Here is a 72,089-nt window from a genome sequence, read left to right on the forward strand (position 1 = left end):
GGCCTAACTTGTTTCCGCTATACAAAACCTTACCCCGCTTCCCTTGACCACTAAAAGGTTTATTTGATTTTTGACTTCAATAAGTTGCCTTTCCAAACCTGTTATTATTTCTTGCACTCTTTTTCCACATTTAGTTCTTTTACAAACATTCTCTTCGTGAAATTTCAAATCTTTATTATTTTAAATAAATCATTAAGAAGTATATATTCTGATATACGAAATATATTCAAGTAGTTTTCGCATCGAAAGAACTTTACGAAAATTCAAATGGTTTATTTTTATCACTATTACTACTATTATTATCATTACTATCAACACTTTATTATTATTATTATTATTATTGTTGTTGTTGTTGTTATTGTTGTTGTTATTATTATTATTATTATTATTCCAATAAAACTATTAAAATAAATATTTCGCTTTAAACAATTCCTAAGCCGTGAGGCTATTATATTACCATCAACGAGTTATTTTATCTAACGACTTCCATTTTCTTAAAACGTCACCCAACTGGGAAATCCTTTACATCGAATGTTTTCTAGAGTTTTCTAACTAGCTAAGTATATATACAAGATTATTATAATAAATTTTCTTTGAGTTTTAAACATTGCGTCCCAACAAACGATTCTCACAAACAATGTCATAAATCATTTCTTCTCCCTCCTTTTTCAACGAGCTTCGGATTAGTAAACCATACCACCGCACCATAATGACCTTGTTGCCACAAAACCCATTTTCAAGAAGACGGGCAATGCAAGTTACCATTTTGTTTTTCTTTTGTAAGTCCCCGAATCCCGGGAATCCTACAGTTGGTAATCATATCCAAAATTCATAAAAATTTAAAACCAAACCAATTCATCTTATTAAAATCGTTTCAGAGTACTAAACAGCGAAAAGTCAAAAACAGTTCATTCCATTAAAATAACTAATTCAGAGTATGATTCAGCGGAAAATCATAATTATTAAAAATAAGTTCCTAAGACCCGGGAATTATTCCCAAAATCAAATTTCAATGTATTTAACAAAACTTTGAAATAAAAATGTTCATTATTAAAACTTCCGACTAAGTATGCCTTTCACCGTCCAAGTAGCTTCGTGCACGTCCAAACGGTAATGCATCCTCCTCCTAACCTGAAACTCACACTACAACCCAAACACGTAACATCCGATGATGATCATGCCACACGAGCCTTCCCCCTCACGGGCTTTCTAGGGCCCGTCACAGGATTTAAGAACCTGAGTAGTATAGTTTGGCCTGGCCAAGATCACCATCCATCTGTATGCAAACACAAAGTAGGCATACGCAACATCCTTAGTCGATAACGACAAATTAACATCGCCAATTATTGGCCATAAAATAACGCATGCATAAACACGCGTGTATATATATATATATATATATATATATATATATATATATATATATATATCATCCCAAACATACCATCATGAAAGTAAGCCTAGGGTCATAAAGTAACATCGGCATACCCATTCATAAATATCATCTCATGACATACTACAATACGAGTAAGCCTACATCCTTTAGTCTAGACCATAAGTAATGTCTATAACCTTATAAAATATATAACCATAGACAAGCCTCGAATATTCCAGGGCATAGAGTATAATTCACACATATTTTCATAAATCCACAAGTACGAATAAGGCTATGTAATACCATCCAAATAGTTTAAACAAGTATAGTCGAATAAAATTTTAATATGGTGTGCATGCTAGCCCAAAACGTAAAAAGAGTAAAAGGTGCATCATGAACTCACCTGACACAAGGCACGAATTCACCACGAGCTAGAGGACCCCTAAGTATCCCTAAAACTCAAACGTCTGTCGGTTTACATACAAAAATCACTAACGATATTGAAAAGACTCGTTTATCCTACGAGACGTTCTAACATGGTTCAAGTTACCTAAAGCCTCGACCTCATCAAACTCATTCATAACAGCCCCCGGGGCCTTAATTTTACCAACACGACCCTTAGATACTCCTGGGAATAAAGAATTCCCAAATTACCCCCGGAAGCACTAGATGATACTAACACGTGCGTTTAAGAGTTGTTTAAGCACTTAACATCCAACTCAGCCCCGTGTGGACCCAATATGATAATTTCACAGCCAACAAGTCCACACGACGCTACATGAGTCAAATGGGTCGGTAACTCGCAAGTACAACGCACTAACTATTCAATAAACGCAAATGCGCGTTGTACCGACCCGTTTGAGTAACCGACAACCAATTCAGCCCCAATACTTATTAAAATCATTTTCCAACAGCCCGTATATTAAACCGAAGCTATCCGAACTGAATTGGTCGTCACTTATGTAACATCCTAAAATTTATAATGTTGAATAAAGAAAGTTACGTTTAGTGATTTCGCGTTATTAATTAATTAATATCGAGTAAAGAACGGATCATGGACTTAGATTAATTGAGATGGGTTAAATGAGAATGGGCCTTAGGTCCATGGGCTTTAAGGGATATAAATATCCCCTAAACCAAGCTAAAACCCTAAACCCTCATTTCATTTCCATCATAATCTCTACACACTCCAAAAACACACACACACCATAAACGAGCAAGACCCGAGAGAGAGTAAACGTTAGTTGGTATTAGATCTTATTACACGAGATCTAGAGTGCATAAACAAGCTAACCAAGATCGAACGAGCGCTAAAGGTATGTTCTTGACCTTTAAAGTTTACGTAGTATTGAATGTTTTTACTTAAAGGTCCAAGCTTTATAGTATATACGGGATATATATACGACCGAAAACGGTTAGGGAACGTAGTGGGTGATGTCGTACCATAACAAGGGTATTAAAATCGCCAAAATACTTGATAAAAACTAAACCCGTAGCTGAACTGGGTAACTTCGCCTGCAAAAGCTTAAGTTCGCCTTCAAAGCTTAACTTCGCCTTCAAGGCTTAACTTCGCCTACGGCCAAGTTCGCCTAACTGGTAACTTCGCCTAAGGCCAAGTTTGCCTAATTGATAACTTCGCCTAAGGCCAAGTTCGCCTAACTGGTAACTTCGCCTAAGGCCAAGTTCGCCTAATTGGTAACTTCGCCTAAGGCCAAGTTCGCCTAACTGATAACTTCGCCTAAGGCCAAGTTCGCCTAACTGATAACTTCACCTAAAGCTAAGTTCGCTTAAGGTTTAACTTCGCCTAAAGTTAAGTTCGCTTAGAAAATAAATTAAAAACCTAACGGAAATTGTGTTAAAGTTTACGTAGTATTGAACGTTTTTACTTAAAGGTCCAAGCTTTATAGTATATACGGGATATATATACGACCGAAAACGGTTAGGGAACGTAGTGGGTGATGTCGTACCATAACAAGGGTATTAAAATCGCCAAAATGCTTGATAAAAACTAAACCCGTAGCTGAACTGGGTAACTTCGCCTGCAAAAGCTTAACTTCGCCTTCAAAGCTTAACTTCCCCTTCAAGGCTTAACTTCGCCTACGGCCAAGTTCGCCTAACTGGTAACTTCGCCTAAGGCCAAGTTCGCCTAATTGATAACTTCGCCTAAGGCCAAGTTCGCCTAACTGGTAACTTCGCCTAAGGCCAAGTTCGCCTAACTGATAACTTCGCCTAAGGCCAGCTCGACCCCAGCCAGGGGCTCTGCCCCTTGGACCCTGCTAGGGGCTGCCGCCCCTAGACCCCGCTGCCAGGGGCGCTGCCCCCGGACCCCCGTTCGTTGTGGGTAGTAGTTAAGACTAGAAAGATGATATGAGTAGTGATAGTTAATTGATACGTATACTTGTTATACAGTCAGCCGTGCACAACTGAAGAAAGGGATTACGATTAACGGTGAACGTAACCATGTTCAGGTGAGTTTCTAGCCCCAATTATGTGTTATGCCTTCGGGGCTGTGTGCATACTCGATATGTTTGTTAATACGCTTATCCTAAGAGATAAGTGTATGCCTTATGTGAATGATGTGATATGTATGAAAGATGGCTTGACGGTACGTGAACGATCTTCGGATATTGCACGTACTGTCAGGTTGTAACGCTAAGTATAAGGTAAGTATAATATGTATGCTTATGTGTATGAATGTGATAAAGTTAATAAAAGAAGGAAAGGATGGTTGTATGGTTACGAAGAGGGTACCGGGCCCTAATAATACTCGAGGTATGATGTATGGTTGTATGGTAACAAAGAGGGAATCGAACCCTACTAATATTCGAGAACTAGGGAACCGAACCCTACTAATATTCGAGGAAAGAGGGTACCGAGCCCTAATAATACTTGAGGAAAGAGGGTACCGAGCCCTAATAATACTCTAGGAAGGAGGGTACCGAGCCCTAATAATACTCGAGGAAGGAGGGTACCGAGCCCTAATAATACTCGAGGAATGTAGGGCGTAATGCTCTTTATAACGTAAGATATGAAAGTAAGTTAATACAAAAGAAAGTATGAAAGTATGAAAGTATGAATGAAAGAATATAAGTTTATGTGTATTGTATAGTGTATGATTAACTAGAACTCACTCAGCGTAGCTGACTTTTAGTATGCACGCAGGTGAGTAGGATGAGGTAGCTCGCTTGAGTAGACACGTGGCACTGAATAAGAGGCTGGCATCGGAAGACTCAAGATGTTTAAGTTTAATGTTTCGTTTATTTTGAAAGACAAAATGATGTTTTAAGACAAGACGTGTTTTGTTATGAAATGTTTTATGAAAGCTTTTATATTCCGCGAATGTTTTAATTAACTCTGATATTTAGAACTGCGTTTATGAGTAAATCCAACACGAAAGTAGGGCTACCGGTAACGGGGCCTTACAACTTACTTCATCCCTCGCGTTAAACGCAACAATCTACCATTCTAGCTAACCGAAAACTATCTTTCAAACAACAACTAGTTGACCAATCAAACGAATACCAAAAGACATGATTTTAATGTATGTTATGTGGGACATACCTAGGAAGATTGTGGTGCAAAAAGTCACTTCAAACAGCCCCGAAAAGAACTCAATTGAACATCCACCGGTTAAGCCTAAAAAAAACTTATCGATCAATAACAAGTAAAACGGGCAGATTTTAGCATGCGAAGATGCATTTAATTACATAGGATAACCTTTGAAATAAATTATTAAATTTTTACCAGAATTTAATAAATATCTTAGGTTTATAAAAATATTTTTATTATATTTTTCCAGTGGACAGAAAAATCATAAAAATTCCTCCAACACAGAAAGGTATGTGTAGCTATTTCAGTGCGCAACAAAATGGTTTTATTTTTATAAAAATCATTACCCAGCCAAATTAAACGATTCGAATTGGGTTTGGTTCCTAACTCAAAATATTAACTTCAAAAAGTGGAACCAACCAATTTGGACTTGTCAAAAAAGAGTTATGATGTCGGGAAGACAGACCAGAGTCCATCATCCCGCATCAGCTTTGACACTCGATCTTATAAAATCATAAAAAGTATTCAAATCTCGTCCAAAAATTACGTATTATACCTTTATGGAAACTAGACTCAAATTAGAACATCATAGAAACAAAAATCGATCAAAAAGAAAATATTTTCATCGAGTTACTGACCGAACAATAAACGAGTACGAATCTGTCAGAAATCGTTATAAACAAAACTCAACCCTAACGACCAGTAAGCGCGTTAATATGATCAATTAAGGTGTATAGGACTTGGGGGAACATAGAACTAACCTTCAATTGAAGTTTTGGACCTTAAACTTGGCTGCACAAAAGAAAAACGAGGGTGGGGGGGCTGCACAAACTTCCGATCGGCTGAAGTGGGGAGGAAAGGGTTAGGGTTTTGTTTATGTTATAAAAATCTTACACTCTAGCCCCTCAAATTTTAAAGAAGTAACATCTTGGTTGAACTTGCATGAAAAGTCAAGTATGATAAGCTTATGAGGGTGGCAAGGAGCTCCCGGAAGAATGCCAGATCAAGCCCGAAAGGTATACACAACGCTACAAGGTTAAACCCTTTTAACGGAAATTAACGGGCGTTACACCTTTCTTTCATTTGGAAGAGTTATTTTTTTGTTCTAGCATTTTCATGAAGTTTTATGTATCGAGTTCCTTTCAAAGGTTGTCTACAAAGATAATATTGAGCTTGATAATTCGTTAATTAGTGAACTATTCCCATCCTTAGATACATTCTTAAGCGGTTTACTTTGTTATTTCAATCTCGTGGCCTATAACCGACTTCCCATAAACATAATCATTTAGTGGATGTTGGAGACTATGAGCATTTTTACACACATGTTTAGTTTATGTTGGTTACACGAATTGTTTGGTCATTTTCGTTTAATGTTTTGTTTGTATCATTTGATTTTTCATAATCCCAATGTTTTTCCAAAATTGAGACCAATATCATAATTCGATCTTGAAGTTTTGATTATTTTTTTCTCAGTGTTTTATCAATTTGAATTAATGTTTTACTATGATCTTGAAGTTGCAATTATTTATTTCTATATTGTGTTGATATTTTCTTTATTTAAAATTTTTATTTTTTTAAAGAGTCATTATTTACTCCAAGAACTTACTTGATTCTTTTATTAAAGTTTTGTTATTATCCTCGGATCCAATGTTTATCGACTTACGTGTTTACATTTTGTAGCTCTAACATTTACTTAACATGTTATTCTCAACTTTATTATTTCAAGTTCATGATTTCAATTGGTGTAATCCGTTATCCTAATTATTTTATACTACTCAAGAGTTTCGCGCATGTTGTTTCGTAAACATTGTTTATATCTTTAAAACTTCAATGATTTCATATTCTTGCTTATCCTTGGCCTTAAGGATTGGTTTCTGTTATTTTTTATTAAATTTTGATATGTTTAGTTCATCGTTCTTGAATTCTAAAGTTTTCACATAAGGTCTTATTATAGTTTATACCCACACAATGGTATGGATTATGTGGACCATCCGACGATAAAGGTAATTATGGGTCGACACGTAATTATCCAAGTCCTCGCATGGAAGACATAATAAGTACATTGTGTGCAGTAACTCGAAACCTGAAATGATTTTGAAAGACGGGACAAATGAAATATGATAAGGACATGGTGGATACGCCGCTGGTACATCCTATATATAAGTGCCCTTGTCATATTTCCCATTTGTGGCGTCTTTTAGGTCATACAAAGATCGACGTTATTGTTTTTGTAAAATTATTTTAAACAGCTCCTTGTATTAGTTGTTTTATTTTTAAAATTTTATTTTTACTTTAATTCGGGACGAAATTTTCAAAAGTTGTGAATCCTGTAACATTCGTTAATTTTCAAACCCGAAAACCCGACCTATTTTAAATTTTTGGTTTTGTTTTATACACACACACACACACACACACACACACATATATATATATATATATATATATAATTTTGTAATGATATCCCAAGTTTCGTTTCTTGTGTTTTATGTGACATTCGTTTTTTATTTATTTTGTATACGTATTCGTTAAACCGACCCGGGCTATAGTTTCAATGTATTATTGATCATCGTTTATTGTTAATATAATTTTCTAGATGATTCACGAGTATCGTTTGTTCGTTTTTCATAGTTTTGTTCAATTATTGAAACTTCGGGATTTAAGGTTTCTATTTCAAACGATCTACAAACTATCCGGTTAAAATATAAAAATTTTTCAAGTATTTAAACTTTTATTACACTTTTATAATTTATCAAAGTACAAGGTTTATTTGGTAATTTATATTTAAATTGTAAGGCCCGAATCCCGGGAACCCCACAGTTGATATTCATACAAAATACTTATCAAAAAGAATAAATTTGAAACCCGTTTCTTCCATTAAAACGAACATATCATAGTGTAAATTTAGCGGAAAACATGAAAAATGAAATAAGTTCCCAAAACCATATTAGGTATAATTTTTATAAGTCTTTTGAAATAAATAAAAAAATGTTCATGAGCAAATTCTTCCTTCCAGTATGCCATTCACCGACTAGTAACTTCGTGTACGTCCAAGTGATAAGGCATCCTCTTCCTAACCTGAAACTCACACTAACATGCACACAAAGTCAGCTTAAGCTGAGCGAGTTCAAGTTTTAAATAAGTAACAAAAGTCTTAATAATCATTCCAACGGTTTCAAAACTGTAAACGGAAATACATCAGTTAGGTCATCACATTGAATAAATAATCATCCTTACGCATAAACATTTCTATACGTACATTCCTATATATATATATATATATATATATATATAACATTCAATAATAACATTCAGGGTCGAGCAAACGTACAATCCAAACACGTAACATTCAGTGCATGCAAACACAAAGTAGGCATACGCAATATTCAGTAGTCGAGACGACTACAACATTCGCCAAATATTGGCCATTCTAATATTTATATATATATATATATATACATACACACATTTTTTAACATTCCAAGGCCTACCAATACTAGCAAGCCTATGTAAAATCGTTTAAAACATTTCATCAAGCAAAATCGCTTAGGTGTGCATGCTAGCCCAAAACTTCAAAAAAGAGTTAAGCGGGGCATCAAGAACTCACCTGAAATCGATCGAACACCTGCAACGAGCTAGGAAATCCCTAAGTGCACACTCACAAGTAAGGGCCTGCAAATAGTACACAACGCATTACTAAACTAGACCATAAGAACACTCTTGCCTAATGGGCCGTTCAAGCCCAACACATTGGCCCAAGGCCCAACACTTTGGCCCAAGGCCCAACAACTTGGGCCGAGGCCCTACCCAAACCCAATTACTTTACCTCAGCCCCTAAAACCTTTCAGTTAACCAAATCCACCCTTCGATCATGGTCGGGGCTAACCATGATGCACAACTCACCCGCCGATAATCGAATCGAGTCGAAACGCGCGAAATAAATTTTTAAAATCAATTGTCAAACAAATCAGCCCCAAATGGACCAAATTCTCAACTTAAGCATTTCATACTTCGTAATTATGTCACCCGAGTTGATAGGGTTGACGGTTCGTTTTTACAACTCCCAATTTAACTTTTAAACGACAATTCGCGCACCACCGACTCGATTGACCAATCACCAACCAAAACAGCCTCGAGTATCAAAAAATTAATTTTCCCACAGCCCTTTAACCACCCTAGAGCCATGCAAACTGATTCAGTTGGTCATTCGATCGATTAACGCATCAAACTCAACAATGGACAATTCTACACCCGATAAACCCTAGCTTTCAAACTAAAATCAATTAACCGACCTAAACACCTCCAATGGCCATGAAATTTTAATATGATGTACATGCCATACCTAGTAGGATTTTGATGCAAAAACCCCACACAAAATAGTCCCGGAAAAGCTCAATTGGGCAGCCACTCGGTTAGCCTACAACAAGACGTTTTTCGATCAATACACGCAATATAAGGATCAATTAACGTGTAAAAGGCATGGGGAATCATATAACCGACCTGGAATTGGAGTTTTTACGGTCAAAACGCTGCTGCACAGAAGAAAAATGAGCAGGGGGGGCTCTCTTCCGATCGGCGCCGCTAGAATGAGAGGGTTAGGGTTTTCATTTTTTGTTTTATGATATAAAACAATATTACGCATTGACCCTCGAAGTTTAAGGGATGTGGTAACTTGGGAAAATGGTTAGATAAATTAACGTACCGGGAGGATGGTCGGGTCAACGAAAGATGCCGGACAATTCTCAAGAAAACATACACACTCTACACGGAGGAAATCTTTGAACCGATAAATTAGCGGGCGTTACATAAATTCTGTTTAATATAAATTTAAAGATAAGGGGCTTAAATTGTAAATGCTTCAAAATATAATATAATATATATACAAAATATATTCCAGCCATCTCCATCCCGTCATCCTCTTTTTTCCGGTAACAGGAATTCCGGTCACCACTAACCAACTCCGGCGAACCCCAAAACTCCATAAAACTCGCGTATTAACTTAATTAAACCCCGTAATGATCACTGACACTAACGACAAGGCGTAATCTTTGTCCAAAACGCATAAAAACGAACTATAATGAGTATATTAATTCCTGGTAATTGCCGGATTATATCAAAAACCCATTAACTGCAATTAATCGTTATACTTTCAATTAAACCCTATAAATAGGTCGCAAACAATCGTCTTAGCTTGTACCAGACCTCAACTCAATCTAATATACACTCAAAAATCTCTAATTTGTTCATTCAAATCCGTCTCCGGCCAAGTCCTTGTTTGTCACACCCTGACCAATGAAGGCGGAAACGTCGAGGCGCGACATGATTACTCATTGCACAACGACACTATAAAGTTACAATATTTAAACAACTCATTTAAATCCGTATCATCATAAATAACACAACAATTGTTCATACAAAATGCCAAATAGATAGAATAACAAATAACTTGTTCTTTCATTTTCTAATATCCTAAAGCCAAGATGATAAGTTTCTTCAATTAATCCAATCAAGCTAACATCAAAACTGTAACATTGCATAAAACAGAGTTTGTCAACACAAAGGTTGGTGAGCAATTTTCATAGTTTTGGACAATAAGTATATAGTATGAAATCCACAACTAGTATATGAAAACAATAAATAATAGCAACAATTTAGATAATAAAACCGTCAATAAGAATACATTGACGAACCGTCAATAAGAATATATTGACGACAATAATGAAATCGTCAATAAGAATACATTGACGACACCTTTCTATATGGGGATACCATATATACTCGAAATTAGCGTATGATCATACTTTGATGAGGCTACCCGCCTTAGCATTCAAGAATTTGAACATAATCATGTAAAGCACATAACACAAAATCGAGCATTTATTTAAGTAAACATATACAATAAGTGTTGTGGTTTAAGACTCAAGTATAAATCATTTGAATTTGAATAAGTATGCAATGCCACCCCCAAAACGAAAGATGGAAAACGGGGGATGAAAAAGTACTCATATTAACAAGTAACTTGAAAGATAGTGTCGTGAATAATCGAAGAGATAGGTTTAACGAGCAAGACCTATATTAAACGGGTCTTGTGTTAGTAAGTAGTCTTGGAAGGGTTTAAAATAAAATACATGACAAATAAAGTAAATAAATAAAGTTTAGGATTTAAAATGTAAATATTTGAGAAATTTAAGAAACGAGTTTTGTAAAATAAGTTTACTCGAAACCGGGTCTCGGTATTCTATTCATTAGTTTTTTTTTCTTTTTTTTACTCAACCTATGTTAAGTAATAATGTGGGTTAAAATGCAATATTGCAAAACCCTTGGTTATAAGAATACCAAAACGAGGTTTAAACGAGTGTTTGGGTTTGTCGGTTCGAGACTTGATAATTGACCAAGCTCAAAGTTAACTTCCCAAAATAATAAATGTTATGAGATAACTCTATAAAATCAAAATAGACTTAACCAAGTATGTAGTTCTATTGTGAAGAACCTTAACGTTCGTTAAGCGAGTATACGACTTTATCGGTCCGAACTTGTTATAAGATCAAGTTGGTTACCGACATGCAAAGTATGTTTAGAAATTAACTAAAATTAATTTAAAATATAATCTTGAAGAAAAATATGAGTTTTGGTGGCTAAAAACACACTTGTGTGTCTTAAGCGAGTGAACTCGGTTTAGTTTGGTTTTTCGTTCGGTCCTTGACTCGGAATAAGACCGAGGATGGTTACCACATACCCAATTACCATGGAACTTGTAAAATAACTTATAAATAATAATACTCAAGTTTTACATTCAAAAAGTTAACAATAAAGATTTTAAACGAAAGTTTGGTTTTTGGTTCGGTTCTCAACTCGAGATGAAACCGAGGCTAGTCACCACATACCCAATACCATGGAACTTGACAAATATGAACAATAAACTAAAATATGCAAAAGTTAAGCAAGTATAACAAGTTATATGGTTAGATTTGTTAAATATATAAACAAGGACTACAAAGTCCTCCATGTAACCTTGCCTTACTAGCCCGACATTTCAACCGGCCGAGACCGAAGAAATGAAAGACCGAAGGTAAACAAGGAGTGTATATTATATATATGTTGTTTATGTTGTAACATCAAAAGGTTCGGGATACAAAACGGGTAGGGTTTACATTAAGAATACAAGTATAAAATAACCCAAAATTGACAAATGTCACATTGTTCTCCATCGTTTCATCACCAAATCAAGTAAGTAATATATGCATTTTACTCGTCTTGAGTCGTAGAATAAAACCCCTAAGATAATTTGGTCGTAGATCAAACGGATTAACGGATTTAGAACTTAGGGTTTTATAATTAGGAGATGATCTAGTCTAGTAATATATATATATATATATATATATATATATATATATATATATATTTGTTTTTGATTTTAAATCAAATGCAAGACTAGCTCAGTTGGTTAAGCTGTGTATGTGTGGGATGGGAGACCCGGGTTCGAACCGGGTCTGTTCCATTATACTTTTGGTGTATTTTCCTTTTCTTTATTATTATTATTATTATTATTATTATTATTATTAGTTTTCTAAAACCAAAATAAATGAAAAAAAATTAAAATAATAATAAATTAAATAATAGTTTTTTAAATTTAGTATAAAATATATTTTCATTTCCCTAAAAACCAAACTTTTATAATCGTTAACCCGTTAATTTAAATTAGTTTGTTAAAACGTTGCATCGTTAAACTCTTTTGTTTCAATCCGTTAACGTATATTTCGTCAACCATAACCCACTAACTCTAAAATTTGCTAGTTTTTATTTTCGTTAAACCTTATTTCATAAATCTTAAATCCGTTAGTAAACTTTAATTAATTTACTCATTTTTTATAAACCCGATTAATACTATATTAATAATTAGTTAAATCGTTAAAATAAGCTTTTATCTTCAGAATCTCACTTAATAAATGTTTTGAACCTCATTACTTTGGTCATTAGAATAAATCGTCATAACTTTAAAACTCGTTAATATTAACTCGCCCATTAAACATTAGAGTGGTAATATTAATTCGTTAATTCGTCAAACAGTAATTCATTAGCTTATAATTCATTAAACCATTAAAGGTAGCTTTATGCTTCGTTAGCTTTTAATTTCTTTCACCTTAATTCGTTAACATAAATATTATTCGAGATATGATTACCAATTAAAATCCGTTAAAACTTAAACACTATAATACCATAAAATGCTAATAAAATACATTAAAATAATGTATACCCCGTTAACCAAATATTTATAACTTTATCAATCCCGTTGGTTAGATTGTGTTCTTGTTTTTAATTATAGTTCGTGAAGTTCGATTGCTTCGGTTTCTTTAACGCACCTTCGGTTGCTTCGGTTTCATTAGCGTGTTTTGGGTTATATTACAAGTTTATCTTCGATTTCGAGGTGAGTTTCTCACAACCCCTTTTTAAGCATTTTCATGGTTTGGGGTAGCATATGTATCCTATAAAACATCATGTATTTATGATATCAATTACAAACTACAATTCACTATATGGACTTGTGTGTTACTTGATTACTTGCTCAGTGGTTGCCTCAATAGGTATGATCATACGCCCCCGTTTGCACTCAGGTCCATTTGTATCGAGTGGAAAAGGGCCTCATTATCCGAGTATATTGGTTGTTACCAACTGGAAAGGACCATACTTGCACGATTACCCGAGTACGTTGGTTGATACCAACTGGAAAGGACTTTACTTGCTCGTTTATCACTTGTCCATGAATTGTATGATTTTTACGTATTATATCAAACTGTGGGAATCTCACCAGCTATGTTCGTAGCTGACTTTATTTTATACATATGTTACAGGTATAGAGATACGAGGATGAAAGTTAGAAGACATATAGCATGCTTATGGGATATTCAAAGAAAACTTATCATTTGTTTATTTATTTGTTACAACTTGTATTATTTAATAAACTTGTGTTACATGAAGATTTAAATGAAATAATGTTATTATGGTCACCAAATTGTGTCATGTGTGTTTGAACAATCTGTACGTCACACTCAGGCGTTTCCGCTTTAGCCGGGGTGTTACACTTTAAACCCCCCGGTAGCCTGGGTGGGCGAGTATGGTCTCGTGAGGGTTTGTAGTGAACTACACCCTCAAAGTTCAACTACAACAAAAATATACACGTACCTGAGTACAAGGTCGGGTTGCCTCCCGAAAACCTCAATCTCATCTACCTCATATCTAATCGGTACTCGTCTGTACTGCTGAGAAGCAAAATCAAACGTTTGCTGCTGCTTGGATCTCTTCCTCGACATCTGCAAATAAATATACCAAGTAAGTCCATGTTGAAACAACTACGGGCGACAATTGTATAGCATTTCGGTCGCGATTGGCCCCCCACTAGAGAAACCTTATAATTAAAAATAATCTAAATTATAATAAAAATTATTTTTGAATTTTTGATTTTTTTTTAAAACAAGATAAACGTAAAATAAAGGACTCGAAATAACCAATTCCTCAAAATGCACGTGCAAAGACAAAGCATGTCATTTTCAAAAAAAATCATACCCGACACTTTGATAACCAACAAACCAACAACTTTAAACTCATTCATCTTCACAAACCGACACCTACTCTTTCAATTCTCAAAACTCTCCACTAACATTGTGCCGGAAAAAATTTCAATTACCCCAAAAAACAAACAATATTACCAACATATATCAAAAACCGGGCCTAAAACACGAACTATGTCGAAAACTTTCAAACTTTTTCAAAAACTCTGACCCGATATCTCGCCGGAAAATATTCCGGTACCCCAAAAACCTTTAAAACATGACCATTCTTCAAAAACACATCTAGTTTTACCAATTTCTGGCAAAAACTTTAACGATCCGGTAAACACAACCCGGTAAAACCGACACCAAATATTCACTAAATCAACAAAACCCGTCAATCCCAACCAAATACACACCCAATAAAATGCAATTAACAACCCCAAATAATCCGAGATAAACAATTTAAACTAGAAACAAACCAATTGCAAACGAAACGAACCACATACCTACTAATCGGATTAAATGGAGATGATGAAAACAATGAAAGTGACGTTGGTGATGGTGGCGACCGGCGACGGTGGTGACAAGAGTGGTGGCGGCAGGATTTGTGATGTGTGGATAGGGTTAGAGAAAAGAAATATATGGTGAAAGTGATAGGAAATCGGTTTTTATTACTTTTTTTCCGTCAGATCTGAGCATCTTCGCGTCGCGTGAAGATGTCAGGTAGGCAACATTGACTTTGACTTTGAATTTCTTGTTTGACTTTGACCATTGACTCTCAGGCATCTTCGCGTAGCGCGAAGAGGCAAGACAGGCAACTTCGCGCCGCACGAAGTTGTACTTTTGAGCTGTTTTCCCCCGTCACCAACTTCGGTCGCCAAATACCAGTCACTACGTACATGGGGCTCCCTCTAGCGATGCATGTGCATACCAATTCTCCATAATGACGATCGACATGTTGCTTCCCTACACTCGAGCCTTGCTCTACACTGCACGATTTGAGGAAAATAGTTAGCTAACTAGACTCAATATACAAGGAATACAACTTACAAGTGTCGGGTTGCCTCCCGATTAGGGCTGAATTGAATGTCTACAGCTCAACATCCCTTGGTTCTTTCAGTCAACCGAATAGGTCGGCTCGTCCGCCAAGAAGCAGACTTCCGTCTCGTGTATCTCCTTGTTCAAATCCGTGTCTTCCAAATAAGGCTTCAAATGATGGCCATTCACCACTTGCCTTAGATGATCATCAAAATCTTCAATTTCAACCACTCCAAACTTTCCCACTCTTTTGACTTGATAAGGTCCCGTCCATTTGCTCTTCAATTTTCCTGGGAAAAGCTTCAATCTCGAATTGTATAACCACACTCGTTGTCCCTCCTCAAACGTTCTTCTTCTAAGCTTAGCATCGTTAACCCTCTTCATCCTGTCTTTATAAGCAGATGCACATTTATAAGTCTCATCTCTTAATTCTTCTAGCTCGCATATGTTCAACTTCCTTTGTTTACCTGCACACTCATAATCTAGGTTAATATTCTTAACCGCCCATAGAGCACGATGGGCTAGCTCAATAGGTAAATGACACCCTTTCCCATAAACCAACCGATAAGTGTAAGACCCCGAATCTCAAGAATCCTACAGTTGGTAATCATATCCAAAAATTTTCGCAAACATTTAAAACCAAGAAAAGTTGTTTCATTAAAACCAGTTCAGAGTAAATAACAACGAAATAATAAATGTCAAGATTCCCAAAACCGGGAAAAATACCAAAACCAAATTTGAATACGTTTAGTAATAATTGAAAAGAAACAGTTTGCATTATTAATTTCCTCGACTAGATATGCCTTCAACTGACCTAGTCCCGAGCACGTCCAAGCGGTAAATCTCCTCCTCTCTTAACCAAAAACTCAAACTAACATACACACAAAGTCAGCTTGAGCTGAGTGACTTTAAGTTTTAGTATACGACATATATATAAATCATTCCAAGAATCAAAGTATACTACGGGATATGAACAAATAGGCAAATGGATAAATGATAAGTAGCCATATATATATATATATATATATATATATATATATATATATATATATATCCATATGAATAACAACTAAATAATATAATCAAGGTCGAACATGCGTACGACCTAAGAACGTGATATGGGATTTTAGGGACCCGTTATGATGATTATGCCACACGAGCTGCCCCCCTCACGGGCTTTCCATGGCCCGTCACAGGATTTTAGAACCTGAGTAGTTTAGTTTAGCCCGGCCAAAATCATCATGTATGCAACATTCAATATGATGGTGATTCATGCCACACGAGCCTCCCCTCTCACGAGCTTTCCAAGGCCCTCCACAGGATTTTAGAATCTGAATAGGTATAGTTTGGCCTGGCCAAGATCACCATACACCATATACCAACACACAATACGCATACGCATCCATCCTTAGTCACTAATAACTAATCAACATCACAAATCATAGGCCATAGGGTAACACATGCATGTGTGTGTGTGTGTGTGTGTGTATCATCCCAAGATATACCATAATACAAGTAGGCCTATGCAAAATCATTTAAACAATTTAACAAGTAAATTCAGTTAAGTGTGTATGCTAGCCCAAAACTTGAGAAGAGTAAAAAGGGGCATCGTAAACTCACCTGACACGAGGCACAAAATCACCACGAGCTAGAGAACCCCTAAGTAATCCCACAACTCACACGCCTGTCGGATTACACACAATAATTACTAAGGATACCGAAAGGACACGTTTATCCTACGAGGCGTTCTAACATGGTTTGAGTTACCTAAAGCCTTGACCTCACTAAGTTCAATTATAACAGCCCCCGGGGCCTTGTGTTTACCAAAGCGACCCTTAGGTACTCCCGGGAATAAAGAATTCCCAAATTACCCACGGAAGTTGCTAGGTGAGACGAATATGCGCGTTTATGAGTTGTTTAAGCACTTAACAACCAACTCAGCCCCTTGTGGACCAAATTTAACAAAATCACAGCCAACAAGTTCACATGACACTACACGAGTTGGATTGGTCGGTAACTCGCAAGCACAACGCACCAATTATCAAATAAACGCGAATCCGCGTTGTACCGACCCGTTTGAGTAACCGACAACCAATTCAGCCCCAATACTTAAAAAATTAATTTTCCAACAGCACGTATATCAAACCGAAGCTGCCCGAAATGAATTGGTTGTTAATTCCTTCAACACTCGCGTTAAACGCAACAATTCAACAATCTAGACAACCGTACACTAGTTTTCAATCTATCGCTAGTCGACCAATCAAACGAACACCAATGCTCACGATATTAAAGTATGTTATATTGGATATAGCTAGAAAGATTATAGAGCAAGAACCTCAATCAAAACATCCCCGAAAGATGCTTGAACGGGCAGCCACCGGTTAAGCCTATAGCAACCGATTTCCGACCAATAAGCGAGTTATAATGATAAATTAAGGTGTAAAAGATTAGTAGGGATGTTAAACTAACCTTGAATTGGGATTTCACACCTTAAACTTGTCTGGAAAAAAGAAAAATGGGGGTGAGGTTGGCTGCTGCTCCTGCCGATCCGAAATCATAGAGGGATTAGGGTTTGTGTTATAAAACTAAATTTTACACTCTAGCCCCTTTAAGTTGGAAATTGTGATAACTTGGGTGAAAGTTTAAGAAATTAACTTAATTAACTAACGAGGAGGTCCTCGAATGCCGGATCAAACCCGAAAATTATACAAACTCTACATAGTTTCCAACACTTAAAAAAAATTAACGGGCGTTACAAGTCCACACCCCCCTCCGCCCTTACAATGGGATTCGTCCCCGAATCCCGATGCGACCGGAACAAATGCGGGTAGAGCTTCATCATTTCATCCTTGGATTCCTAAGTGGCCTCGGAGCCCCTACGGTGCCTCCATTGCACCTTCACCTGTCTAATCACCTTTTTCCTCAAACGCTTTTCCTGACGGTCAAGAATAACGATAGGTTCCTCGATGTAATTCAGTTGGCTATCGAGCTAAATATCACTAAGAGTCACATGGGCCTCCTCATCTGCCAAACATTTCCTCAAATGAGATACGTGGAAAGTAGGATGAATCCCAGCGAGCTCGTCGGGTAATTCCAGACTATACGCTACCTCGTCAACACGGGACAAGATACGGAACGGACCTATGAACCTCAGACTAAGGTTCCCCCTCTTACGAACACGAAAAATACCCTTCCAAGGAGAAACTTTTAATATAACCCGATCACCGGCCTCAAACACGATAGGCCTTCGCCTTTTATCCGCATAGGACTTTTGACGATCTTGTCCGGCCTTCATAAAAGCCTTAATCTTATCAAGCTTCTCCATTGTAGCCTAAACGACCTCTAAACTACCCAACTGTTTCTAACCAATGGAGCCCCAATAGACTGGAGTCCTACACCTCCGCCCATAAAACATCTCAAACGGTGGCATCCCAATCGAGGCGTGATAACTGTTATTATAAGAAAACTCGACTAACGGTAAGTGACGATCTCAATTACCACCAAAATAGATGACACAAGCCCGAAACATATCTTTGAGGGTCTGTATGTGACATTCGTCAAATTTCTATTTGTATTTGTATTGTAAACCCGACTCGATGGGTCGTTTCGATATATTATTGGTCATTTAATAAAGTATTCTCGACATTTATGTTCAAACGTTGTTTATTTATTACTAGGTTCCATTACTTATGAAGTCTCTAGGCTTGTCGATAACTCGCTTAAACGCATAAATAATCCGAAAAAGAAAACTATATAATTTAATTATAAAGTTAGGGTTAAAATTGTAAACTTTAAAAACTTTAAAGATATTAAGTTTCATTTAAAGTGTTCATTAAACTTCAGGGGCTAATAGTGTAACTTATTATTTAAAATATAAAATTATTTTGACCAAACCCTACCCGCCCCGCCCCCCCTATTCCCCGTTTATTTCTGGCCACCCTCCAGCCGCCGGAATCGGCGCCGGAGGTAACCCAAACACCACCAAACCTCGTCGTTTTAACCAAATAAATATGTAAACGTGTTTCTCCATTGACATAAAACATTAACCGACTATTTAATTGTGATTCCTTGCCGTAAAACAACCCGTAATCGTTGCCGGATTTCACGGGATTCACCATTAATGGAATTAACGCGTACACGCTCAAATTGATAGTATAAATAGGTGCCTAAGCATCATAACAACTTGCTCATTCTCTCTAACCCCTCTCAAATACACCGAGTTATCTGTAATTGGGAGACTATCTTAAATTTTCTGGCAACCCTTGTTCTTCATCAAACAAAAACATTTTTAGGTAATTGGTATATGCTTTTTACTGTCGTTACATTAATAATTAAAAACCCTAAACTAATTTAAACAAACAACAAACAGAATCTGAGATTGAATTCTTAAGGTTTGAATGAAGAAGATGAAGTTAGCAAGTTAATATATATATTTTTTTCTTATTCCATAACTAAATGAACTTCTAGACCAACTGGTTGTGCCCATTTGTTACCAGTCTCGAACCCGGGTCACGCGTGAACTTGTTTATTTTTTTGTTATGTAATATAAACTTGAAAACCAAAATATGTTAGTATATATAAAGATTTGTGAGAACGTTATATGAACGTTTTACGAGCCTAGGAACTAGTCGCAAATCGATACGTTAAGTCGTGTTCATTCAATAGGTTAATGATTGATACATTATGATGAAGATATGTTACAGAGAAATATGACACAGATCTCTATGCACATTCACTAGGGAAGGCCTATTTATAGGCAGTCCTCCTCATTCGTTAACATCACTAACGAATGAGGTTTCCCATAGCGAATGACCTCCCATTCGCAAAACATCCTTAGCGAATGGGCATTACTTTAACGAATGAGCCTCCATTCGTTACACTGTAGTAACGAATGGGCTGTTACATTAACGAATATGTCTAGTCTTTAATGAATGAGGCCCATTCGCTAAACATCCTTAGCGAATGTGCCTTATACATTAATGTAAAGACTAAACAACCCCTATCCTATTCGAACAGCTGCGGACACCAAATCCGTGCACTAACAAGATTAAAAACCAAACTGAACTGGATGTCTTTCCCTTGGAACAGCTGGTAACACTTGGAACTCGTAACGCGGAGACCCGGGTTTCTAACCCGGGTCAAAAACTTAATTTTGGTAATTATTTTTCAAGTATTTATTTAACATTTTAATAAATTAAAAATCATTATAAATTCATAAAAACCTTTTTTAAATTAAATAAAAATTATGTAATTAACTATAAAATATATCTCACCATTTTACATGTAAAAATCAAGTTTCTCATTTTCGTAAGTCGTTATTAAAAATTGTTTAATAAACGTAAAGTAAACTTTAATTTACTAGAAATCGTTCCGTTAACGCAATAATTATAATTACGACTTATAAACAATAGTTCAAGTATTTCAAACGTTTAAACTTCATTTTCCTGCCGTTAGAATACTTAAATCATATTAATAACTTCATTTTCCTGCCGTTGTTGCATTCTTCAACGCTTACAAGCCTCGTCGTTTATTACCTTATTCATAAGGTGAGTTTTTCATGACCCCTTTTTAATGTTTTAATGATTTGGGGTAGCATATGTATCCTTATTAAAATTCAAGAATTGTTTCTTCTATTACAAAACTACAATTCATATATGGACTTGTGTGTTACATGTATTACTTGCATGAATATTGTAGGTTCCCAGCCGGATCTACACGAGATATCGCATTCTACGTAGGTGCGGAATCCCTACATAAGACGTTACGAGCGTAGAAGACAAAACGATTAAACACGTTACAATAAACACAAACACGTTATATTGCAACCCTAAACACGTGATACAAAGATCACCAAATACAGACCCTCTCTGACTCGTTACTAAAACCGAAACTCGTTGAATTATATTCTCTAAGCCGTAACCTAGGACATATATATCACGACAACTTCGCCTGGCATGTTCAGGCGAAGTTGTCCCTAACTTCGCTTGTCTAACAAGTTCGCCCATATCAGCGAACTTGTTAGCAACTTCGCCTACATACAAACTCAAATCCAAACGACTCGATTACAGACACTAGACACTGAACTACTGACATCATGTACCAACAGACTCCCCCTTGGCAGTAGCTTCATCTCTTTATCTTCAAGCACGTGTCTTGTAATCTTCAACGACCTTGCATCTTCATCTTCAAGCATGAACTCCTTCGCGTACACAAACTGATACAATTCTTTGATATTTCTTCGCTTCGTCTTTCCAATAAGGAATATAAAAGATTTTCTTCTCATTCAGTACCTGCAGATCAGCTTGCGACAAGTTCACTAGATGCATCGGATCATAAACTCTTAGCAGCTCTTGTTCATCTTCATCTTCCATCACTGCTTCAGCTGTTTCACAATCAACATACCACCACTTTAGATCTTTGAGCACATCCTTGGGCATCTGTTTCATCGGCACTTCTTTAAGGCACCGGATCTTTGTCTTCGATAAGTTTTCCCTTTTGTGGTTTCAACAGCTCAAACTTCTTCTCTTTTATACTTTCCTTCCAAACAATCTTCCGAATAACTCTAGCCATATTATCATCACTTCGGTTTATCAATCCCAATCTGGCTAAGTCTTTCACCTCACATTCTGGCAATGTATTCAATGATCTCAACAATCTTTTGAAGTACTGAACGCCATCATATCTCTTAATCACGAAGAGCCTCAACTGCTCATCGTATATCCAGCAAATAATCCCCTTTCTCGCTTCAGCATAGCCTCTAATGTTGTAACTCTTCTTAAATATTGTAGGGACCGCTGGTTTCTTCGTTTTGACGAACCACTGAGCATAGCCTTCTTTCCATCTAGGCTGCTCTTCCCATTCAGTCTCATCATTCCCAATATCTTGACTCCTATCTACCTTATCTACTTCTGGTATCTCATGCTCCACATTCTCTTCTTCTATCTCTCCCTCTTCAATATCATTATCAATCACTATCTCTGCACCAATCTTCTCTATCTCATCACTCGGTAGTACATCATCATCACCAACCAACTCATCATCCATCTCCTCTACGTCCACTACCACCACATCATCATCACCAGCTGCAGTTGTCGACTCCCCCTGAGTTGTGGAAGTCCCAAGAGCTTGTACAGTTCTTGGCAACTCACCACCTGCACCTTTTGATGCATTGGGATCATCGTCTCTATCATTGCGCTTCTTCGTCCTCAACTCATCGCCTTTACAGCTCGTCTCCCCCTGAGATGCCAAGAACTCCTTCAAAGCATCTATGATTTTTCCATGTTCTACCAGCAGGGACGACTGCATCTGATTCTCTGCAACTAGGCGTTGAATAGCCTGGGTCTGGATAAGATTTATCCTTGATTGTTCTGCCACGACCCGTTCAAGTGCTGCTATTCGTTCTGAGTCTGATAAAGTTGCATCGAAATCAAACCTCAGATGTGATATATCTTGAGTGTACTGAGGAGGGATTTCCGATGTAACCGGGACCTCAGAAGTAGGCAAAGACGTAACCGCAGGTGGTATCGTCACCGATAACCCTGCAGTGGCCACAACAGTCGACTCAATAAAGTGTGCCACGACCTCCGTTGGAGTAACAGTCGGCGGCGGCAACGAAACGATCTCAGGAGTCGGTAGTTGGAATGAAGTTGGTGGGAGGCCAAAGGCAGATGAGGTAGCCACCACCGGAACGTCCGTGGCGCTTGGCCTTGTAACCTGTAATGATGAGGGAACCATTGTCATACCGGACAGTGCGGGTGGAGTGAAACGTACCACCCTCGAGCTCTCACCGGCTCCCGATCCTGCACCTGTCCGTTCCCTTCTTGATCTCCGAATCAACTGTTGTACCTCTTCCTCGTAATCTGACTCGCTATCATCATCAGTTCTCTTTCTTTTCCCATGAGTCCGTTCATGTGTTACCAAAATCCTTTTTGCCTCATCAGAACCAGCCACCGTAGCAGCTGTCCTAGTAACCTTCACAGTCGACACCCTCTCAACCGAGACTTGCACGTACTCCTCTGGATCAACCCTCTCCATGTCAAAAAATCCTTGACCGCCAAAATCTGCGTCAAGGTCAACGTTCTCCTCCGGTGACACAACAGGAGCAGCAGGTATAGCTTGAGGTGCTCCTGCCAGTTGTGGTGTCGGGTCCCGAAACTCGTCCCCTCGAGCAGGCACATACCCTGGGTTGATTAAGTACCCAAACAGTGGAGTATGGCGAGGACGGAGCTCAGGTTTGCTCCTCGCACTCGAAGATCTACATTGGGCGAAGATCCGTTTATTCACACTTTCAACGTATCTGATCGGACGGCGCTGAGGTAGCGTTGGAGCAACATGATTCAAGATCATTTGTAGGAATCTTGGATACATGATGAATCTCTCGCGCACCATCGCCCTTCTCTGACGATCAATCTCATAGAAGACCATGTGACTAAAGCTGTATCGCTTGTTGTAAGTCAGAGCAGTCATCGCCGACTGCATGGTCGCGCCCATGCCATCAGTGCCCGCCTTTCTCCCTGACATGCATAAAATCATGACATGCATGAGAAAGCGCCACTGGTCAAGTAAAAACCCTTTCTTTCTCTGAGTATCTCCCAAGGGACTAGAGTATCCCATCCTCAAAAACGTTCCTTCACGGAAAGGAGCCACAAACTCTGTCGGGTCATCCCTCGTCTCATCTCCAAATCGTAAAGCCGCCCGGATCTGTTCAGAAGAGAACTGAACAATCTGATTGTTGACTGTTGCGCGCATCATCGGGGGCTCGACTCTACAGTCATATTCCACGGTCTGCCAAAAATCCTCAATGTTGGGCAAGGATATCGGCAGTGTTGTAGTGATCGCGTGGAATATACGCGAGCGTAGTAAGAATGTGATGATTTTGCGGAAACCATCAACTCCGCTCGCCTCCGGGTCTAATGTTATATACATGTTGTGACCCGGGAAGAACTGTCTCTGGTTATCACCACCGTCATCTCCGCCTGCACCACCTACAGCAGCCATATCTGCATCAAACAGACTAAGTTAGATACACGTCAACGCAAATCACAAGTTCGCTTGTTACCATGAGCGAAGTTGTGATTTATTCTGTATAGGCGAAGTTAGAGGTGGGGCGAAGTTGGGAACAACTTCGCCTCAACTTGAACTTCGTCTGATAACTGTTAAGTAAAAAGGTCCAGGCGAAGTTATTGATAACTTCGCCTAACCACAATATCGCCTCATAAACTGTTTCAAAATCTATAATCAGGCGAAGTTAAACCTCAGGCGAAGTTACGGATAACTTCGCCTAAACTGTAACTTCGCCGAATTCGAATCGGCAACAGTTAGGTTTATCGAACGACGTGTAGATGATGAAATTGGAGATCGAGGACTCCGTAACACATGATTTTATGAAGTTTTAGACGTTCAGGTATATTACGAACACGTAATAACAAGTTTGAAATCGGGTGTTTAAGGTTTCGAAAGACGAGGTCGATAATCGAGTCGAAACGACCGATGATTAACCTCAAAAACATAGATATTAGAACCCTACACACCTTTAATCGGATTAGAATCTGAAAAGAGAACACAGATTGATCGATGAAATATGATCGGTTAGAGTAACGATAAGTTCGCCGGTTGACAAGAAAGTTAAGTTCGCTGGTTTTTGAAATAATGATACTGTTTGACCTTAAAACTTCTTTATATAGGGTCAAAATTTGACAGGCGAAGTTATGGATAATTTCGCCTATTGAAGGCGAAGTTATGGATAAGTTCGCCTATATATGAAAATTTTCAAAACAAACCCCTATAATTTGAACAAATTGCAATTAAGTTTTAAAACATCCTGTAAAGCGTTAAATGATACGATCAAGACCAAGTAACCAGGTATAAAATCAAACAACTACATAAGCAGAAAAATTTTAAAAATAAAATACACGGGATCAAATTTCAGTCTCGATAGGGACTACCATGTTTTAGAAAAGATCCGAACAGGAATCATACTAACTACGTGACTGTCACACAGATCCGTGTTTAGCTGTATTATGACATAAAGAAACAGGTTGTAAGCAGGTAAATAACTTAGAATGGTTTTCATCGTTTCTGTGATACGGGTTAGGTTCAATTAAGCTCAAAATTTTAAATGGGCAACAACTCAGAGATTATGATACCTTCTATCTATTCTCAAAGCGTATTTGGCTTTCCCCAAGTCACCCCGAGTTGACCTCGACCCGTAGTGTCTGATTAAATAGTAAGTACTCTTTGATCTTTAGATTTTGCTTCCCATTCTCTTTCTTACACCTTGATTGAGAAGCATAAATATTATGAACTCCAGAATGTCTCAAATTTTTTTTTTTTTTTATGTATTTACACAACTTCAGATAAACTACTGCAAGTCCCGAATCTGGATCACTGCAGTTTCTTGACACGCTATCTTCACGGGAATCAGAACACTCACGGGCTCGTGTATGACTGGGTAATCGCTTTTCTGCCTATCATTCGGAAAGATATATATGGAAACATGCACAACTCATAAGAAGTTTCCACATAAAATCGAGTAGATTTAGTTAGTATCACTTCTACTTTTACGCACCATAAAAAGCTACCATGACATACAATGACTGTTCTAAAGTCTTTTAGGCCTTATAACTTCACTAGTTAAGCACACAGAATCAGTATATCTATCACTTTCCAAGGTTGGATCAATTTTCTGATAAACATAGTAAAGGTACTTCTTACGAAGTAGTAGACTTGAAAAATAAATTCATCTCCCGTAAAAATTTTTAACTTCAATCGCCCCGATCAAATTGAAGTTTTCAGGTAAACGGCTATCCTGAAGATCCAATGGATCAGCTGGACCGACCACATACAAGTATGTGTCCTTCTAACTAAGTATGATCGACTAATTTTCAGCGAAAGAATAAAAACACATCATAAACCGCCCCGGTCACTTTCAGTCATCTGATTAATGGCTATCCTTATATTCAACAAGTAGAAATGAGGACCAAACATATCCGAAGATATGTCCTTCAAACTAAGGCAACCGACATAATTCTAAGCGATAGTGACGTTTTTTTTTTATTATTATTATTTTTTAAACAAAAACATAAAGCATGGTTACTCGGGATTGATCATCCCACTCAGCTCAACAAGGTTTTGAAATCTAGTTTTGTCAAACGTTTTGTTAAACAAGTCAGCGAAATTATCTAGCGTATCAACCTTTTCGAGCTCAATCAGTTTCTTCTAAGCACAATCCCGTATAAAATGATGACGTATGTCAATGTGTTTAGTTTTACTATGCTTAACGGGATTGTTAGTTACTGAGATAGCAGCAGTGTTATCAATGCAAATCGGAGTAAGAGTAAAATTCAGACCATAATCGCGCAACTGTTGTTGAATCCAAAGAACCTGGGAGCAGCAGTTGGATGCTGCCATGTATTTTGCTTAACAGGTTGAAATTGCGACTGAGGTCTGCTTCTTGCATTGCCAGGACACTAGTCTGCCACCAAGAAACTGACATCCACCAGTTGTAGACTTCCGACTCTGATTGCACCCTCCATAATCAGAATCTGTGTAGGCGACCAAATCCAAGTCTCCTCCTTTTGTGTACCACAACCCCAGCTTAGGTTTGCCTTTGAGATACCTCAATATTCTCTTCGCACCCTTCAAGTGAGATTCCTTTGGGTTTGCATGAAAGCGAGCACAAAGACAAACAGCAAACATTATATCAGGCCTATAAGCAGTTAAGTACATTAAAGAACCTATTATAGCCCGATATTGGGTTGGGTCCACGTCTGCATCGTTGTCTGACTCAGCACCCAATTTGTGGTTGACGCAGACTGGAGTATCGTATGGAGTGCTGTCCTCCATCTTGAAACGTTTGAGAACATCATGGACATACTTCGTCTGATGAATGAACATACCATCTTTCTTCTGATCAACCTGCAGTCCTAAAAAGAAAGTTAGTTCACCCATAGCACTCATTTCAAATCTCTTCTTCATGACAGCCTCAAACTCCTGACACATGGCGACCTTTGATGCAGCAAAGATAATGTCGTCCATGTAGACTTGCACCAGTAGAAAGTCGTTCCCTTTTCTCTTGAAGAACAATGTGCTATCAATCTTACCTCTTTCAAACTCATTCTCAAGCAAGTAGTCGGATAACGTTGAGTACCAGGCTCGAGGTGCCTGATGTAGTCCATACAGCGCTTTACTTAGCTTGTACACGTGATCGGGAAAGTCAGGGTCAGGAAAACCCGGAGGTTGCTCAACGTACACAACCTCATCGACTTTACCATTTAGGAACGCACTCTTCACATCTAACTGAAAAACCTTCATCTCCTTATGAGCAGCAAATGCCAAAAACAAACGAATGGCCTCCAATCTTGCCACAGGAGCAAACACCTCATTGTAATCAATCCCCTCTTGCTGATTAAAGCCTTTAACAACCAGCCTCGCCTTGTTCCTGATAACAATCCCTATCTCATCTCTCTTGCATTTGAAGACCCATTTTGTGCCAATCGCATGCACATTCCTTGGTTTTGCAACCAAGTTCCATACCTCCATCTTCTTAAACTGGGCTAATTCTTCTTGCATGGCTTCGACCCACGAGCTGTCCTTGAGAGCCATTTGATAGTTCTTTGGTTCAATCTGGCTGATAAAGCAGGTGTACAAGCATTCGTTGATTATGCCTGATTCTTTAATGCTTGTGTAAACACAGGTGTGCTCATTCAAGCTTTGTCTTGTTTGTACACCATCGGACAGATCACCTATCACATTTTCCAGAGGATGATTTTTGTGAATTCTCGTAGTCGGAACCTAACTGACATTCAGATTATCTTCCAAGTTCGAAGATAGCTCATCAATGGGTGAATGATGTTGAGAGTGAAACGGATTGATGAATTCCTCTTCAGTAGAGGCAGCTGGGGTATTGACAGCATTTGACGAGGAAGGCTGACATTCATCATACTGTGGTCGTTGCACCAAAGTTTCTTCCTCATCGCATATCATCTTCCTAGCCATTCTTTCCTCAACTTATGCAAAATCCAAATAAGGCATGTTAAAGATTTAAAAAGTCTATCATAGTCGAAAACCGCGGCGGGTCCCGTGCTTGGTTTTGGTGATTTGTAACTTGTGATATCAGTGTTACACACCACCTCAACCTTGCTGGTCGATGTATTAAAGGCCCGTCTGTTGGGAGTCCCAACAACGTATCCGACTAAGATTCCTTCGTCGGCTACTTCACCAAATTTAGAATTGGTCTTTAATATCGAACACGATGACCCGAATGGTTCAAGACCACTCAAGTTGGGCTTTCTCCCATGCATAAGTTCATAACATGTTTTATTTAATCTTTTAACAGTTAACACTCTATTAAGGATATAACAGGCTGTTGCAACTGCTTCAGCCCAGAACACCACGGGAAGTTTCGAATCAGCCAGCATGGTTCTGGCTCCTTCAATTAAAGTTCTGTTCTTCCTCTCAGCCACTCCATTTTGTTGCGGTGTATACGGAGCGCTGTACTGGTGTTCAATCCCCTTCTGTAAGCAGAAGATCTCCATCTCATAGTTCTTGAACTCAGTCCCATTGTCACTTCTGATGTACTTAACCCTTTTTCCCATGATATTCTCAACCTTGGTAATCAAATTCTTTACCATCTGAACAGTTTCATCCTTTGACTTCAGGAAATATACCCAGGAATATCGAGAGAAATCATCAGTGATCACCAAGCAGTAAGATGTTCCTCCTAGACTTTTTACATTCACTGGACCGAAGAGATCCATGTGAAGTAGTTCTAGGGAACTGACTATAGAATTAATCTTCTTGGTGTGATGGGATTTCTTGTGTTGCTTTCCCTTCTTGCATGATAAGCATTGGTCTTCGAAGTTGAAATTCTTCAAGGGAACACCCAACACCAACCCATTCTTGACAATGTAGTTCATCTTCCGAAGATGAATATGCCCCATTCTCCTATGCCATAATTCGGATTCCGATTCAGTCGCTTTAGACAAAAGACACGATTCTTCTGTGGCCATTTCAGTCGACCTCATGTCCATGATATACGTATTCTTCTCTCTTGGAGCCCTCATAACAATCCAATCCTCGGGTATCTTAAAACCAGGATGCAACACAATCGCCTCATTCTTGGTAAAATGCATGGTGTAATCCTTGTCACAGATCTGCGAAACACTCAGCAGATTGTGCTTCAATTCTTCAACAAAGTTCACTTTCTCTAAAGTCATCTTTCCATTCGTCACAGTCCCAATTCCTGTGATCCTTCCACCGCTCTCTCCAGCGAAACTCACTCTTTCTCCTTGAACAGGTTTCAATTCGTGTAACAAATTCTTGTTACCCGTCATGTGCCGGGAACAGCCGCTATCCACAACCCATAGATTGTTTGCAGCCCTGTTCAAATGTTCCTGCACGATTAAAGCAGAGGGTTAAAATCTGGGGACCCAAGACCTCTTGGTCTTGGGTCGATACATCCCGTACCTTGGCTGTCCAAAGTTAGCGTCAGAATAATTTCTGTAAGTCCTGAGCGGATACCTTCTTGGAGATTGACTATGAGGCCATCCAAACCATCGTGAATTAAATGAATTATTACTTATGGTTTGGTTGTTAGCATTGAAAAACTGAGATCTATTTCTTTGAAAACCTGAATTAGACCAATTTTTGAACTTTGATGAGTTTTCAGTTTTACCACTATTGTAATTACAGTTAGTTCTGTTTTCAGTTTTTGAAGGCCTCACACCTCTGAATCTCTGCTTCAGAGGGCAATCAGCAATTAGGTGTCCTAATTGATTACATCTGAAACAACTCCTGTGTTCAACTTTCTTTTCCATAGTTGTTTTAGATGGTGAGGCTGTATTACTGCCCGTTTGTCTCACATAAGGTGGGACATACGGGTTTAGTGGAGATTTCTTTTCAGTTGTTTTATGTTTCTCCCCACTTTTTGGTAACACTGCCTCTTGTTTTGTCTCACTCGACTCGGAAGACTTGTCCGAGTTAGATGAGACAGACTAGGCACAGAAATTTTCACATTAGACACAGGCTTACTCGTTTCGCCTTTACTAACTTCTGGATCTTTAATAGTTACCTTAACCGGAACTGTCTGACTATAATCAACATCAACAGATTTCTGATTACTAGGATCAAAAGGTAATTATGATTGTAAGGTGGTGGAACTTCATGATAACCAATTCCTCCCCTTTTAACTGGGGAACCTTGATCACTAACGAGGTTATCAAGTATAGCGGTGGAATTTCTGAATTTCTCAAGTTTCCTGTTTAGTTCCACCACTCTCACCTGATGATCAGCTATCTGTTTATCCCTTTCAGCTATTAGTTTGGTTTTTTCTTTTAACACTTCATAGCTCAGATCAATTACTTTAATTTTTTCAGCTAGATTTGCTTTTAGACTTCTAATATCTTTTTCACTAGCTTTTATTTTTACTTTATAACTATTTTCTCTAGCTTTAGTGAAATGATGTTCTTCTTTTAAGGTTTTAAATTGAGCATCCAAACTAACATACTGATCAGTTATAGTTGTCAATTGTTCAGACAGATTTTCACACTTAGTGCAAGGGAGTTTAGTACTTACCTCGGTGAGCTGATCTTTCACATCTGCCATACAAGCTTCATTTTGAGCCTCTGCCATGTAAGCTTCACTTTCGCCAGTCACTTCCTCAGTATCTGCAGTTTCGATATTCACCACATTTGCCTGTTCGAACACTTCTTCAACGTGCAGATTCCAGTTATATTCCCCATTCTGTCTGGATATCATGGCTCTATTATCATTACCACCCCCATTCTGGTGTGTAGACCTGTTCTGACTACGTTCAACTCTCTCATTCGTGCACTCCTTCGCAAAGTGTCCATTCTGCTGACAGTTGTAACAACGCACCTTTGACTTGTCAAAACCCGGTCTCTCACCAACAAACTTCCTTCCTGTCTTTTTCATAAACCTCTTAACCCTTCTCACAATCATCGCCATCTGCCACTGCAGATCCATCTCTTCCAGATCATCAGCATCGATCTGATCATAATCTTCATCCAAAGTCGCAGGATCAACAATCTTACCCTGAATGTAATTTTCATACGAAGCAATAAAGGATGCATAGAGAGCAAACTGCTGTTCAGCAGATTTAACACTCATGGGCATCCTTGAGTAGTTGTTGTTCGAAACACTTGGGGTAAAACTACTCTTGGTTGCTTGAGGGTTAGAAGCATTTGATTCCAGCTACAAAGCATACATCACCATTCATGTTGAGAGATACATGACCTTCAGGTGTTGAGTTAGCGCCCGACTCTCCCTTTGAGTAGTAAGCAGACGAATCAGACTTCAAACTTGAACTTGTATTAACCTTTGCACCATACATTCCTGGATCTTGAACCTGATCAGTAGGTGTCTCTTTTCGAACCATGTTTAGTTCAAAAGTTCGTAGCTTGTTTACTGCCGTTTCCAAATCATAGTCGGCAAAGTCTTTGTCTTCTCTCATCAACACGGTGTACATCTCCCTTTTCGGTGGGAGAGCATCAAGAAGCTTTTCAACAATCTCATCTTCTTTGTAAGTAATCGAATAATTGCTGAGTTCTGTCATCAGATGATAATATCTAGTGATGATATCATCAAGTGATTCATTCTTCAGATACTTGAAGACCGAGAACTGGGTTTTAAGTAGTTTAATCTTTGAAGCACAGATTCCCACATTACCCTCAAAACGGTTTTCAAACGCTTCCCAAAGCTCTCTGGCAGTTTTGTACTTTCTGAAAGTGTGCAGAATCTCTTGTGGAAGAGCCATTGTAATTGCTGCATGAGCTTTGCTTTCGGCCTCATACATTTTCTTCTCTTCTTCTTCCATCTCTTTGTATTTCTTTATCTGATCACGACCCTCCTACTCAGCAGTAGGTGGAATGTAACCATCTTGTATGCATACCCACATCTTAGCATCTTGGTACTTGACATATTGTTCAAAACGATCTTTCCACGCTACATAATCGGTTTTCTTAAGCATCTTCGGTGCCTTTGTAGCCGAACCCGCTTCCACTTCCATCTTAACTAGTTCCGTAATGTTGATTGAATACATCTTTCACGAAACACACAGAAACCCGAAAAATAAAAATTTTATTTTTAACAGTACTGTAGGCGAAGTTGTGGATAACTTCGCTTAAGTCTGAACTTCACTGATTCTGAACTTCGCTTTCTTTCTTAAATTCGCCTGATTTGGCGAAGTTGTGAATAACTTCGCTTAAGGTAAGCGAACTTGTGAGATAGGCGAAGTTGTGGGTAACTTCGCTTGAGATAAGCGAACTTGAGAAGGTAGGCGAAGTTGTGGATAACTTCGCTTAACCTTATATCTTCGCTGAAACCCTACGAACAGTGACGGCAACTTCGCCTGATGAACACGATGAATATGCAGGTTAGATTTCTGGATTTTATGAGGTTTGTGAAGGTGTTATGGGTTGTTTATGATTGTAGGAGGTGAGTAGGACACAAAAACTCAGAAAACTCGTCCCGCGAATAATTGAACGGAACGATTTCTACACCCGCGTGATAATCCCGAACCACACAATCGAGCAAAAGCTCTGATACCAATTGTAGGTTTCCAGCCGGATCTACACGAGATATCGCGTTCTACGTAGGTGCGGAATCCCTACGTAAGATGTTACGAGCGTAGAAGACAAAACGATTAAACACGTTACAATAAACACAAACACGTTATATTGCAACCGTAAACACGTGATACAAAGATCACCAAATACAGACTCTCTCTGACTCGTTACTAAAACCGAAACTCGTTGAATTATATTCTCTAAGCCGTAACCTAGGACATATATATCATGACAACTTCGCCTGGCATGTTCAGGCGAAGTTGTCCCGAAGTTGTCCCTAACTTCGCTTGTCTAACAAGTTCGCCCATATCAGCGAACTTGTTAGCAACTTCGCTTACATACAAACTCAAATCCAAACGACTCGATTACAAACACTAGACACTGAACTACTGACATCATGTACCAACAAATATTACTTGCACGATCGGGAAGCCTCATTAAGTATGATCATACGCCCCCCTTTGCACTCCGGTCCATTTGTATCAAGTGGAAAAGCGCCACATTATCCAAGTACGTTGGTTGTTACCAATTGGAAAGGACCTTAGTTGCGCGATTATCCAAGTACGTTGGTTGTTACCAACTAGAAAGGACTTGCTTGCTCGTTTATCACTTGTTCATGAGTTGTACGGTTTTATGTATGTATTTAAAACTATGGAAACTCACCGGCTGTTTATAGCTGACTTTATTTTATACATATGTTACAGGTACGGTGATTAGAGGATGAAGTATGAAAACACCTATATTACTTAGGTTATTTAATAAACGGATTATTGTTTATCTTTGATTTAAACTTGTATTGTTGATTTGTTGAACTTGTGTACTTAGCAATTTAATGATTTAATGTAATTATGGTCACTTAATAGTGCCACGTGTGTTTGAGCAATTTGTACGTCACACTCGGGCGTTTCCGCTTTAACCGGGGTGTTACAGATTGGTATTAGAGACGTGGCTATAAGGTAGGACATTAGACGTAGTGTTCTAGTTTAGCTATAGCTTAATTGTTTAAATTGTTTAGGTTGCATGATTAGAGAATTATGTGGGCCTTTATTTGATTGTTTGAACGCACTTACTATTATTGCTATATTGCTTAATTCATTTACGCCTCATGTACACAAAAGCACACACAAGTCCAAGGCTTGGGCCTAAAAATCAAAATTTTCTAAGGCTTTACAAACAAGTTTCGTTTGGGTGTTCCGATTATTCTTCTGCATAATGATGATTCGTCATGGCGGGTATGTAGTAACTGGAAGGGGGACGTGATTGTTTCCCGAAATCTTGACATCAAGGTTTATGAAACCTAAGGATAAGTAATGCGCATATATCCAATCAGACGTTGGACCCAGTTGCTTACCTGGAGAGTTCGGGAAGGGGATGAAACTTATTAGGCCAAAATGTACCACCCAAACGCCATACGAGTCATCACTTTATGTTTTCAACCGTGATCATGTCCTCTTTGTGATAAGGACATGGTTGCATCCCTTAGGATGTCACACAAGTCATGGTGGTTCATGCAACGTGTGACTCCGACCCTCTATGTTTACAATGTGTTCAAACCGAAAGTTTGTCAAGTCGTGGTGATACACAATAACCCAGCTTTTGGTTCGATATATTTTCGAAATTTCGATTTTGTGTTGGAACAAAAGAGTCGATGGTGGTTCATGAAAACTCTAAGTCCCTCACAACACTTATATTATATTTATGGTTTTCATATTTTAACAAACTTTACAAAATATTTATTTTCTTTATATATATCATGCACTATTCCGAGTCTCATGATTTTTGTTACCCTTGTTAGCAGAATGGCTTCCCATAACCTTAAGCGCCGATCATCTGGAACCTCTAGCCGCAAGATAACTTCTCAGATCACCAAGCACCTGACAGCGGTCCTCCCTAATATCATGACCCAGATGCACCAGAACATCATGGCTAACGTTTACCTTCTTCCTCCCCCGCCTTCAGCTCCCGTTGTAACCTATAAGAACTTTACCGATGCCAAACCTACCAAATTTTATGGAACTCAAGGTGCCACTTCCCTACTTCAGTGGTACGAAAAGATGGAAAGCGTGTTTTACTAAATTGAATGTCCTGATGATAAGCGAACCCGATTCGCTACAGGTATGTTCGAGCAAGGCGCACTTACATGGTGGGTCAAGGAAAAGTCGAACCGCGGTACTGAAGCTGCCATGGAACGAGTTGAAGGATCTCATGAACCAACAGTTTTGTCCTCCAAATGAGCTTATGAATTTGGAGGCTGAGTTTTGGAACCTTAAGCAAGAGGGTGGTGAGCACTCCGCTTACACCACTCATTTTAACGAGCTTAGTGTGTTGGTGCCGCATCTTGTTACCCCTACCTCGCTTGCCATCGAGAAGTACATTAGGGGACTACTGAGGCATATTCAAGACAGTGTTTTCAGTAGTTTGCCTAAACAACTTAGCGACGCAATCAACCTAGCCGCAACCTTAACCGATAACCATGTCAAAGCCGGGACTTTGACATAGAATCATCCAAGAAACCGGTCGATAAACCTGCTGCTGAACCCAAAGAACCCAAACCCGAATCATCCAAACCCGCATACTACTCCCAAAACCGCAACAAGAAGCGCAAGAACTATGCGCTAACCCAACAACCTCAAACCCAAGCCAATTCCGCACCACCTCTCAAGAAACCCTATAGCGGGCCTCACCCGTTTTGTAGCACCTTCCAATGTCACCATCCCGCCTATGCCTCTTACCGACAATGCACCCGTTGCAACCGTTACGGGCATCTTAGCCCCACTTGTCGTGAAACCACCATAGCGGGTCCCCCGCGGGCTGCTCCACCGAATCTCCAACCCGCACCATATGTCCAACCCATCAACCAAACGAGAGCTTGCTATAATTGTGGCAACCTTGGCCACTTCTACAACGCGTGTCCACGACTCGCAAACGTGAGCACACTTCGGCTGGCTCTTGCTCCGCAATTCCTGCTCCAAGCTTACCAAGCCTACCAAGCGATTCAGCCACAAGTTCATCAATTGATGGCTAATCAAGCCCCACCACTGCTAGCTATTCAAGCACCTGCACCTTAAGAGGGTCAAGCCGTTCAAGCTCCTCAAGATAACCGTGGGCGTGCTTTCAAGATGAATGCCCACCAAGCAAAACAAAATGGCAATGTGGTGAACGGTACGTTTCTTGCAGACGACCACTTTGCAACCATTTTATTTTATGCCGGTGCCGATATGAGTTTTGTGTCTTTTGAATTTGAGTCCTTGCTTGCTAAACCCGATCTAAACTTAATAGCTCGTACAATGTTGAATTAGCGAATGGTAAATCCGTGACGATCGATTTTGTTATTCGAAGTTGCAAGATAAATCTTAATGGCCACATGTTCTCAATCGACCTCATCCCGATGCAATAGGGAAGTTTTGACATCATAGTAGGCATGGATTGATTGTCCTCTCACCGTGCCGAAATCGTTTGCTTTGAGAAGATTATTCGTATTCCGATTACTGATGGTCAAACTCTTCGTGTTATTGGTGAAAAGCCCTCTACTTCGAGCCTTAACCTCATAACTTGCTCTCAAGCCCATACATACTTACGCAAGAAGTATGCAGCGTTCGTGGCTCACGTAGTTGAAAAGAAGGAACAAAAGATTGAAGACATTCTGGTTGTACGTGAGTATCCCGAAGTGTTTCCCGATGACGTTTCTGGTCATCCTCCTGTTCGAGAAGTTGAATTCCGCATTGAACTTGTGCCCGGTGCAACTCCGATTGCAAAGGCTCCTTACCGTCTCGCACCCTCCGAGATGTAAGAATTGTTTACCCAACTCCAAGAACTTTTGGAAAAAGGGTTCATCCACCCTAGTTCGTCTCCATGGGGTGCACCTATTTTGTTTGTCAAGAAGAATGATGGTTCCATCCATATGTGTATTGACTACCGCGAACTCAACAAGCATATGGTCAAGAATCGTTACCCTTTGCCCCGCATCGACGACCTCTTCGATCAACTTCAAGGAGCTTCTTGCTTCTCCAAGATTGATATTCGTTCATGAAGATGATGTACCCAAGACCGCCTTCCGGACTCGATACGGACATTACGAGTTTAGGGTTATGCCCTTTGGGTTAACCAATGCACCCGCGGTATTCATGGACCTCATGAACCGCGTGTGCAAGCCATACTTAGATAAATTCGTGATTGTCTTTATTAATGATATTCTCGTAGATTCTAAGTCCAAAACCGAGCATATAAAGCACCTTCATTCCATCCTTGATCTCTTGAGGAAGGAACAACTTTACATGAAGTTCTTGAAGTGTGAATTCTGGTTGAACGAGATTTCATTCTTAAGGCACATAGTAAACGAAAAAGGTATTCACGTTGACCCCACCAAAGTCGAAGCCATCAAGAATTGGAAGACTCCAACCTCTCCCACCGAAGTTCGTTCGTTTCTTGGCCTTGCGGGTTATTATCGTCGCCTCACCCTCAATTTTTCCAAGATCGCTTTGCCTCTAACCGCCTTGACTCATAAGGATAAACCTTACGTGTGGGGACCAAAGCAAGATGAAGCATTCCAAACTCTCAAACGTATGCTTTGCGATGCACTGATCCTTGCTCTCCCCGAGGGCAACGAGGACTTTGTTGTTTATTTCGATGCTTCTAACCATGGCCTCGGCTGTGTCCTTATGCAACTAGGTAAAGTCATCGCTTACGCTTTCCGGGCAACTTAAAGTTCATGAAAGCAATTACACGACGCTTGATCTCGAGCTCGGTGCTGTTGTTTTTGTGTTGAAAATTTGGAGACATTACCTTTACGGCCCAAAATGTGTGGTATTCACCGACCACAAGAGTCTTCAACGCATTTTTGACCAAAAGGATTTGAACATGCCGCAACGTCGATGGGCTGATTTACTTAGTGATTACGATTACGAAATTCGCTACCACCCCAGTAAAGCGAATGTTGTAGCCGATGCCCTTAGCCGAAAGACTCATGTGAAATCTATCTTGCTTCATAGTGTGACCGTTCAAACCGATCTCCAACTCTGAATCTTCGAAGCCCAAAATGTCTCGGTCACCGAGGGTAATATGCACGACAAAATGTCCTGTGGCGCTGAGCTTCAACTCGAAACTAAGCGTGATGGTTTGTTGTATTACCTTAATCGTTTTTGGGTTCCCAATCGTGACGATCTTCGTACTTTCATTATGGACGAAGCTCATAAGTCACGATATTCTATTCATCCCGGTGCGGATAAAATGTAATTCAACTTACGGTCCACATTTTGGTGGCCCTGCATGAAGAAAGACAATGCATTGTACGTCACAAAGTGCCTTACTTGAGCTAAAGTTAAGGCCGAGCATCAGCGACCATCTGGTTTACTCGTGCAACCGCAAATCCAGATTTGGAAATGGGAAGATGTGACCATGGATTTTGTGTTTAAACTCCCAACCACTCGAAACCGCCATGACGGAATTTGGGTTATTGTTGACCGTTTGACTAAATCCGTGCACTTTATTCTGATTAGCGAAAAGTTCTCGGTTGATCAACTCACTCAAATCTATGTTCAACATATCGTGTGTCGTCATGGTGTACCCTTGCGTATTATTTCCGATCGTGATAGTCATTTTACTTCTCACTTTTGGTCATCCTTGCAAACTGATTTGGGAACTCGATTGGACCTTAGCACCGCCTATCACCCTCAAACGGATGGGCAATCCGAGCGAATGATTCAAACGCTTGAGGATATGCTTAGGTCTTGTGTTTTGGAGTTTGGTTGAAACTGGGATTCTCATCTTCATTTGATTGAGTTCTCCTACAATAATAGTTTTCATACGAGCATCGGTATAGCTCCGTTCGAAGCACTCTATGGTCGTAAATGTCGTTCTCCGATTTGTTGGAATGAGATAGGCGAAACTCAAATCACCGGTCCCGAAATCGTCCAAGAGACCACCGATCGAATTGCCTAAATTCGACAAAATCTATTAGACGCTCGTAGCCGCCAAAAGAGCTACACGGATAACCGTAGACGACCTTTCGAGTTTAATATTTGTGATTGTATTCTTCTCAAGGTATCTCCTTAGAAAGGTGTTGTTCATTTCGGTAAGAAAGGTAAACTATCTCCTCGATATGTTGGACCTGTCAAAATCCTCGATCGTGTTGGTAGTGTGGCCTATACTCTTGAACTTCCGCAAGAACTTGTGAATGTTCATCCGACGTTTCATGTATCGAACCTTAAGAAATGATTAGCCAAGGGAAATCTTCACATACCACTTGACGAAGTGCGCATCGATGAATCTATGCATTTTGTTGATAAGCCGGTGGAAAGTCAAGGACCGCATGGAGAAAGAGACCAAACGTAGCCGCATACATTTGGTAAAGGTTCGTTGGGAATCTAAACGAGGCCCAAAATTTACTTGGGAACGGGAAGACCAAATGTGAACTAAGGATCCTCATTTGTTTGATACGGATTCTTTAATCTAATTTTGGGACAAAATTTTCAAAAGTAGTGAATGCTGTGATATTCGTCAAATTTCGATTTGTATTTGTATTATAAACCCGACCCGATGGGTCGTTTCGATGTATTATTGGTCATTTAATAAAGTATTCTCGACATTTATGTTCAAACGTCGCTCATTTATTACTATGTTCCATTAATTTTGAAGTCTCGAGGCTTGTCGATAACTCGCTTAAACGCATAAATAATCCAAAACCAAAAACTATATAATTTAATTATAAATTTAGGGTTAAAATTGTAAATTTTAAATACTTTAAAGATATTAAGTTTCATTTAAAGTGTTCATTAAAGTTCAGGGGCTAATTGTGTAACTTATTATTTAAAATATAAAATTATATTAACCAAACCCCACCCGCCCCCTCCCCCGCCCCCCCGTTCCCCGTTTATTTCCGGCCACCCTCCGGTCGCCGGAATCGGCGCCGGAGGTAACCCAAACACCACCAAACCTCGTCGTTTTAACCAAATAAATATGTAAACGTGTTTCTCCGTTGACATAAAACATTAAACGACTATTTAATTGTGATTCCTTGCCGTAAAACAACCCGTAATCGTGCCGGATTTCACGGGATTCACCATTAATGGAATTAACGCATGCAGGCTCCAATTGATAGTATAAATAGGTGCCTAAGCTTCATAACAACTTGCTCATTTTCTCTAACCCCCCTTTAATACACTGAGTTATCTGTAATTGCGAGACTTTCTTAAATTTTCCGGCGACCCTTGTTCTTCGTCAAACAAAAACATTTTTAGGTAATTGGTATATTCTTTTTACTGTCATTACATTAATGATTAAAAACCCTAAACTAATTTAAACAAACAACAAACAGAATCTGAGATTGAATTCTTAGGGTTTGAATGAAGAAGATGAAGTTAGCAAGTTAATATATATATTTTTTTTCTTATTCCATAAATGAATGATCTTCTAGACCAACTGGCTGTGCCCATGTGTTACCTGTCTCCAGACCCGGGTTCAAAACCCGAGTCATGCGTGAACTTGTTTATATTTTTGCTATGTAATATAAACTTGAAAACCATAATCTGTTAGTATATATAAAGATTTACAACCAAACTGAACTGGATGTCTTTCCCCTGCAGTAGCTGGTAACACTTGGAACTCGTTACGCGGAGACCTGGGTTCGAAACCCGGGTCAAACATTTAATTTTGGCATTTATTTTTCAAGTATTTATTTAACATTTTAATCTATTAAAAATCATTATAAATTCATAAAAACCTTTTTTTAATTAAATAAAAATTATGCAAATTAACTATAAAATATATCTCACCATTTTAAATGTAAAAATCAAGTTTCTCGTTCTCGGAAGTCCTTATTAAAATTTGTTTAATAAACGTAAAGCAAACTTTAATTTACTAGAAATCGTTTCGTTAACGCAATAATTATAATTACAACTTATAAACAATAGTTCAAGTATTTCGAACGTTTAAACTTTATTTTCCCGTCGTTAGAATACTTAAATCATATTAATAACCGATTTTCCATTAGGGCATAAATAATAATATTATAATCAAAGAATAGAAAATAATATAAAATGTTCATTACAAGTATTTAAATAAATACAATCCCGTAAGGTTATCGATTGAGTCTTGTTTCTATCTATTTTAGTTGGTATATTGTTCACACGCTTTGGCTTTCGTGACGTATTCGGTTGTTGCATTCTTCAACGCTTACAAGCCTCTTTTATTACCTTATTCATAAGGTGAGTTTTTCACGACCCATTTTTAATGTTTTAATGATTTGGGTAGCATATGTATCCTTATAAAAATTCAAGCATTGTTTCTTCTATTACAAAACTACAATTTCGTATATGGACTTGTGTGTTACATGTATTACTTGCACGATTGGGAAGCCTCATTAATTATGATTATACGCCCCCCTTTGCACTCCAGTCCATTTGTATCGAGTGGAAAAGGGCCTCATTATCCAAGTATGTTGGTTGTTACCAATAGGAAAGGACCTTAGTTGCGCGATTATCCAAGTACGTTGGTTGTTACCAACTTTAAAGGACTTGCTTGCTCGTTTATCACTTGTTTATGAGTTGTACGGTGTTTATGTATGTATTTAAAACTGTGGAAACTCACCGGCTCTTTATAGATGACTTTATTTTATACATATGTTACAGGTACGGTGATTAGAGGATGAAGTATGAAGACACCTAGATTACTTAGGTTATTTAATAAGCGGATTATTGTTTATCTTTGATTTAAACTTGTATTGTTGATTTGTTGAACTTGTGTACTTGGCAATTTAATGAATTAATGTAATTATGGTCACTTAATAGTGCCACGTGTGTTTAGCTGAGATGTTACATTGTATGGTCCTCTCGGACTGACCATCCATCTGCGGTTGATAGGCGGTACTAATGAGGAGTTTGGTACCCATCTCCTCATGAAACTTCTTCCAAAACCTGGAGGTAAAACTTGTATCCCTATCCGTAAAAATAGATACAGGCACCAAGTGCCTAGAAACAACCTCACGAATAAACACATCAGCCAGCTGCTCGAAATTATAAGTTTCTCGAATCGGTAAGAAACGAGCGATCTTGGTCAATCTATCCACTATTACCCAAATGGTGCCATAATTACCCCTAGGAGTGCGAGGCAGTTTAGTCACAAAATCCATCGTAAGAGTGCTCCAACTTCCACTCAGGTATTTCCAGGGGTTGAAGTTTCCTGAAAGGCTTTTGGTGCTCAGCCTTAACTTGTAGACACGTCAAACATTTACTCACATACTGAGCCACATCATACTTCATCGCAGGCCACCGGTAATTCTTCTTCAGGTCTTGGTACATCTTGGTCGCGCCCGGATGAATGGAATAGCGCGACTTGTGTGCTTCATCCAATATCCTACTCCTGAATCCCCCAATCCCCCATACCTGGGTTGTCACACCCCGACTAGCACAATGCGGAAGCGTAAAACGGGAATGTAACAGACACCTCTGATATCAACAACATTGTTTATAAAAAAACATGACAAACTAATTTACATTATATTACAATGATTTATCTTTGTATACAAACTAGGTGTTACAACAAAATATACTCATTAGCTACTCTACTCATACTAGTAACCTTGCCTCTATTCACACCGCATCGATCACGTTTAGTAGCAGATAACACAAAATCATGGATTTTCCAACTTCGGTAATCCTGAAAAGCAGTTAAAAACGGGTCAACTACTGGAGTTGGTGAGTTTCACGAGTTTCAAGAAAGCAGTATGCGTAATCACAAGACATAATTTGTATACACGCATGTAAGTATATGTGTATGTATTTATATATTAGATGTAATTATGATAAGCTACAGTGAAGCCTGGAATGTTCGTGTTGCGTGCCTCCATTTCCCACACTCAATCAACCACTGTGGCTCCCCTTCTGCCCACATTATGCCCCAAGTAGCTATGTCTAACACTACATAACTGGTTCGTATAAATATGGACATGTGCAAATGGTATAATGTCTTAGCAAACCATGCTGGCCCCGCCTGGGTTTGTCAAACCAATAGTACTATTCACAAGCCACCGGCTCAAAGTTAATCACTGTGTTAGTGAGGACTTTCATGTGTTAGCACTTAGATAATTCACATCATCATACGTTTCAGATAAGTATACATAAATAAGGAAACATGTTTTTCACCCCGAAAGTTCGTAAAACTGTTTAAAGAGTGGGGTCATGAAACTCACTCTTTAGTAGATAATCAGCACTGTGTCAGCTTGCGGTTTGTTCGATTCGCTATCACTAGTTCCAATAATCAATATTATAATATTTTAATATATTAATATTATAATCTCAACACTAAACTGGGTTGTATAACTAATCTGGGTATAGCTGGAACGCCCAGAAAGTGGCAATAGGCTTAGGTTGTGATGTTGTTCAATGTCTAATACTTAAAACCGAACTTGGCTCAGTTTACCGTTTTCCCAGCTGGGACAAGTTATTCGTTTACGCGTTCAGAAAACAGTTATGGGGAAATAAGCTTGGGTAAATGTATTGGTTAATAAAATAATTAAGTTATAAAGAAAGATCACATATTGGGGTCTCGGATTGGCTACGGGGCCCGTTTCCGTTTATTCAGTTTGATTTGAGAAGAAACGTGCACAATCTATCCAGATTGTCCAGGTTTCTCATAAAAAGGTTCGTGTTTACTTAATTAATCCAAAAATATGATTTTTAATCACTTTTGGTGTTTTGATATTCCCGCAAGTTCGTTAATCGCAAACTTGCCGGTTTTTGTAAAAACTGAATTTGTTTAATCTTCAAATTAGCATAATTAATTAACCGTTAATCATTAAATTATGAAAATTTAGCCACTTATCAATTAAAATATGTAGATTTTCATAAAAATGTTTCTGGAATTATTTCCTGAATTATTAATTTTTAAAAAATCATTTTTACTGCTATGTTTAGCCTGAAAATCGTTCGTTTATCCCAAACGATTTCCAAAAATTCCAAAAAAATTCTTGAATACTAAAGTTATGTCCCTAAACAATCTGTATCAATTACAAAATGCAATAAGCTTGTTCAATATTCTTTTCGGTCAAAGTCGGCTATAAAAATTCATAACAACGCATAAGCACAAAACACTCTTAGACTTCTCCAAATAATCCTAGAATTCAAATGTGATCAAAATACATCAAATCTGAGTTTCTCACAAAATTTTATAATTTTTCAAGCATTTTAACTATTTTTCCCAAATAAACGTCCCAATTCGGTAATAAATTCGCCAAATATTCTCAGATGGTCGAAAAATTACCAAATTTGAACAGGGACTCAAAGATATGATCCCTGATTTTCTTGAAAAATTTCAAGACCTAAAAATATGCAAATCACAACCTTAACCTAAACAGCCCGTAAGCGAGTGTTTCGGCATTACCTTAGCAGTTTTGGTTCGTTTCCGCCTTTCTAACCAACTTTTCAAGCTCTTGTGCTCCTATGTAGGCTAGATACAAGTCCTATATCACAAAACAAGCAATTTTTCATCAACATAACTGAACTTGACTTAGGGTTTCGGCTAGTGCACAAAAACGAACTTTTGAACCGTAAAAATGCCGTTTCAACCCTTTAATATGTGTTTATGGCCAAAAAAAACTATCAAACCAGGTTCCTTACCATGTGTATGATCAAATCATGTTTATGGACCATTTTTAGGATTTTTACATGGTTAGAAATAATTTTTGGCAATTAAATCATGTTTATATGGTATAAAACTTAATTAAAATGGATTAAAAATAGTAAAATTAATCAAAATACCTAATTTTCTTCTTGAGTTTGCTGGAGAAGAAGAAGTCCAGAAGTTGTGTCACAAATATTGAAGCAAAACTATCTCATAACATGTTATAAAAAAACCCTTGGGGGGGGGGGGGGGTTTCCTTATTTGCGACCGGAAGCCCCTAGCCCCCCCCCCCCTTTGGAGTTATTTTGATCCATGAACAGATTTTAGAAGAACAAATGCGAAAGCCCAGTCCAAATTTAGTTCAGGTTCGGTTTTTGGCGCGAACAACTTATCAGGTGCGTTAAACAGTGCGAAAATGATCGTTTTTCGGCTAGTTTTGTGTAAATTCATAAAAACATAGTATAAGTTTGTAAAAATCGAAAATATTTTCACAGATTGCTTAAAACATTTCAAATAAGTGTTTGGTAAATCTTTTTCGGCTTAATGGATAATACAATGCTTGGTTTGTAACTATCTTTCGCGTTTAAATCTATAGCAGGTAGTTAAACGAGCATGTTTTCGTTTAACTTGTTTGCTATCGAACTAAGGCCATATTACTAATATATTAGCTTATATTAAACTTATATCACTTATAGATGGTCCCCCGGCATATCTGGGTCATAACCCGACCCGTTCGGTTAATCGTTCGTTTGTTACGAAAAAGCGTTTATTTGCTTAATCGATAAATACGTACTGAGGTGTACCTTGTTTTGGCTCAAATGTCACATGGGTCCCCATAAACGACCATCCTTATACTTCACCCCATCACCGACGTCTTCAAACAATTTTTCCTGACCCCAAATACGCTCTAACATAATCCATTCCACCTGTAAAGCCTCATTCTGAACGTTGGCTATCTGTTTCAAAATATCGGGTTTTGAAAATAAGCTGGTAAGATTTCTCACGAATGGGTTTCGATCTCTCCTTCCAGCTCAATGCATCGGCTACCATGTTAGCCTTACCGGGATGGTACATAATCTCCAGATCATAATCCTTAATCAATTCCAACCACCAACGCTGACGCATATTCAGTTCCTTTTGCTCGAAGAAATACTTTAGACTCTTATGATCGGTATAGATGACACAAGGGATACCATACCAATAATGTCTCCACAACTTAAGCGTAAACACAACCTCCGTCAGTTCTAGATCGTGGGTAGGATAATTCACCTCATGAGGCTTTAACTGCCACGAGGCATAAGCTATGACTAGACCCCGCTGCATAAGAACGCAACTAAGCCCCTGGTAAGAAGCATCAGAATAGACAACCAGATCATCAGTACCATCGGGCAAAGCTAAAATCAGAGCATGCGTCAACCTGTTCTTCAACTCGAGAAAAGCCTCCTTCTTCTCAATACCCCAAATGAACTTAACGCTTTTCTTAGTCAACTTGGTCAACGACGAAGCGATTTTCGAAAATTCATGAATGAACCGGTGGTAATACCCCGCCAAGCCCAGAAAGCTACGAATTTCAGACGGAGTCTTAAGAGATTCCCATTTATTAACGGCTTCCACTTTTTGCAAGGTTCATAAAATACCACTCGGATTGATAACATGACCTAAGAATTGAACATCTCGTAACCAGAACGAGCATTTAGAGAATTTCTCATACAACTTATTATTTCACATAGCTTCCAAAACTTTTGTGAGATGACTAGCGTGATCGATTTCTCTTCTGGAATACACGAGAGTGTCATCGATGAACACAATAACAGAACGATCAAGCATCCGCCTACACACCCGGTTCATAAGATCCATGAACGTCTCCGGTGCGTTGGTCAAACCAAAAGACATCACGAGAAACTCATAATGTCCATAACGAGTGCGGAAAGCAGTCTTGGGAATATCTTCCTCACGAATTTTCAAGTGATAATACCCTGACCTAAGGTCGATCTTCGAAAACCAACTAGCCCCTTGGAGTTGATCACATAAGTCATCGATCCTTGGTAAAGGGTATCGGTTTTTCACAGTAAGCTTATTCGGTTCATGGTAGTCGATGCACATCCGCATGCTACCGTCCTTCTTCTTGACAAACAAGACCGGGGCACCCCAAGGTGAGATGCTCGGTTGGATGAAGCCCTTTTCGAGCAAGTATTCCAATTGAGCCATAAGTTTTCCCGCCTTAAGCATGGATATGATATGTGGTGTCGCACCATTCCGATCACTGAAGAGCGTAATTTAGGTCCCATCCGAGGCCCTTAGACGCACAAGTTTCTGAACACAGATAATCTGAGCATCATTACTAGCAAGCCAATCCATCCCAAGCACCACATCGAAACAGCCCGGCGGCATTAAATACAGCCGCACCGAAAATCTATACCCAGACAACTCGATGGAACAACCCTGAATAGCCCTAGACACAGAAACGGACTTTCCTACGGCGACCTCAACCTCAAACGCATCGACTACATGCTCAGGTGATTTATTCAACGTGGAACAAAAAGCGGTAGACACAAAACTTCTACTGGCACCCGAATCAAATAAGACCGAAGCCAGTAATTCATCAAGTAAAAAGGTACCTGGAATAACATTACACTACCACTTAGCTAAACGGTTACACATACATTTCAGAGAGAATGAGGAATTACAAACGGTAGATTATAAAAGATGAATATGGAAAAAAGTACCTGAAACAACGTCCGCATCGTCCTTAGCTTCTCTCTTGGAGATGTTGAAAACCCTCGCCTCGGCCTTCGGCTTTTCTTTCATTTTCCCCTTCAAGGAAGTCCCCTGGTCGAACCCACCCACCCCCCCTTATGGTGGGGCAGTTAGAGGCTAAGTGTCCAGGCCTCTTACAGTGGAAACAGGTCAGGGTCAGACACTAGTGTTGGGGGTGTCCAGTCTTATCACATCGAAAGCAGGAACCAGATCCAAATTACATTCCCCCCTGTGCGGTTTCCCGCACTTCTTGCATCTACCCAGTGTCGTATCCCTCTTAAAATCCGAAGTCTCCGTTTTCACTCTCTTCTCAGCCGAATTAAAGTTGTTTCCCCCAAGCCGCTAACCGTAAGAATTTGAATTCCAAGTCTTCCTAGTGTCAGACAGCAATAACTTCTCTCTCTGATCATACAAGGTACCCGCTAGGGTAACCACCGAATGGAACGAGCTCATGTCGGTAGTCACCACACCCCTACAAATATCCCCCGGAAGACCCATCACATACTTTTTGATCCTCTTTGCTTCAAGACTAACCAGATCGGGACAATAAACGAGCCATCTGATTAAACTTTGTGGTATACTCCCGATTGCGTCATACTACCCGCCTCCACGGTCAAGAAATCCTGTTCAATCTTATCCAACTCATGCGGAGGACAAAACTGATCGAGAACCAACTTCTTCAACTCCTCCCAAGTCATCCTCATAATAGAACGATCATCCATGGCCTACGCCAGATTATCCCACTAACACAGTGCCTCGGAACGAAACGAGGCAGTAGCATAAGTCACCATGTCTTCCCCTTTACACTTACTGACCCTCAATACGGCTTCAATCTCTCTCACCCACCGATGAGCTGCCAACACATCCTTAGTACCATCGAAAGTAGGAGGGTCACATTTCTTAAAGTCCCCATATGAACAGGCCCGAGTAGACACACTAAACGCACGAACCTCTTCTTCCTCCTTACTCGGCACAATCACCTCGTCCTCGACCTGAGTCTCCTTCCCTTTCCCCTACTTATCCGCACTCTTACCAACCAATGTTTCCTCCAAGGCCCTAACAGCCTCAGCAACGATCTCGGAATGGCGCTATGAAGAACCTGGTAGATCTCATCCTCGATCGCCGCGCACATAGTAGGATCTAAGGCGGGGTTATCCTCCTCCTCCTCATGAATCGGGGTCTCTTTTTGCTGCGGAGTTGGATTCTCTCTCTCGGCCTCGGCATGTGGCTTACGACCACGGCCACGAACACTAGGATGACCTCTCTTAGCTACAAGAGTATCAACCATGACTTATCCCCACAAAGACAGAATTTTAACACGGTCAAGTACAAGTAGTATTTACAACATGTAAGGTAAGGGTAAACTGCTAATAACGTTGATCAAGTGTAATTAGTCGTTTACTTTTCCCGCCCGTCCTAAGCACCCCTGCCCCTAACCATATTAGCATTCTATCTAACACTTAGACATTTATTCACATAATGAAATTTTAAAACCCATAAGAATGACTAAATAATTAAAATTACCTCTTGGCGTGCAGCTACTCGCGGTTGGCATTTCTAGTCTTTTCTTTTACAATTCGAGTCTAAACATTCAGGAATGCTCGGATCCCTCGAACCATGGCTCTGGTACCAACTTGTAACACCTCGAATCCCAGGAATCCTACAGTTGGTAATCATATCCAAAAATTTTCACAAACATTTAAAACCAAGAAAAGTCATTTCTTTTAAAACCAGTTCAGAGTAAATAACAGCGGAATAATAAATGTCAAGATTCCCAAAACCGGGAAAAATACCAAAACCAAATTTGAATACGTTTCGTAATAATTAAAAAGAAACAGTTTGCATTATTAATTTCCCCGACTAGATAGTAGTCCCGAGCACGTCCAAGCGGTAAACCTCCTCATCTCTTAACCTGAAACTCAAACTAGCATACACACAAAGTCAGCTTAAGCTGAGTAAGTTCAAGTTTTAATATACGACATATATATAAATCATTCCAAGAATCAAAGTATACTATGGGATATGAACAAATAGGCAAATGGGTAAATGATAAGTAGCCATATATATATATATATATAACATCCAAATAATATAATTAAGGTCGAACACGCGTACGACCTAAGCATGTGATACAGGATTTTAAGGGCCCGTTATGATGATTATGCCACACGAGCCGCCCCCCTCACGGGCATTCTAGGGCCCGCCACAGGATTTTAGAACCTGAGTAGTATAGTTTGCCCGGCCAAAATCATCACGCATGCAACATTCAATATGATGGTGATTCATGCCACACGAGCCTCCCTCTTCACGAGCTTTCCAGGGCCCGTCACAGGATTTTAGAACCTGAGTAGTATAGTTTGGCCTGGCTAAGATCACCATACACCGTATACCAACACACATTAGGCATACGCAACCGTCCTTAGTCACTAATAACTAATCAACATCACCAATCATAGGCCATAGGGTAATACATGCGTATATATATATATATATATCATCCCAAGATATACCATAATACAAGTAAGCCTATGCAAAATCATTTAAACAATTTAACAAGTAAATTCAGTTAGGTGTGTATGCTAGCTCAAAACTTGAAAAGAGTAAAAAGGGGCATCATGAACTATCCTGACACGAGGCACACAATCACCACAAGCTAGAGAGCCCCTAAGCATTCCCACAACTCACACGCCTGTCGAATTACACACAATAATTACTAACGATACCAAAAGGACTCGTTTATCCTACGAGGCGTTCTAACATGGTTCCACCCTTAGATACTCCCAGGAATAAAGAATTCCCAAATTACCCCCCGGAAGTTGCTATATGAGACGAATATGCGCGTTTGTGAGTTGTTTAAGCACTTAACTACCAACTCAGCCCCGTGTGGACCAAATTTAATAAAATCACTGCCAACAAGACACTACACAAGTTGGATGGGTCGGTAACTCGCGAGCACAACGCACCAATTATCAAATAAACGCGAATTCGCGTTGTACCGACCCGTTTGAGTAACCGACAACCAATTCAGCCTCAATACTTAAAAAAAAAATTTTCCAACAGCGCGTATATCAAACCGAATCTGCCCAAACTGAATTGGTTGTTAATTCCTTCAATACTCGCGTTAAACGCAACAATTCAACAATCTAGACAACCGTACACTAGTTTTCAATCTATCGCTAGTCGACCAATCAAACGAACACCAATGCTCACGATATTAAAGTATGTTATCTTGGACATACCTAGGAAGATTATGCAGCAAGAACCTCAATCAATACAGCCCCGAAAGATGCTTGAACGGGCAGCCACCGGTTAAGCCTATAGCAACCGATTTCCGACCAATAAGCGAGTTATAACGATAAATTAAGGTGTAAAAGATTACTAGGGACGTTAAACTAACCTTGAATTGGGATTTCACATCTTAAACTTGTATGGAAAAAAGAAAAATAGGGGTGAGGTTGGCTGCTGCTCCTCCTGCTGATCGGAAATCATAGGGGGAGTGGTTTAGGGTTTGTGTTATAAAACTTAATTTTACACTCTAGCCCCTTGAAGTTGGAAATTGTGATAACTTGGGTGAAAGGTTAAGAAATTAACTTACGGAAGTGACGAGGAGGTCCCCGAAGAATGCCGGATCAAACCCGAAAATTTATACAAACACTACATAGCTTCCAACACTTAACAAAAAATTAACGGACGTTACAATAAGGGTGGTTCCAATAGGCGTTTTGGAAGCGGTACGGTAAGCCCATAAAGCATCATTTAGTTTATTCGACCAATCCTTCCGATCGGGCCTTACCATCTTTTGTAAAATTTCTTTAATTTGCCTATTGGAAACCTCCACTTGCCCACTTGTTTGAGGGTGATATGGAGCTGCAATACGATGGTTTACGCCATACCATTTAAGTAGTTTTCCAAAATTGAAGTTTTTGAAATGTGAACCCCCATCACTAATGATAATGTGGGGGATGCCAAAACGTGAAAAAATGTTAGACTGGACAAACTTACAAACAACGGTATGGTCATTCGTCTTGGTGGCGATTGCTTCTACCCACTTAGACACATAATCAACCGCCACCAAGATATATAGATTACCACATGAATTAAGGAACGGGTCCATAAAATCAATCCCCAAACATCAAAGATGTCGACAACTAGGATTGGTTGCATGGGCATCTCGTCCCTCTTTTAAATGCCCCCCATCTGTTGGCATCTAACACAGTTCTTAACAAACGTTGTTGCATCCTTAAATATGGTAGGCCAAAAAAATCCACACGCAAGCACGCAATGTCCTGTCTTTTGGCCGCTGAAATGGCCTCCAAAAGCTGACGAATGGGCATGGTGCGTGACAGTCCGAACTTCTTCCTCCGGTATCTAACGCCTCATCACTTTGTCCGCACCAATCTTGAACAAATCCGGATCTTCCCACACATAATATTTCACTTGAGAGAGGAAATGCTGCTTCTTCTTCCTTGGCTAAAACTCCGGAATTGTATCTGCAACAAGAAAATTAATAATGTCAATATACCATGGTAAAGTTGAAACGGAGAACAATTTCTCATCCGGGAAAGACTCATTGATGGCCCTCTCGTCTTTTCCTCCTCTTCTTGTCCTACAAGTCCTGACAAATGATCCGCTACCACATTCTCGCTTCTTTTCTTGTCACGGATCTCCACATCAAACTCTTGGAGCAGTACAATCCACCTGATCAAATGCAGCTTCACATCCTTCTTCTCCATCAAGTACTTGACTATGTTGTGATCTGAAAAAACAAGAACCTTGCTCCCCGAAATATAAGATCGAAACTTATCAAGTGCATATACTACTGCAAGCAACTCCTTTTCCGTAGTGGTGTAATTAATTTGAGCATCGGAAAGGGTTTTGCTCGCGTAGTATATGGCAACGGGCTTCTTATCCACCCGTTGACCCAACACGGCCCCGACTGCATAATCACTTGCGTCACACATAATCTTAAATGGAAGTGACCAATCATGTGACAACAAGATCGGGGCTTCAACCAATTTGTTTTTTAGTACATTAAAAGCCTCAAGACATTCTTCGTTAAAAACAAATGGCACATCTTTTAATAACAAATTACACAACGGTTTAGATATGACACTAAAATTCTTAATCAACCGTCGGTAAAAACCGGCATGACCCAAAAATGCCCTTATCCCTTTTATATTAGTAGGCAGTGGTAAATTAGATATGACTTGGATTTTTACCCGGTCAACCTCAATCCCCCTACTTGAGATGACATGTCCCAAAACCGTCCCTTCTTGAACCATAAAGTGGCTCTTTTCCTAACTTAAGACCAAATTCGTTTCCACACATCTTTTTAAAAATTTAGATAATTCATTTAAACATTTTTCAAAAGATGACCCGAAACTCGAAAAATCGTCCATAAAAATTTCAAGTGAATCTCCGACCATATCTGAAAAGATACTCATCATACACCTTAATGTGGCCGGGGTATTACACAACCCAAAAGGCATTCGCCTATATGGAAAAATGTCGTATGGACACGTGAAAGTGGTCTTACTTTGGCCATCGAGGTGAATAGCAATCTGATTGTACCCTAAATAGCCATCTAAAAAGCAACAAAACTTCTGACGTGCAAGTTTCTTGGTGATTTGGTCAATAAACGGAAAGGGAAAATGGTCCTTAGATATTGCCGCATTCAACTTTCTATAATCAACACAAATTCGCCACCCGGTTACCGGTCGGGTGGCAATTTCCTCACCATTCTGATAATAGGTTATCTGAATACCCGCCTTCTTCGGAACCATTTGTGTTGGACTTACCCACGTGCTATCCAAGATCGGGAAAATGATGCCCGCGTCCAACCACTTCAAGACCTCCTTCTTCACTACCTCCCGCATGTTTGGATTCAACCTTCTTTGTGCATCATGAGTGAGTTTTGCCTCGGGATTGGTGATGATCTTATGCATGACAATGGATGGGCTGATCCCTCTCAAATCTGATATCATCCAACCAATCGCCGCCTTATGCTCTCTCAAAACTTCCACCAACGCCTTCTCTTACTCGTCTTCCAAATTTGTAGCGATGATGGCCGGTAAAGTCTCTCCTTCCCCCAAGAACACGTATTTCAGGTGTTTCAGGAGCTCCTTCAATTCAACACCCGGCGGACTCTCCAATGGTGGTCTCAACTTTGAATCAATCGTATCGGGCAACCTCTCTACCTGCTAAGACCATGCGGTTTCCCAATACTCACAGCATACAACTCCACTGCTTTTCTTCTTCTTGCAATTGGAATGCGTGAAACACCTGCTAAGACCATGCGGTTTCCTAATACTCACAGCATACAACTCCACTGCTTTTCTTCTTCTTGCAATTGGAATGCGTGCTCAATTGTTTTCCTGCAACAAATAGGAGACTCCTCTGTGGCATCACCCTCACTTTCGTGAGGGTTCAACCCATCAATGACTTCAGCCGCGAAGCATTCGTCACTCACCAGAGGGTTAGACACGTTTGAAAACACATTAAGCCGAAAATTCTTTTACCAAAAGCCATGTCCATTACCCCGGTTCTACAGTTTATTAAAGCATTTAAAGTGGCCAAAAAGGGCAGACCGAGAATCACGTTCGGTTGCTGTTTCGGGTCAACCGTCACGTAGTCTAGAAACAGGAAGTCAACCGATCTATCATCACAATGACAACGGTCATGATTCCCCTAGGAAGCTTGAGTGTCAAATCGGCCAACACCACGGTGGTGTCAGCTTTTCTAAGTGGACCAAAGTCGTACTAGTCATACAAGCTTCCCGGGAGAATACTCACCCCAGACCCAAGATCTAACAACGCCCTAGTCATTTTAAAATCGCCCACTTTAATGGGTATAATTGGCGTTCCCGGATCTTGTAGCTTGGGTGGGAGGATACCCATCAAAACCGAACTCACATTTGTAGTTAAGTCAACTTGTTTAGGCAAATTATGAGTTCGTTTTTGAGTGCACAAGTCTTTCAAATATTTAACATGTGTAGGGACTTGTTTAATTGCATCTATGAGGGGTAAATTAAATTTTACTTGTTTAAATATTTCCCACATTTCCTCCTGCTGTGGACCCCTCTTTCTAAGTGCTGATGAGGTCTCGAGGTTCACCAATGCCCGAGGAAACGGAACGGTTTTATTCGTTGGGCCCGTCTCCTTGGCGGTTGGTGTTCCTGTTTTAGTTTTAGTTTCAATTTTATCTTTATTTATCTGTTTTGGTTTATTTTTCAGTTCAATTTCAACCTCATCGTCACTCTTCCCATCTTTCCCCAAATCCTCCACCACACCTTCAACCAAAGGTGGTGGAGCTACCCCATTATTATATATCTTTCCACTCCTAAGGGTACTTACCTGGTTGACATGGGCACTCTTACCGTTTGAAGAACTGCTACTCTGATGGCTCAGGTACTTCAAGGTATCACTCGGCAACTTGGATGGATGTCTCTTCAAACTAGCCACTTCCTCAGCAAGCTGGCTTACCTGTTTATCTCTCGCAGCATTAGCTTTCTCTTGAAGCTCAAATCTCTTATTAACGCTTTTATTCTGAGCCTCCTTATTTGTCTTCATCAGCTTCAAAAAATCTATCACATCCTTAATCGACTCTTCCTTGTTACCCGAAGAACTACTTTGACCTTAAGCTGCCCCTTGATCATGCTGACCCTGCTGATAACTCTTCTGATAACCCTTATTATAACCCCCCCCCCCCGACTCCTTTTGATTGTACCCGCTTTGACCATTACCCCTCTCATTCCTATACTGCCTCTAATTTGACTGATAACCTGCTTTTTGGGAATTACCTAGAAAATTCGGGGTTTTGTTGTGTGTTCGGGTTTCCATAACAGAAGTTGGGTTGGGTTTGGAGGCCCGGGTGATAGGTGTTTGAATGCATATTCCCATTATTGTACTGCTTCTCACCCTGAAGAAAATTCACCTCCACTGTAACACCCCGGCTATAGCGGAAATGCTTGAGTGTGGCGTACAGATTGCTCAAACACACGTGACACTATTAGGTGACCATAATAACATTATTTCATTTAAATCATCATGTAACACAAGTTTATCAAATAATACAAATTGTAAACAAATAATTAAACGAAACGATAAGTTGTTCTTTGAATATCTTTTAAGCATGTTATGTGTCTTCTAACCATCATCCTCGTATCTCTATACCTGTAGCATATGTATAAAATAAAGTCAGCTATGAACATAGCTGGTGAGAATCCCACAGTTTGATATAATATGTAAATATCATACAATTCCATGAAACTTGTGAAATGACCACATAAGGGTTCTTTACACTCGATACAATGGACCTAAGTGTAAAGAGCAAATGAAGGTCCTTTCCATTTGGAGTTACCAATGTACTCGGATATGAGCTCCCTATTCCACTCGATACAAATGCACCTGAGTGCAAAGGGGGGCGTATGATCATACTTATTGAGGCAACCACTTGAAATCCATTGTAAGGCCCCAAACCCAGGGAACCCCACAATTGGTATTCATTCAAAACACTCGTAAAAATATTTAAACTTAAAAACAATTCATTTCATTAAAATAACCATCTCAGAGTATATTTCAGCGGAAAACATAAATAATAAAATAAGTTCCCAAAATTCCGGGAATATTGCCCAAAACCAATTCAATTATATTTATAAAACTTTTTAAATTAAAATGTTCAAAAATAAAATATTCCATCCAAGTATGCCCTTCACCGTCCAAGTAGCTTCGTGCACGTCCAACCGATAAGACATTCTCTTCCTAACCTGAAACTCACACTAACATGCACACAAAGTCAGCTTGAGCTGAGTGGGTTCAAGTTTTGAATAAATAACATTAGTAAATAATAATCATGATAGTCATTCCAAAAGTTTTAAAGTAAAAAGAATACATTAGTTAAACCATCATCATTGATAAATAATCATTTTCATACATATATATATATATACACACATACATACATATATATATAAACATCCTTATAAGTACATCCCTATATATATATAAATATATATATATAACATACAAGTAATAACATCAGGGTCGAGCAAACGTACAACCCAAACACGTAACATCAGGGGTCACTGGAAGTCATCAGTCGATTTGGGATGCTTAGGTGACTGTCGAACGTCAAACGTGACGTTCTCATCCCCGACTCGAAGGATCAGTTTGCCATCGCAAAAATCGATCAAAGCATGTGCGGTGGCAAGAAAAGGTCTGCCCAGAATGAGTGGAACATTATCATCCTCATTCATGTCAAGAATAACGAAGTCCAACGGGAAAATGAACTTACCAATGCGAATGAGCATGTTTTAAATAATCCCACGCGGATACTTCACGGAACGATCAGCAAGCTGGATACCCATCCTCGTAGGTCTCGGTTCGCCTAAACCCAGCTTGCGATACACAGAATATGGCATGAGATTGATACTGGCCCCAAGGTCGGCCAGCGCATGAATCACTGTATCATCACTCAAGGTGCAGGGAATTGTGAAACTCCCTGGATCGGCCATCTTCTCTGGTAATTTCCTCTGTAAGATAGCAGACCAGTTAGCACTCAAAGGGGTGGAAGCGGCCTCGGCTAACTTCTCCTTGTTCGAGAGAATATCCTTAAGGAACTTCGCATGTTTAGGCATCTGAGTCAGTGCCTCAAGGAATGAGATATTAAGGTAAAGCTGCTTCAAAAGATCGAGGAATTTGGAGTTCTACTCCTCATCTCTATCTCTACGGACTCTCCCAGGGTATGGCAATCGGGGTTTGTAAACTCTCGGTGGCTCGCTCGGTGACTGCTGTCTCTCGGCCTGTGCTGAACTCCCTGGGCTGCTCCTCTGATGCACCTGGGCCGACGGAGACTCCATCTGAATCTCCTCATCCACCTGCTCCTCTCCATCGACTGCAGACTCCTCGATAACTCCTCCTCTAGATCTCTGCTGAATCACGGGCTTATCTCGTGCCCCTGCACCGCTACTTGTTGTCACAGCCTTCACGAATCCTCTTGGGTTCTGCTCGGTATTCCTCAATAGTGTACCCTGCGGCCTCTCATTTAACCGACTGGCTATCTCTCCCATTTGCCGCTCGAGATCCTGAATCGACGCCGCCTGATTCCTCATGAATTGCTCGTGCTCGCGGAACTTCTCCTGCTCCTCTTTGTGTCGGGAATCCCCTCGTGCCATGAGCTGTGACAACATCTGCGTCTGCTGCACCATCATCTCCTCTAAAGTGGGCTTCTTCTCCCCACTTCTCGCTCCCTCACCGGCATCCTGGAAAAGGCTCTGACGCTGCTGAAAATCGGACTGGTTGCCGCTCCTCCAATTGGAGTTCTGATTGCCTCTCCATCCCGAATTATAAGAATTGGAAGAATTTGGATTTCGGTTTGGATTTCCTATGAAGTCTACGGCCTCCTCCTGCGAACTGACTGGGCACTGAACGGTATCATGCCCACCTCTACAAATCTCGCACAACTTGCTCTTCGTCTGCAAGTCCTTCACCATCTTCGCCAACGCCTCGACCTGTACCGTCAGTGCGGTAGTGGTGTCCACCGAATGCATGCCTCGTGAGATGGAATCGACGGTCTTACCTCCTCTAGTGGATGGTCTCTGGTATCCACTCATAGCTGACCCGTTAAATAAAGCGATACACTCATCAGGGTCCTTAGTCGTCAACAGATTTCCTCCCGCCGCCGTGTCAAGCATACTCTGCGTCGCGTACGTCACTCTATTATAAAATTTTTCGACGACCACACAATCTCGCAATCCGTGGTTCGGGCACAACGCTAATAGATTCTTGAATCGCTCCCAGGTCTCGTAAAAACTCTCGGTGTCCTCCATTTGAAAAGAATGTATCTGGTTACGCAAACGAGCGGCCTTAGCCGGAGGATCGTATTTTTCAAAAAATTGTGTCTGCATGGCAGCCCAAGTAGCTATAGAGCCCTGTGGGAGGGACTCGAGCCACAGACTCGCTTGATCAGCGAGGGAAAACGGAAAGACGCGGAGCTTAACGGTGTCTTCGGAAACGCCCGAAAGATGGAAAGTGTCGCAGATACGCACGATGCGGGTGAGATGAGAGTGCGGGTTCTCATGAAGTAACCCGTGAAACTGAGCAGAATGAGCAATGGTATTTAGAATGTTCGACGGGATCTGCCAGTTCCTAGCAACTCCAATGGCGGGTGGTGCGATGCTGGATCTCGCGCCAGCATTGGCCGGTCGGGCCCGGTCCGCAACTGTCCTCCTCGGTGGAATGTCGCCCATGATCCTATCCCAATCGTCGGGGTCAACGGATGAAGAAGTAGACGAGGGTGAAATGGGACGATGTCTCTCACGAAACTCTATCTCTGGCTCGGGAAATGCTTCAGTGTAGGGTGGTCCACGAGATCGAGTCTGTCGCATAAAAACTATAATTAGGAATAAGATTATCTAAACTATTCTAACAAATAAGTAAAATAAAACAAAAATAATTACAAGTAGCACGAAAGATAAGTCCTAACTCGGATTGCTCTCAAAACGCCTAAAACCGTGTCCCCGGCAACGGCGCCAAAAACTTGATGTGTGTCTAATAACCCTATAATAATGACCCTCACAACTAAGCTTTAATATTAAAATGAAAATCCTAAAACCACACACAACCGGCAAGTGTACCGATCACAAGTAGTATAGACCTAGGAAGTCCGAGTATCGAACACGTGGACACGTAAGACGCTAACGATTACTAACCTTAGACAAGACCTACCTTAGAATAATATCATATTGATTTTTGATTTTCATTTACTTAACTAGACTAACTAAACTGACTGAAAAAAGTTACCTAAAATAGAAAACTTAACGGGGAACTAACTGTGTTAACTTAGGATGGAGAAAAACGTCTACCTAGGTCTGAATCAAATTGTAGGCCTAACAAGCTAATGGATTGAATGACTTCAAGACACCGGTTCCTAAAGATGACACGACTAAGGATCGCTCGGGCTCACTGGATCACCTCTCGGTCTCACTCAACAAGCCTAAACTACCCAAAATCGCCTAAAACGACCAAACCGGGAAACAATTGCTAACGTGTTCTAATGCTAGATCACCTCTCGGTCTCACCAACACTCGACCCTAATGGCAATGAATACTACACAACCAAGGATAGAGGAACAATTCAACTTAAACCAAAATAGATCAACTAGTCGCTCAAAACACCTAAACCTGACAAGAAACGAACTCGCTCTAGCGCAATCCCTATTCTAGCATGCAAAAGAAATGAGACAACCCCTAACTTCTTATCACCTCTCGGTCTCAAAGAAGGTGCCTAACCGCTGTGCTTAATCCAATAAATCATGCAACAAAACCCTATGATGGTACCTTCCGCAAACAAACCCTAAACACCAAGTCTAGAATCAAACAATGCATCGATCAATCAATACAAAACTAATCAATCAACACAAGGGGTTTATTCAATAAATTGATATAATTTCCAGCCACTAAACACAACCTATTTCATGTCTAAATCAAACTTTGCAATAAAAATTAATGTCTATTAATCAAACAATCCATAAAACCTATCAAACACTAACAATAATCATCATCCCTAGGTAGAACTAACAAGATTAGCCTATGATCATATTTGGACAGCAGCATATACTCAATAAAAACACCATAAAACTCATACCAATCATCTTAACAATCGTCCAACAATCAATTCTAATCATAAACAATTCAATCTCTCAAGTAATTGCAAAACAATTCAACAATTAAGCAAGAAACTAAAAGTGTATGAACAATGAAAAAGAGGCGAAAGGATATGGCAGTTCCGGGGCTGCTCTTGCTGTCAAAAACGATGGGGATTCAATCCCGAGGCTTGGTTCTTGTGTCTTCTTCCTTCCCTAGCCGCTACACGATCAAACTCTAAGCCGAAAAAAAGTTTTTTCTTCTCTCCCTTGCTGCTGCCTGGCCGATCGCAGGTTAGTAGCTGCCCTAGGGTTTTTTTATTTTTTATATATTATAATATAATATAAGATTTGGGCCTCCATGATGCATACGGACCGGGCCTTGAGTTTACTTGAAAATGTATGCGTAAAAGGCTTGTAAACCACTCCAAAAGCTCGGTTTCTTTCTTTCTTTCACCCAAAACCTACAACATGAATAAAATTATGTAAAAGCTATCTAAAACGAGTTAAAACATATAAAATATAATATAATACGTAGATAAAACGTGCGGAAAATACGTGTGTTTTACAACACATCAAATATCCCCACACTAAAGACTTTTTCGTCCCTGAAAAAGAATACTACACAGGATCATACCCGAGTCAACCGTCAACTCTTGGTTTTATTTATTATATATATATATATATTCTTTTTAAAGTATTAGAATAAGTGACCCGTTACCCAAATATTTCTTCCAACTTTCACCTAATAAGCCAGATCAGGTCGATTGCCGGTATTGCTGTCCACTTTAAACCCATGCCCCTAATACTTACCGAGGCAAATAAGGCGTGACAATTCTATTAATTTGTATGACTAAGTGGAACCCACACCTAAAAGCCCTGCTGCCACTTCACCAATTCCATTATGGTTTTACCGGGCCGAGCCACCCCAAATTGACTTAAACCTATTGCCACATGATTAAAACATTTCGACTCAAATACAACCTATGAACTCTAGCTTGGTCAAGATCGACCGACAGTAGTTTCCTTCATGGTGGTTTTGATTTAAAATAATTTTTCTTTATATATATATATACACTGTGTTGGACGAAACTACAGAAATGCATCAAGGCTCAGATCTGCGCCACCGCGCAACAGAGGGCCGAGCAAAACTGTCTTCTGCTAGCATCAACGTTCAGGTCTGCGCCACCGCGCAACAAAGTACGGAGCTTCACAGGAATAAACACATATACAAAAGATTATACAAAAAATATACAGACGATCATGTGACTCGAGACTTGAGTATGACCCGGCTTTTCATTCCAGTCCTGTCATGAGCTTAGTTAAACAAACAAAACCCCTAAGATGTTTCCCGCTAAAGTCAAGCCATTTAAAAGGTTCAATTAGGTCAACAACCAAATCGCCCTTTCATTCTTAAAGGCTGAGCCTACCGGCACACGATTACTGAGTCTAAACCGTTCGGTTACCATACATTACGTGCGGGTCTAATGGGCACTGTTCTTATTTATTATATATATATTTTTTGAAAACACCAAGAAGTTATAAAATAACCACTACTCAGTAATAATATCATTTCCTGTTTAACGTAGAGAAAACAAATTTCAAGGGACTATTTTTTCAAAAAAAAATTTATTTATTTATTTATTTATTTTTTTCAAAAATTTTCCTACAACTAAGTAAAATAAACCACATCCCCACACTTAGAACGAAATCATCCTCGATGAGTATAAGGAAAAGAAATAAAATAAAAATAAAACAGAAAATGAAAAGATAATATACAAGAGTAATCAACCGAACACTGACAATCTAACTACAACTAGTTGACCAATCTAACGAACACCAATGAACATGATTTTTAGGTATGATATACGGGACATACCTAGAAAGATTGTGGTGCAAAACCTCACTTCAAACAGCCTCGACAAGAACACAATTGAACATCCACCGGTTAAGCCTAAAACGAACCTATTGATCAATAACAAGTAGAACGTGCAGATTTTAGCATGCGAAGATGCATATAATTACATAGGATAACCTTTGAAATAAATTATTAAATTTTTACCAGACTTTAATAAATTTCTTAGGTTTATTAAAATATTTTTATTATATTTTTCTAGTGGACACAAAAATTATAAAAATTCCTCCAATACTGCAAGATACGTGCAGCTATTTCAGTGCGCAACAAAATGGTTTTATTTTTATAAAATTCATTAGCAAACCAAATTAAACGAATCCAACTGGTTTTGATTCTTAACTCAAAATATTAAGTTCCAGAAGTGGAACCAACTAATTTGGACTTTTTGAAAAAGAGATATGATGTCGGGAAGACAGACCAAAGTCCGTCATCCCGCATCAGCTTTGAGACTCGATTTTATAAATTCATAAAAACCATTCAATCTCGTCCAAAAATTACATATTATACCTTTCTGGAAACTAGACTCAAAGTAGAACATCATGGGATCAAGAATGAATCAAAAACAATGGATTATCATCGTGTTACAGGCCCTACAATAAACATATACGAATCTGTCAGCAAACTGTTATCATCAAAACTCAACCCTAACGTGTTTGATAACGGGTTTAATGGTGAAAAAGACTTGCATGGACGATAGACTAACCTTTAATTGAAGTTTTACGCTCACGACTTGGCCGGAAACAAAGAAAAATCACAGGGGGGGTTCTCTTGGCCGATCGGTTGCGCCTAATGGTGCTAGGGTTACGATTTTCTTATTTTTTATGATATAACAAAATGTTACACACTAGCCCTCAAAGTTTAAGGGATATGGCAACTTGGAAGAAAAGGTTAGATAATTAACGTACCGGGAAGATGGTCGGGTCAACGAAAGATGCCGGATAACTCCCAAGAAATATACATACTCTACATGCAGGAAATCTTTAAACCGAAAAACAATTTGCGAGCGTTACATCCATGTATATAGCAAATAAGCAAGTAAGCACACAAGTCCATGATATGAATTGTAGTTTGTAAGCAAAACTGCAAATCTTGAAGTTTGATAGGATACATATGCTACCCCCAAAAATATGAAAACGTTGAAAAAGGGGGTGTGAGAAACTCACCTTGAGATTGAAGATAAACCTTGCAATATACCAAAGCATGATAACGAGACCAAAGCAACCGAAAGTACGTTTAAAGATCCAAAACGATTGAACTTCTCGAACTATCAAAATAAAATAATACGACTAACTAACGGGATCATAAAAGTTGTAAATAATTGGTTAATAGGATTTAAGCAGCATTCAATATATATTTTATTACCTTTTAATTATATTTTTAAGCTTTAACGGAATTTTAACGAACTATTTAATATCATTCAATGGGAATTACGAAGCACGGATTTTAATTGGTAATTCTATCTCGAACAAATACTTATGTTATTGGATTATTATGAATTATATAGTTAACGAATTTATAAACAGCAAATTATAATTCTAACGGGTTAATATTTTATAATATTGATTAATTATCATGAGAATTATATTATTTCTCACAGATTTTAACTGTAAAAAGTGTAACGAATATAATATTAATTGGGCTTTCAAGGACCTTTAACGAAAACAAAAGTTTGTTTTAGTTGAGAAATGATAAATATAATTTATAGCTAATTTTAATACATTTAAAATGATATTATTTAATTTATAATGATTTGTTTATAATTTATTTGATTAATATAATACACTAAAAAGGTTTAAAAAGAAAGAAAGAAAAAAAATAAGTAAATAAAATGGCATGACCCGGGTCCTAACGTCTACATTTACAAGAATTAACCAGCTGCTCTATCATAACAATTTGCATTGAAGATGAAAACAAAATATAAATAAAGTTCATCAGGTTTTTCTTCTTCATATCTAAACCCTAGAATTCCAATTCAATCAAACGGTTTCATGTTTGTTAAATCTATGTTGGGGGTCTTGATTAATGGCTTACAACGAATCAAACGCATATTTAAGGTTCTTGTTTGACGGTGAATAAGGACTCGCCGGAAAACGAAATTTGATGATTAATTGTTGATTACAGAAGATTTGTTTTTGAGATTGAGGATGTGTTTGGTTGGATAAGGAGATCCTATTTATACAAGTAATTGGAGCGTTAAACAATTAATTGCTCGTTAATTGATTTGCGGCCTTTCCGGCGAGTATTACGGTCGTAACAGATCTAATTACTCAAAATTACACATTATGAACGATGATTACGGGGTTAATAGTCAGTCTAAATATGTTACAATTCGTTAATTGGATTATTAAGCAACTTTTATGGGGTTAGCGGCTCACCGGAGCCGTTTCTGAATTGCCGGCCGTTTTAGGCTAAAATGGACCATAAATAGATGTTATTACGGGCTTCGAACGAGGATTAGTAGTTTGTCGTTACGATATAATAATGTTACCGCCTTGAAATTGATTATAAACGCGAGATTAACGGATGTTAGATAGTTGCCGGAGCTAACGGCTCGCCGGAACCGCCGAACCCGTCATCGGAAAAACGTAAGAGGAAGAAAGGCTTACATGTTTAATATTTTTATCACATTTTACATATTAACCCTTGGAGTTTCAAGTTTCTTTAAAATAGAAAAATTAAATTATATTTACCAATTAAACCTTTAACTTTGGAATGCTTAAGGATCAAAAATTAAATATAATTTACGAACTGGATCCCAAACTTTAAGATGCATTATATTGAAATGAAAGTTATAGATTTTGGATATTTTCCATATTATAGACGCTTACTTTGCAACTCGATTTAATAAAACTTAAAAAAAAAACGTTAATCCCGGAATTTTGTTTATTAAATCAAACGTATAGAAAACGAACGATTGATAATTGTAAATCCTCGAGAATATTATTAATGTGTGTGTATAACAAAACCAAAAATTCGAAATGGGTCGGGTTTTCGGGTTTGAAAAGTAACGAATGTTACAGGATTCACAACTTTTAGAAACTTCGTCCCGAAATTAAAATAAAAATAAAATTTTAAAAGAAAACAACTAATACAAGGAGTTGTTTAAAAGTTTTAACGATTTTTATATGCATATTTGAATAATAACAATAACGTCGATCTTTGAATAACCCGAAAGACGCCACAAATGGGAATATGGTGAGGAAACTTATATATAGGATTCACCAGCGGCGTATCCACCATGTCCTTATCATATTTCATTTGTCCCGTATTTCAAAATCATTCCAGGTTTCGAGATATTGCACACAACATACTTATTATGTCTTCCATACGAGGACTTGGATAATTACGTGTCGACCCATAATTACCTTTATCGTCAAATGGTCCACATAATCCGTCCCATTTTGTGGGTTTAAAATATAATAAGACCTTATGTGAAAACTTTAGTATTCAAGAACGATGAACTAAACAAGTCAAAATTTAATAAAATACAGAAATCACTCCTTAAGGTCAAGGATAAGCGAGACAATTGAAATCATTGAAGTTTTAAAGATACAAATGATGTTTACCAAACAAAATGCGCAAAACTCTTGAATAGTATGAAATAATTAGAATAACGAATTATATCAATTGAAATCATGAACATGAAATAATAAAGTTGAAAATAACATGTTAAGTAAACGTAGCATTAAGCTACAAAATGTAAACACGTAAGTCGACAAGCATTGGGATAGAAAAAATAAAAATTGTAATAAAAGAATCAAGTAAGTTTTTGGAGTCAATAATGACTTTTCAAAAAAAACAAGAAAATTTTCAATAAAGAGAATATCAACGCAATATTTGAGATTAATTAGAAATAAATAATTGCAATTTCAAGATCAAAGTAAAACATTGTTTAAATTGGTAAAACATTGAGAACAAAATAATCAAAATTTCAAGATCGCATTAAAATATTGATCTCGAATTGGTGAAACATTGAGAAACAAAAAATCGAAATTTCAAGATCGAATTAAAATAGTGATCTCGAATTGGTAAAACAATGGGATTATGAATAACAAAATGATCTGAACAACGTTGAGCGGAAATAGAACATGTAAGGCCCCGTTCCCGGTAACCCTACTTTGGTGTTGGATTTACTCATAAACACAATTCTAAAATCAGAGTTAATTAAAACTTTCGCAGAATAATTTAAAACTTCATACATCACATTACAAAACATTCATTCTTGTCTTAACATACAAATCGAGATTAATTAAAACAATCTTGACACTTCATCGTAGATGCCAATATCTTCTGTCCATGCCATGTGTCCCTCCTCAAGCCAGCTGCCTCAATCTATTTGCCTGCGTGCATACTAAAAGTCAGCTACGCTGAGTGAGTTCTAGTTAATCATTTAACATACAATACATTCATATCCTTACTCATACGCATCCGAAGATACGTATTCATACCTTATTTACTCTTACTTCTTTCATACAAACTTTATATACATGCACACACGCTTACCTACTTTCTTTCATACATATATTATTAGGGTCTGGTCCCTTCTGTCTCAGATATTATCAGGGTCTGGTCCCTTCTGTCTCAGATATTATCAGGGTCTGGTCCCTTCTGTCTCAGATATTATTAGGGTCTGGTCCCTTCTGTCTCAGATATTTTTAGGGTCTGGTCCTTTCTGTCTCAGATATTTTTAGGGTCTGGTCCCTTTGTCTCCAATAACCATACCTGTCACGTCACTCATTCATACATTCATTTTCATTCATGCATACTTTACATATCTTCTGGTCATGGATATACGTATATGTACATATTCATTCGTATAAACATTCCATAATAACATTCAATACTTAGTCGTACATATAACATACACATATCATACACTTACCATTTAAGTTAAGTGTATTAACAACTATCACAAAGGATTATGCACACAGCCCCAAAAACATAACGGATAAAGGGGCTAGAAACTCACCTGAAGTCGGTTTCTCTTGCCGTTAATAGTTATGCCCTTCTTTAGCTGTGCACGGCTAACTGTATAACGCAATACAAGTGTCAAATATCCATTACTACTAATTCTTATATCTAATCAATGACACCCTCAACTAACGGGGGTCCAGGGGCAGCGCCCCTGGTAGCGGGGTCTAGGGGCGGCAGCCCCTAGCAGGGTCCAAGGGGCAGCGCCCCTGGCTGGGGTTGAAAATGAATTTTATAAAATTTCGCATGGAAGGATTTCGCTTCGCATGCAACTGTTTCGCTTCGCTTGAAACTGTTTCGCTTCGCATGAAACTGTTTCGCTTCGCTTGAAGTTGTTTCCCTTCGCATGAAGCTGTTTCGCTTCGCATGAAGCTGTGCGATGCAAAATTACCTTTTTCGCTTCGCATGGCTTATGCGATGCGAAATTCTTCTTTTCTTTGTTCTTACTATTTTAAAGCCATCTTCCGACACATTCTGATCCCATGCACCTTATCCTGAACCCATATCTCTCATAGTCCAAGGTCACCTTTTCATCTTAAGTGTACCCAAGAGGTTATAACTTAACAAGTTTATATTTTTTTTACATTTTACAACCCGATCTATCATTATATCTGTTTGCATGACGATTCTAACCATAAAACTTAACCATTAAACTGAAACCTACCTTTGCTTCGGGTTCGAATTCAGATCTGGACAATACGTAGATCTGGACAATGATTCTTGTTATTTAATGATGTCTACACACGAGATTCTTCCTCTTTTTACACGGATTTGGATCCGGAATGTAGAGAGAAAGTGTGTGTGTGTGTGTGTGTGTTCTTGAGTGTGTGTGTGTGTGGTGAAAGGTAATAAAGTGGTGAAAAGGTGGAGTGGTTAGGCTTATATAGGGGGCCATGGGCCCCACAACCCACTCACAATTCCAAATCCAAATATTATCTAAACACTTAACACACGACTAACTTAACGACACACAGTTAAATAACAAAACTTTCCGTCATTTATTATTTAACAAAAAGTTGGATGTTACAGAACAATATAACCAAACCATTCATGTAACCAAAATAATAAACTCAACATGTGTATAAACATGCTCATAGTCTCCAACTTCCACTAAAAAATTATGCTTATGGGAGATCGGTTATAAACCACGAGATTGAAGTAACAAAGTAAGACGATTCCTAATGTAACTATGAATGGAAATAGTTCACCAATTAACGAATAATCAAGCTTGATATTAAATTCGTAGAAAACCTTTGAACGGAATTCGATACCTACAACTTCATGAAATTGTCCAAACGGAAAAATATCTCTAACATATGATGGAAAGGGAAACAGAGAGGTAACTTGCGATGCTCGTCTTCTCAAGGATGGGTTTTACGGCATGAAGGTTATTCTGGTGCGGTGGTATGCTTTACTAATCCGAAACTTGTTAGCGTTGACAAAGAAGTGGAAAGAAAAATGATTGATGACATTGTTTGTGAAGGTCGTTTGTAGGGACGCGATGTGTATGATAATAATTTTTGCATAAGTACTTAGCTAGTTAGAAAACTTTGGAAAACTTTCAATGCAAAGGATTTCCCGGTTGGATGACGTTTTAAGAAAATGAAAGTCGTTAGATAAAATAACTCGTTGAAGGTAATATAAAAGCCTCACGGCTTAGGAACTGTTTAAAGCAAAATATTTTATTTTATTATAAAATTTTTATAGGAATAATAATAATAATAATAATAATAATAATAATGGTATTAATAATATTAAGGGTAATAATAATAATAAGGTATTGATAGTAATAATATTAGCAGTAATAATAGTAATAAAAATGAACCATTGAATTTTCTTAAAGTTCTTTTGATGCAAAAACTACTTGAATATATTTTGTATAACATAATATATACTTATTAATGATCCTTTTTAAAATAATAAAGATTTGAAATTTTATGAAAAGGAATGTTTGTAAAGGGACTAAATGTGGAAAAGAGTGCAAGATTTAATAACATGTTTGAAAAGGCGCAGTATTAAAATCAAAAATCAACTAAACCCGTGAGAGGTCAAGGGACGCGAGGTAAGGTTTTGTATGGAGGAAACAAGTGAGGCCTTATAACGGGTGTGCTCGAGTTACTGCAATAGTAGCGAGTTTGAAGTACGAGCATGAGGTAAGGCAGAAGGTAGGGGACAAATGATTGGGTAACATGTCGTGGGAATAAAGGTATGTATAGTTATGAGACAAAAGTTGATAAGTTGGCATAATTTAACACTATTTGGGACATTTCGACATCGTGGTAGTGGAGTGGAGTGGGGGAATCGTCCGTGTTATACAAAGAGTGGGTTCTCGTGTAAATATCTTGGTTGGGTTGGGTTTAAGTATCCAAGATTTAGGTCGGGTTTTGATTTACTTAGGTATATAGCTTTGAGGCTTGAATGTATCGTTGTGGTTGGTAATAAATCTTAGTTTGTCATAGTCAGGTTTGCGATGGTCAATTGCTTGATGATTTGGGTTATCGTTTTGTGGGTTGAGTTTCGAGGGCAGCGTCGTGGAGAACGAGAAGGCATGAAGTGTGAACAATTCGTGTGACATTGGACGTAAATATGAAATTCATATCAAAATCAAAAGAAATGTAACATGAGAGATTCCTAAAATCGGAATCCATATATAAATAAATAAATAAGTACAATCGAATAAAGAAAAATTTGAAATCAAAATCGAAGTGCTCATGAGTCAGTACTGTATTCGTAAATTTTCGAATAAAAAAATATAAACTTTTGAAATAAAAACATGGAATTAATAAAAAACTTAATATGAGTAATTAAATGCATTTAATAATAAATAAAAATAAACAGTTTTCATTATTAATTTTCCCGACTAGCTATGCCTTCAGCCACCGAGTAGTCTCGAGCACGTCCAAGCGGCAAGCATACTCCTCTAAAACTGAAACTCACACTAACATACACACAAAGTCAGCTTGAGCTGAGTGAGTTCAAGTTTTTGATAATTGACATTTATATAAATCATTCCAAAAGGTTAGATATAATACGGGATATGAGCAGTTATGTCATATTAAAAGATAAGTGGTCATACTTATATATCTATATAATTATATCCCCATGCATAACATCCAAGTAATAACATCAGGGTCGAGCACACGTACAACCCAAACACGTAACATTCCATCCACCGTATGCAAACACAAAGTAGGCATACGCAAACATCCTTAGTATATATAAACATCTCCAATCATTGGCCATAAAATAACACATGTATAAACATACGTATATATTATTCCAAGATATACCATACTACAAGTAAGCCTATGGGCCATAAGGTATCACATGTGTATACATACTTAAATATCATCACAAAATATACCATAGTACAAGTGAGTCTATGCAACATCATTTAAGCGGTTTATCAAGTAAACACAGTTCGATGTGTATGCTAGCCCAAATCTTTAAAAGAGTGAAAAGGGGCATCATGAACTCACCTGACACGAGGCACAAAGTCACCACGAGCTAGAGAACCCCTAAGCACGCCCACAACTCACACGCCTGTCGGATTATACACAATAATTACTAACGATACCGAAAGGAATCGTTTATCCTACGAGGCGTTCTAACATGGTTCAAGTTACCTAAAGCCTCAACCTCACCAAGTTCTATTAAAACAGCCCCCGAGGCCTTGTAAATGCCAAAACAACCCCTAGATACTCCCGGGAATAAAGAATTCCCAAATTACCCCCGGAAGTGCTAGGTGAGACGAATATGCACATTTAAGAGTTGTTTAGGCACTTAACATCCAACTCAGCCCCGTGTGGGCCCAATTTGATAAATTCACAGCCTACTAGCTCACACGACACTACACGAGTTGGATGGGTCGGTAACTCGTAAGCACAACGCACCAACTATTCAATAAACGCGAATACGCGTTGTACCGACCCGTTAGAGTAACCGACAACCAATTCAGCCTCAATACTTATAAAAATAATTTTCCAACAGCCCGTACATTAAACCAAAGTCACCCGAACTGAATTGGTCGTTAATTACTTCAACCCTATTCTAGACAACCGAATACCAACTTTCAATCTACAACTAGTTGACCAATCAAACGAACACCAATGCACATGATTTTAAAGAATGTTATATTGGACATACCTAGGAAGATTTTGGAGTAAAAACCTTAGTCAAAACAGCCCAATTGGACAGCCACCCGGTAAGCCTAAAACAAGCGGTTTAACGATCAATACGCAAGGTATAAGGATGAATTAAGGTGTAAAAGACTAGCATAGGTGTATGACTAACCTTGAATTAATGTTTTAGACCTCAGGAGTGGCTGGAAAAAAGAAAAACGAAGCTCTTGGAGCTGCTGTGGAGTCCGATCGGCCAAGGGAGAGAAAGAGAGATTAGGATTTTGTGTTATAAAACTAAATGTTACATTCTAGCCCCTTGAAGTTGGAAATTGTGATAACCTGGGTGAAAGGTTAAGAAATTAACTTGCAAGAATGACAGAAGGCCCCCCGGGGAAAGACGGATAAATCCCGAAAGATGTACATACTCTACATAGCTTTAAATCTTGGAATCGAAATTAACGGGCGTAACAAGTTTCGTTTTGATGTATTCTATTATTGTTTACCATTAATAAATCTTATTCACGATGATTCAAGTATATCATTCGTTATTAACGAAAATCCGAAGGTTTAAAAGTTATATATAATTTACTTGATTCACAAACTATCGGGTTTATCACGTAATTATTCAAAAGTTATAAACTAACAATTCATTAGTACATACATTTCAAAGTACAAGGGTTAGAGTTGTAAATATAATATTAATTCAGTTTTAAAAGAAATCCAAAGTAGAAGGACCATTAATGAAAATTGTGTTTAAATTATAGTATTATAATATTAAAAAAAACCCAATCCAGCCCCACCCTGTCTTCCCCCTTCCTCCACGCTTTTCTAGCGGGTATTTCCGGCGACATTCCGGCGACCCCGTAACCGAACCAAGAACGCGTTATAACTCGTTTAACTGATTATAACTTATTTCTCCATCAATACGAATCATTAATCAACCGTTATAACAACATTTAACGACTGGTGTAATTACCCCAA

General features: G+C 38.7%; 1 protein-coding gene across 1 annotated transcript; it reads right to left on the reverse strand.

The window, feature by feature from the left end:
- Nucleotides 1-15,585: 15,585 nt before the first annotated feature.
- LOC143635074 (uncharacterized) lies at nucleotides 15,586-53,407 on the reverse strand. The gene is made up of 4 exons (XM_077102976.1): nucleotides 52,999-53,407; nucleotides 52,002-52,536; nucleotides 51,816-51,952; nucleotides 15,586-15,974 (listed from the first exon to the last, which is right to left on the reverse strand). Exons 1-4 carry the CDS (start codon nucleotides 53,405-53,407, stop codon nucleotides 15,586-15,588), a joined length of 1,470 nt encoding a protein of 489 aa, XP_076959091.1.
- Nucleotides 53,408-72,089: the final 18,682 nt, after the last annotated feature.

The sequence above is a fragment of the Bidens hawaiensis genome, unplaced genomic scaffold (assembly GCF_021521415.1).
Source record: "Bidens hawaiensis isolate Kalapana, Puna unplaced genomic scaffold, B.hawaiensis_p1.1 tig00007409_1, whole genome shotgun sequence".
Classification (NCBI taxonomy): domain Eukaryota; kingdom Viridiplantae; phylum Streptophyta; class Magnoliopsida; order Asterales; family Asteraceae; genus Bidens; species Bidens hawaiensis.

Excerpts from the sequence above, each read along its gene's own strand:
- LOC143635074 (XM_077102976.1), bottom strand. The coding sequence starts at position 53,407 with ATGCATAAGATCATCACCAATCCCGAGGCAAAACTCACTCATGATGCA. Across the intron at positions 52,537-52,998 it reads TATTCACCTCGATGGCCAAA|ATGTGCCATTTGTTTTTAAC; the intron begins GTAAGACCACTT and ends TGTTATTAAAAG. Across the intron at positions 15,975-51,815 it reads GTTAGATACCGGAGGAAGAA|GTAAACAAAGGAAGTTGAAC; the intron begins GTTCGGACTGTC and ends ATGAGTGTGCAG.